The sequence below is a fragment of the Lutra lutra genome, chromosome 10, assembly GCF_902655055.1.
Source record: "Lutra lutra chromosome 10, mLutLut1.2, whole genome shotgun sequence".
NCBI lineage: Eukaryota > Metazoa > Chordata > Mammalia > Carnivora > Mustelidae > Lutra > Lutra lutra.
In genome coordinates this window covers 5,209,320-5,280,490 of record NC_062287.1, presented here as the reverse complement: position 1 = coordinate 5,280,490, position 71,171 = coordinate 5,209,320, and the positions used below count along the sequence as shown (strand labels likewise).

Here is a 71,171-nt window from a genome sequence, read left to right as displayed (position 1 = left end):
AATTTTCAATATCTTATATCTGTCTGAATAATATTGAGAGATAAACTTCTAAAATAATAATCATAATCATCACTCATATTACATATTTCCATTCCTGCACAGACACCTGTGGTGTCTCTCAGTCAGATGGAGGCCCCAAAGGTGGGGTGATGAGAGGGGGGCAGCAGGTGGGGTTGGCGGTAAAAGGACTCATGGGAGGCCAAACAAGGAGAGAGAATTTTGTTGAATACAGCGCAGAGGAGTGGCAGGCAGGGCAGCAGAGGTGAGGCTGTCTGCCAGGAGGCAGTGGGTGGGGGGTGCTTTCAAAGAGGGAAGGTAAGGGCGCCTGGGTGGCTCAGTGGGTTGAGCCGCTGCCTTTGGCTCAGGTCATGATCTCAGGGTCCTGGGATCGAGGCCCGCATCGGGCTCTCTGCTCAGCAGGGAGCCTGCTTCCCTCTCTCTCTCTCTGCCTGCCTTTCTGTCTACTTGTGATCTCTCTCTGTCAAATAAATAAATAAAATCTTAAAAAAAAAAAAAAAAAAAAAAGAGGGAAGGTAAGCAGGTAAGGCCGCATAGGGAATTCTCCCTTTTTTGGTCACTGTGCCTAGTTGGAAGTAGCCCGTGTTCTCAGGTGGGTCCGCTGATGGGCCTGTCCGTAGTCAGCCAGGGTGTGGCTGTGGCCCTTTCTATATGCCATTGCTCAGGCCTGTTTGCCTAAAAGTGGCTTCTGCTACATCCATCAAATGTTCTGGCTTCCACCAAAGGCCGCCCTTCCTCTCTCCCCCTAAGCGAGGGCATTTGCTAGGTTCATTCTGTCTTTCTCTATCCACATCTTCCTCAGGGAATTTCATTCCATTTCATCGTTCAGCTGCCGTGGCTCGACCAGAGTTCCAGATCTCTTTCTCTAGCATCTTCTTTCCCATGTATCTCAAACAGGTCCAGACATGACCCCCAGCAAACAGAGCTGCCCCGGAAGCTTGAAAATCAAACCCATTCTCTTCGTCACGAACTGTTGATTTCTCTTCCTCTGTCAACGTGAGTCCTTTCTTGGGCTTTCTCTCATCTCTTCTTCCTTGCCAATCGCCAACTTCTGTCGGCTCTGCAGATGCCTCCTTTGAAGGTTCCTTCCTTCTTTTGTATTTCTGGCACCCTGCTACCATCCGGGTGGCAATAATTACCTTGCAATGGGTCTTCTCTGCGTTCAATCCCGTCTTTCTAATGTGTTCCACGGGAGCAAGCTCTTAATACTCAGACTGCTCAAAGGGTCTCTTACTGTCTATCCAATGAAACTGAAACCACTTGACCTCAATCCAAGGCCCTTCCTGGTGTGGTTCCAACCTGTGCTTCTTTCCTCCTCTTCGTGTTTTGGACCCGGAAGACCCCTCTTTTGGCAGGCTCTTTGTTTATTCTTTCATGTTTATACATAATACTCTGCTTTGTACTTTGATTCCAAATGCTGTCTTACTCACCACCTTATCCAAGGTCCTAACTATAACAGAAAGCTCAGAGAAAGAGCCTTCCTTCCTTCCTTCCTTCCTTTCTTCTTTCTTCTTTTTTTTTTTTTGGAAGTTTTTTCTGATTGAGCCTGGTGCTATCTCACCTGATTTTGAATCCCATTAGAATTTATGACACTTGACATTTAGTGCCTCACTTTGTCCATTAACTTTTATTTTATACCCTTTATTTCCTTCATATATTGCCAATTTCTTGATGCCATGGACATATATACACAATAATACATATATTAATGTCTTGAGCCCAAGGACCATATATACATGAAACCAAAACCTGGGACATATAGTCTGTGAAAACAAGACAGTACTTATTTGGAGACAGTACTGTGATTTGAATTTAGAGTGCATGGGATTTGTGGAAAATCCACCCAAATTCCAAATTTTATAAGTCCCTTTTGTTGACACATTGAAGTTTGTTTTCCAACCGACAGATTTTGCAGGATGGCCAAGGCAATGTTGTTTGGCATATAGGAATTGGAAGTTGAACAGCTTTTTCATTTTATTTTATCTGATTTAATGAGAAAACAAGTAAATCAAAGCATGGAAATCAAATATGTTAAACCTCAGAATATTCAGCTGATTCATTTTGACAAGTGTTTAAATTATTCAGCTATTCTGAATTTATTCGATTTTAATTATTTATAACAACACTGTAGTGCATTAGTAAATGTCCTGAAGAGTGTTTTGTAAAAGTAGGTAGCATCTCAGAAATAATTTCACAATAACTCTGCCATTTAATTTTTGCTGACAAGTGGGTCGAGCCTGCGGGGATAATTGGAACGACCATTAGGGCACAGTGTTTATGTAATTGATACAGATGGCACTACAGTTATCCTTTCGATTCTTTGTGCTACTATAGTTTTTCGATACTTTTCAAAACTGTCAGCTGTTCAATAGGACTTTTAGTTCATTCTCAGGCTTAAAATATCATCTTTTTATGTACTCAATACTATATGCCCAAATTTCCCAAGTGCTTACCTACTTACTTTTTAACAGCAGCACTTCTAAATGATGTTCCATTACAACCTAAATGTCCTAACCTCTTCTGTTTCTGCTGCTGCTTGGAAATTTTTCAAAAGTGCATCAGTATCTGGACAATAATGCAATAACCTCCCACGGCGATGTTACATGGAACAGCTCTAGGTAAGGAACCCAGCTTCCTCGTGCATCATTCCCCGTCATTATCTTCCCTTGACATTTTCCATAAAGCCTCCTTATTTATTTCTCAGCGAGAATGTGATTAGCATAAACAGGGCTAGAGGAAGGTGTTCCCCAGGGTTTGTTGCCTTTGAAAGCAAAACCAGAAAGAATGAGTGTATTAATTACCTAACTCCTGCCATGTAATGCCACCCACAGGACCCTCCACTTTAAGACATGTATTTCTTTCTTTTTTTTTTTTTTAAGATTTTATTTATTTATTTGACAGGGATCACAAGTAGGCAGAGAGGCAGGCAGAGAGAGAGGAGGAAGCAGATTCCCTGCTGAGCAGAGAGCCCGATGCAGGGCTCGATCCCAGGACCCTGAGATCATGACCTGAGCCGAAGGCAGAGGCTTTAACCCACTGAGCCACCCAGGTGCCCCTAAGACATGCATTTCTAATAAACAGTGCACTTAGGTTAGAATCCTGGTCCTGGTAAATAGCCCAGAAAATTAAAACCTTCAGCTCTATCCAAGACAGAGAGACATTACATCTCAGAGATAGAAATATTCCAGTTATTAGAGAGATGAAATCATATCTTGTAAGTACTTCAGGAAGCATCTCTAACTATTAAGTGTATTTTTTTTTTAAATTGACAATAGCTCGGTTGTTACAAGATGTGTGTGGTCAAGATTTGAAAGGTAGAGATGAGGGAGAGGCTATCTGTGTTACTTCCGCTGTTGGGTACAGCTGGTAAAGACCTTGGGGTTTTTCTGCAACAGCGACCCAGCGTCCAGTTGCTATCTCTTGGCAGATAGAGGGTCACTATCCTTACTGGGATGAATGATCTTGATCATCAAGGAGGAATAGGGTTCCTGCTATACAAGCGGACAAAGACAGGGTATTTTTGGAATCGAGGGAACCTGTTGGTTTGCCTCTCCTGTGCCAAGCCAGTGATAAAAGTGGAAAACTACCTTCCTAATGCAGGCAGGGACTTCTTGGGAAATAAATGAGAACAAATTGGTTCTCAAGTGGCCTTGACTGCGCCTCAGGTACTGTCCTCCCTTTTACACGTGCCAGCTCCATTGGTTCTCCCGGCACCACTACGTGTAGATGCTTTCCCGACTGCTTGCAGATGACCACACCGAGGCACAGAGAAATGAAGTAACTGGACCAAGGTCACAGAGTGAATGAGTGGCAGCTCTGGGCTTCGACTCCAGAGGACAGTTCCCGACCCACGCTCTCAGCGACCGCATTTTATTGCATTCTTTGCTGGGACCATCCTGCCGGGTCAGACCCAAATCAGCCGCGCCTGAGAGCAAAGGGAGCACTGAGTAAGGAGCAACGAAATTCTTGATATTGGCTGCAGTTCTGTGACCCGTAACAGAAATGAGACCTGTTGTCGCAACCCAGATTTGTTTCCTTTTTGGGTTCTATGTGGTAGCAGACCCCCCCTTTGCTGCTGCCGCCTCTGGTTTCAGGGGCCGTTAGGGGCAATAATCTCCCCGTGGACCACCCCTTGGCGTGCTGACAGCGTGTCGCTTCAGGTGTTTCTGTTTTCTCTGCCGTTGCGAGAGTGCCCCAGACAGGGAAGCGTTAGTGGCCTGGGCAACTCTCTGTCGTGGGGGTTTGGGGTGGGGTTGTTGGATACATTCTGACCTCTGACCTTGAGAGGTCACCTCTGAGTTGTGTTTAATCTGTCCCCCAGAGAAGTCCCAGGGGAGCTCAGCGGCACTTGTCAACAGCGGTGACCGGCTCATAACGATGCCTCGATGGCTTCCCCCTTTCCTGTCTCACTCAGCCGGGTCTCCAGTTCCTCCTTCAGGAGATCACCTCCCAAATAAGTAAGTGCAGCAAGCCTCTGGCTCGGGTTAACATGTGTACACCTGAACCACTTCCCTTTATTTTTTTCTTCTTTGTTTCCCTCGGATTTACACAGGATGTGTGGTTGGCGTTTAGCCTCAGAATTTAGCTGCTGTTACAGAACGTGGACTATGGCTGGGCAAGAAGGGGAATGAACAGCACGCAGAGATGGAGGGCGTGATTCTTTAGAATCTGGACGTATCCTCCCTGTGAGAGGTTTTGCGTGTCTTTATACCACGAAGGATAATTGCATCATGTGAGACCAGAACGGGTTGTTTTGTTGCCGTTGTTTGGAAGGTTCGGCATGGGTACAAGTGCACATGGACATTGTGTAACCAAAGGGCTGAACTTTGGGGGGAACATAATTCATAACTCAGCCTCCATTCCCGAGGCTTCCTACTTTGCCTTCCTAGACTTCAGAGTGCAAAGTTACAGACTGGGCTTCCCTTGTATTTATGATTATTGTTGTGATAGTTTCCACACATTAGATACATCAGTTATGGTTTAAGGTGGAAGTGAGGTGAAGGCATCTGTCTGCCATCATATACAGTCATGGGGTGTTTTTTTTCTTCAGTGTCCAACCTCCAGCTGTGCTGATACCAAGAGGCAAGGCGTGGGGTATCTGCCAGGCACGAGGGAGCTCTCAAGCACCACATGCGGCAGCGGGGACTTCCTGATCCCTTAGTTTCCATGGTAGGTTCTGGAGACAGCCCCTGTTTCTCCATTCTCCTGGTTGTAGCAGAAGCTGGGGCTCCTCTGCTGGGCTGGTTCTGGGTTCTTCCTAGAAGTCATCGCCTGAGACCAGACTAGAGTCTGCTTCTCTACGCATTCCAGACATTTTTTGTAAGCACCTAATTCCAATTCCCGGATTTATATCCTTTTATGTTTAAAAAAGGAGTTCCTAGATGCTGTTTTCTGCATCTGCAACTCTGAGTGAAAAAATTAGAATAAAACATGTCTTTTGGGGCACCTGGGTGGCTCTGTTGGTTAAGTGTCTGACTCTTGACGTGGGCTGAGGTCATGATCTCGGGGTCATGAGATCAAGCCCAGAGTCCGGCTCCAGGTTCAGCAGGGAGTCTGCTTGTCCCTCTGCCTCTGCTCCTCTCCCCGCTTGCACGCTCTCTCTCTTCCTCTCTCTCAAAAAAAAAAAAAAATAAGTAAAATTAAAAAAAAAAAAAAAGAAAAGACATGTCTCTGTGCTGTATCATCTTTGGGTTATGACTGGGTCAAGCTCCTGGATCCGCAGACCCAAGGGGCCTAGCCCTCAAGTACTCTTGCCTCATCAGGGTGACGACCTCTGTGAAATCCAGTCTGAGTTAGCTCCCTTCACCGTTTCTGTTCTCAACTAAAGCAAAAGCTCTTTTCAAGAACGTTAGATCAGGAGGCACAAAAAGATAACCTCAGCACCCTCATTTTACTTAAAAATTTTTTTTGTATGATTTTTTTGTTTCTTTTTTTTTTTTTAAAGATTTTATTATTTATTTGACAGAGAGAGTGTGCACACAAGCAGGGAAGCAGCAGAGGGAGAGGGAGAAGCAGACTTCCCGCTGAGCAGGGATCCAGTCATGGGGCTTGATCCCAGGACCCTGGGATCATCACCTGAGCTGAAGGCAGTTGCTTAACCCACTAAGCCACCCTGGTGCCCCTTATTTCCTTTTTATTTACTTTTTAAATTGGGTGTCACTTAGAGTAAAATGCACGTTAACAGTGTAGCTCCATAAAGTTTTTCCACATATATACCTTATGTAACCACTCCCCAGATTAAGATACAAAACGGTTTTTCATAGCCCAGAAGGTTCCTTCATGTTCTCTCCTAGTTGATACCTCCTCATAGGGAGTTTCCCAGGGCTTTCATTACCGATTGCCACAAAACAGTGGCTTGCACAACAGAAATTTATTTTCTCTGAGTTCTGGAGGCTAGAAGTCCAAAATTGTGGTATCAGTTATACTGGTTCCTTCTGGAGGCTCTTGGGGAGAAGCTGTTGTAGACTGTCTCCCAGCTCCTGCTGGCTGCCAGTGTCCCCAGAGCTCCCTGTTCTGCTGCTGCCTCACTGAGCTCTGCCTCCTCATCACATGGCCTCTCCATCCACATCCCTCTGCCTCTGTGTCCAAATTTTCTATCTTAAATGACACCCATCATTGAGGTAGGGCCCACCCTAATTGACCATGACCCTGTCCTACTTATTAGATCTTCAAAGATCCTATTTCCAATAAGGTCACATTCATGGGTACAGGAAATAGGACTTCAACATATCTCTTTGGGAAACTCAATTCGACCCCTAACACCAGAAGTAACCACTATTTTGATTCCTGTCACAATAGATTACATTCTTGGGCTTCTTGAAATTCACATAAATGGAAGCCCAGAGTAGTTCTGGATTTTTTTCACTCTATATACTTCTTTAGATTCATCCCATTTTGTTTCACACATCAGTACATTGTGTTTTTTCCAATGCAGTATACTATTCCAACATCGAGATTTATTGGTCCTACGGGTGTGAAAAATCTATAAACTCGGTGTCAGAAGAGTTCTGTGGGCAAAACCAGATTTGAGTAATCCCCAAACTAGAAAAAACCCAAATGTACATGAAACCCATTGCTGAGTTGGAAGGAAAGGCGCACCTCTGCAGTGGCCTCCAAACTCAGAGACCCTGGGAACTAAGAATGTGCTAAAGCCCATTTTTGCCCTGAAGATTGCTGAGAAACTCTGAAGGTTTAAGTGTAAATGTTAAAGATCCGGGCACGCTTAAGGTGAGGGCCTGCTAATAAACCTCTGAATAAAGGTAGAGGCTCCAAGAACTACCCCATCTGGTCTACCTCTTCATTCTTCAACGTGGTGTGACAAAGAACCTTGGGCACCAAAGGAGAAGAAATCCTTTGGGTCCCCCACATAAAAGTAACTCAACTTTGAGAGCAGTCAGCTCCAATCTAAATATTAACATATTCACAGATAATATTTCTTCTTTTTTCTTTTTAAAAAAAATTTAAAAATTTTTTATTAACATATAATATATTATTAGCCCCGGGTATAGGTCTGTGAATCGCCAGGTTTACACACTTTACAGCACTCACCATAGCACACACACTCCCCAATGCCCGTAACTCAACCACCCTCTCCCTCCCACCACCCCCTCCCCCCCCCCCCCCCCCCCCCCCCCCGCAACCCCCAGTTTGTTTTGTGAGATTAAGAGTCTCTTATGGTTTGTCTCCCTCCCGATCCCATCTTGTTACATTTATGTCTTTCCTACCCCCCAAGTCCCCAACATTGCCTCTCAACTTCCTCATATCAGGGAGATCATATGATAATTGTCTTTCTCCGATTGACTTATTTAGCTCAGCATAATACCCTCTAGTTCCATCAACATCGTTGCAAATGGCAAGATTTCATTTCTTTTGATGGCTGCATAGTATTCCATTGTATATATATACCACATCTTTATCCATTCATCTGTTGATGGACATCTGGGTTCTTTCCATAGTTTGGCTATTGTGGACATTGCTGCTATAAACATTCGGGTGCACATGCCCCTTTGGATTACTACATTTGTATCTTTAGGGTAAATACCCAGTAGTGAGATTGCTGGGTCATAGGGTAGCTCTATTTTCAACTTCTTGAGGAATCTACATGCTGTTTTCCAGAGTGGCTGCACCAGCTTGCATTCCTACTAACAGTGTAGAAGGGTTCCCCTTTCTTCGCAACCTTGCCAGCATCTGTCATTTCCTGACTTGTTAATTTTAGCCATTCTGACTGGTGTGAGGTGGTATCTCACTGTGGTTTTGATTTATATTTCCCTGATGCTGAGTGATGTTCAGCACTTTTTCATGTGTCTGTTGGCCATCTGGATGTCTTCTTTGCAGAAATGTCTGTTCATGTCCTCTGCCCATTTCTTGATTGGATTATTTGTTCTTTGGGTGTTGCATTTGATAAGTTCTTTATAGATTTTGGATACTAGCCCTTTATCTGATATGTCCTTTGTGAATATCTTCTCTCATTCTGTCAGTTGTCTTTTGGTTTTGTTAACTGTTTCCTTTCCTGTGCAAGAGCTTTTGATCTTGATGAATCCCAATAGCTCATTTTTGCCCTTGCTTCCCTTGTCTTTGGCGATGTTTCTAGGAAGAAGTTGCTGCGGCTGAGGTCGAAGAGGTTGCTGCCTCACAGATAATATTTCCAAGAACAGTTCAAGAGAAGTAAGGCATTGGGGTGCCTGGGTGGCTCAGTTGGCTAAGCGGTTGACTCCTGATTTCAGCTCAGGTCATGACCTCAGGGTCATGAGATGGAGCCCCACGTCAGGGTCTGCGCAGAGCATGGAGTCTGCTTAGGATTCTTTCTCTCTCTCTCTCTGCCCCTGCCCTGTTCATGCTCACTCTCCCTCTCTAAATATAAAAGAAACTGAGAAATGTGGAGGAGAGAATAAGAATGTCTGATCTACGTCTGAAAGGAATTCCTGGGGCACCTTGGTGGCTCAGTCAGTTGAGAGTCCAACTCTTGATTTCAGCTGAGGTCACGATCTCAGGGTTCTGAAATTGAGCCCTGTGTTGGGAATCCACACTCTATGGGAAGTCTGCTTGAGATTCTTTCTCTCCCCTCCCCCATTCCCCTGTCCCAGTCTCACTCTCTATCTCTCTAAAATAAATACGTAAATAAAATCTTAAAAAAAAATAAAAGGAGTTCCAATAAATAAATAAATAAATAAAGTAGTTTCTGAAGAAGATTATAGACCAGAGAAAGGGCAATATGGATATTGAATATTGAATATTTTCCCATGTATTGAAAGATACCTTCAAATCTGGGAAGCCCAACAAAGCCAAACAAATTCCAAACAATATATCAACATCGAGACACATGACAGTGAGATGTACAACTTCAAAAACAACAACAACAACAACAAAAACCCAAACAAAAAAAACTCCAAAACAAACCAAAACAGAAAAGATAGTAAAAAGCCACAGGAAGAGTCTTGTCACCTACAAGGAAAAGGTAATTTGATGGTTGGCTGACTCAGTTGCAACAGTGTAGACAGGTAAAATATATTCCAAATGGTGAGAGAAAATATTCATCACTCTGAAGTTATATATCCACCAAAACTATCTTAAAAAATAAAGAAGGGCGGTACCTGGATGGCTCAGTCATTTAAGCGTCTGACTCTTGATTTTAGCTCAGGTCATGATCTCAGGGTCTTGGGATCAAGCCCCATGTTGGGCTCTGTACTCAGTCTGCTTGTCCTTCTCAGGGTCTTGGGATCAAGCCCCATGTTGGGCTCTGTACTCAGTCTGCTTGTCCTTCTCCCTCTGCTCCCCTTGGCCCCCCCATAAAAAAATAAAATCTAAACAACAACAACAAAAACAGCAACAACAAAACAAAGAAGAGGGACGCTTGGGTGGCTCAGTCAGCTAAGGGTCTGCCTTCTGCTCAGGTCATGATTCCAAGGTCCTGGGATGGAGTCCTGCCTTGGGCTTTCTGCTCAGTAAGGAGTCTGCTTCTCCCTCTTCCTCTGCCCCTCCCCCACTGCTTGTGCTTTCTCTCTGTGTCTTTAATTAAAAAAAATTAAAAGAAAAAGAAGATACCATCAAGATACTTCAGACAATCAAAAATAGACAGACTTTACTATCAAAAGACACTCTAAAGGAAGTTCTAAAGATGTAACTCAAGTGGAAAGAAAGTAAATTCTTTTTTTTAAAAAAGATTTTATTTATTTATTTGACAGACGGAGATCACAAGCAGGCAGAGAAGCAGGCAGAGAGAGAGGAGGAAGCAGGCTCCCTGCTGAGCAGAGAGCCCGATGCGGGGCTTGATCCCAGGACCCTGGAATCATGACCCGAGCCGAAGGCAGAGGCTTTAACCTACTGAGCCACCCAGGCACCCCAGAAAATAAATTCTTAATGGAAGATCTGGCTACATAATTTTGGGGTCTCAGTTCAGAGCCCTGAAAGTGCAGGGCTCCTTGTTAAAAAAAATTATTAAAAATTTCAAGAGTAAGGAGTCAAGCATTGGGCCCTTCTGAGCAGGAGGCTCCATGGGACTTTATAGGTCACACATCCATGAATCTGGCCCTAGATATGTCTAAATAATCAGTGACTGTATGAAACAATAATAAATTTATCTATTTTGTGTGGGAAAAAAAGGAAAAATTAAAGTACTAGACAATGAAACTTAGAGAAATTATTATTCTAGAGTTCTTGTATTGTTTAGAAAGAGGGTTAACACTGAGTAATTTCAAACTTTGTTAAGTTTGCATGTTAGAGAGGCATGTGAGTGGCTCAGTTGGTTTAAGTGGCTGCCTTTGGCTCAGGTCATGGTCTCAGGGTCCTGGGATCAAGCCCCATGTCTGGCTCCCTGCTCAGTGGGGAGCCTGCTTCCTGCTCTCCCTCTGCCTGCCGCTGTGCCTACTTGTGCGCGCCCGCGCTCTCTCTCTGTGTCAAATAAATAAATAAAATCTTTTTTTTTTTAAGATTTTATTTATTTATTTGACAGAGAGAGACCACAAGCAGGCAGAGAGGCAGGCAGAGAGAGAGAGAGAGAGGGAAGCAGGCTCCCTGCCAAGCAGAGAGCCCGATGCGGGACTCAATCCCAGGACCCTGAGATCATGACCTAAGCCGAAGGCAGCGGCTTAACCCACTGAGCCACCCAGGCGCCCAATAAATAAAATCTTTAAAAAAATGTTTGCATGTTAGAATAGCTAGGGCAACCCAAAAGAATAAACATAGTTATATAACTTATACATAAACGTTTATAAACATATGAAGTTATATAACTTACAAATAGAGAAAAAAATATAGCCAATCCAAAAGAAGGCAAGAAAGAGAAAAAAAAGTACCATTAAGTGAGACAAGTTGAAAACACATATTAATATGATATAAATAAATCTGAATATTCCATTAATCATTCTATGTGTAACTATATTAAACTCTGATGAAAAGACAAAGATCATCAGATTGAAAAACAAAACAAAGTCCAGGTATACACTAGTTCATGCTATTCTACAGACACGTTACTGAACGACAAAGAATTTCATCAGGGCCATGTTTGCAATGTCTTGAAGATTTCCTAGTAGACGTGTCAAGTAAGCAGTCAGACATGTGAATTTCTAGCTCAGGGGATTCCCACACCGGAGATAAAAAAATGTGGGCATCATCAGCCTCTGGATAGTATTTGAACCATGCAACCGGGCAATAGGAAATAGCTATGGGTAACTAAAAACTTTAGGTTTCTTCTGATGAGCCTGTTTCCCTTTTTAAATTTTTTATTGTTTTTCAACTGTACATCTGTTTCCTCTTCATTGACCCTTAAGTCCTTATTTCAGATGCTGGACGATCTGAGGGGAAAGGATTCAGGCAGTAGCATCTGGAAGAGGTGAAGGGAAGAGAAACCCTTCAGGACTGCGCAGAAAAGAGGACATGATGCGGGGACTGGCTGTGACTAAGAAGTAATCCTGGAAAAAGGTCATGTTTCAAGCTCTTCTCTCCTTGCAGAGATAATAGGGTCCTGTAGGGTTCCATGCAGATATTCTCTATTAAATTTTAGACCATTCGAGGGCAAGAGCCGAGCCTTCTTCATTATTAAATTTTCCCTGCCACCTACATTATTAAACTTTTCCTGCCACCATTTCTATGGCACCTACACCGACCAGAATGCCTGGTTAGAGCAGGTGTTCTAAAAGTGTTTGTGGGGAGGGAAGGAAGGAAAGGTGGAAGAAAAGGTAAAAGCATTTTTCATGTCTCGAATTTTGCTGATCATATCTAGAACTGCGGTCTGCACATACTTTGCATTCAACCAATACCTGCTCAATTGATTTACAATACTCCCTATCATAAGATAATGGTTTTGATGTGAGTTCTCCAAAGTTGCCGTCTAAGCATGCAGTATTATTGATTCACTCTGTTTAATGACAAATAATTCTGACATTTTCATTTTTGGTACCTTGTGTACTTCCAGCAATTCAGATCGAAGACAGCTTGACACCAAGATTCTTAGAACACCTGGGGAAGAGAAGGTAAGGAGGCTTAGCTAGAACAAGACAGGGTCTTGTGGGCCTCAAGTGGAGTGGCAGTAGGATGCTAGAAAGTGGATCTTTTAATATAAGGGCTTTTTCCTCCAGCTTCATCCAGATGTAATTGACAAATAACACTATGTCAGTTGGAAGTGTACAGTATGATCCTTTGACATCTATATATATATATATATATATATATATATAGTAAAGTGATTATCACATTAAGGTTAAATTAACACACCCATCCCCTCACATGCTTTCTTCCTTTTTTTTTTTCATGAAAACATTTAAGGTCTGTTTTCTTAGCAAATTTCAAGTTTACAGTTCAGTGTGGCTAACTGTCATCACCAGGATGTACATTGGATACAAGATCTTATTCATCTTATAAGTGAAGGTTAGTGCTCTGACATCTCCCCATTTCTAGCTCCCAGCCCCTGGGAACCACCATTCTACTCTATTCTCTGGTTCGCCTTTTTAAGATTCTGCATATAAGTGAGGTCATGCAATATTTGTCTTTTTCTGACTTATTTCTCTTAGCACAATGCCCTCAAGTTTCATCCATGTTGATGCAAATGGCCGGATTTCCTTTGTTATGACTAAATAAACTCCGATTGTATTAAAATAAGGCTTTTTATATAAGGGCTTTAAGAGGAAGTTAAATATAGACTGCATTTGTGAAGTTCCCATTTACTTTTCATGAAAAGGACATTAGTTCTGGATTCAAAGAGTCTATTTTTTCTTTTTTTTTTTTAAGTAGCCTCCCCACCCAGCATGGAGGCCAATGTGGGCTTGAACTCATGACCCTGAGATCAAGACCTGAGCTGCGATCAAGAGTCAGATGCTTAACTGACTGAGCCACCAGGCACCCCTGGATTCAAAGAGTTTTAAACATTGATGTCTGTAGTTTGTTGGAAAATGTTTCTTCTTTTTGATCCTCTTATAGTTCATTACAAATATGGCATTTTTCGTGTTCAAATATGCCTCACAAAATGACACGATATAAAATCTTAAACACTGAGAACCACAATCTTATGTTATTGGATTGATGAGAATCAATATGGATGTGACCGTAATAGCTTTTATTAGACAGTCTGTTGTATTGGGTGAGATTTCAAAGTATGTTTATTTACAATTATTTGTACAAACAGGGAGAAGAAGATCTAGAGAACGAGGCTCATGTGTGCTTGTCAGTTAAATTGGAGAAGCAGCCTGGGGAGACTGATGTCAGAATCAGTTACTATCCTGAAGAACAGGGGCAAGTCCCTTAATCTTTCTGAGCTTTCGCTTATTCACCTGAAAAAACAGGGCTAAAGAGCTAATAAGAGCTGAGAAGCCTAGCATTTCGGAAAGCATTTGTGGCCGACTCTACTTTGCAAGGATGTTTGCAATGGTATCTCCCATCCCACAAGCTCTCCCGGCTGTGACTTCTCTGTGACACGTCTCCCAGGGAGAGGTGGGTATTGTCTTCGTCTATTCGAGCTGCTTTAACGAGTTACCATAGACCATTTTCCTTAAACAAGAAGCATTTGTTTCTTTGTTCTGGAAGCTCTTAGTCTGAGTGCTAGCATGGTCAGGATCTGGGGAGAGCCCTTGTCCGGGTTGTAGGCTACTGACTGCTCACTGTATCCTCACAAGGCAGGGAAGAAGTGAGCCAGCTCTATGGCCACCGTTCAGGACCTAAATTACCTCCCAAAGACCCCACCTTCAGACACCATCACACTGGGGATTAGATTTCAACACACAAATTTGGGAGGGGCACATGCATTCAATCCAAAACAGGGATCCTTGCATCTAGATGGCCTTGTGATTATAATGAAGATGATGCTATGTGACTTTTGATGCTAGGCCACAAATGGAGCTACTAAGACCAAAAAAAAAAAAAAAAAAAAAAAAAAAGGAGGCTTTAACATTTGGAAGCTGGCCTGGACCTCACAGCTAGGCCATCTTTCATTTTTTCTCATGTTGGACATAATCTCAAAGAGTATACTATCCTCAGACAAGATTACTCTGAGACCATGATAAAATGAGACAAGACAAGGCCAGTTCCTAATTTTATCAAAGCAGAAGCCAGGATCACTGCACCACCCACAAAATACTGACTCTCCTTCTCTCTTTGGTCAAAATGAGTGGCTGCTGCTTCTTTACCAATTGGAGTTTTAGCCCCACCATACCTGGCCCTCCATATAGATAAGATATATTGATTGAGATACCAATCAGAATCGCATCCAGTCCGACAGCATTCAACCCAGAGCAAATCCTTGCTTCCTTACATCATTCCTCAAATCATTCAACCAAAGCCCCAATCCTATAATACGTTCTTTCTAACATCCTCTTACTGAGAAAGCCAATGGTTCTCCCATGGGGTTTGCTCTCCTTTGATGCAAGGAGTAATAAATTCTACTTGTTTAACTACATGTATATTGTCGGTGGTCTTTGGCTGGAGGACATTAGCAATGTTTTGGCTTTTTTTCTCCTGGGACACTAGCTTGGGGGTGGTTGACCAGTTGCCATATAAGCAGACTAATAACCCCAAAGTCACCAGGCTGGAAGGAAGTCCAAATTAGCCCACAACAAGAGACCCCATGGAACTAAGTGAAGAAGGAGAGAGGTGGGTCAGTCCCTCACTGCTCCAGCTTACCTAATACCCGACAACCCCCCAACACCGCCACCTTCCAGCTTCAACTATCTTTTGACTGCAAATGCATGGAAGACCTTGAACCAGATGGACTGGCCCAATCCTTCCTAAATTTCTGACCCACAGAAACCATAAGAGATAATAAAGGGATTATTGTGTGAAGCCACTAAGGTTTTGGGTGATTTGATATATACAATAGATAACTGGAACAGAATTGAAAATGTCTGTGAAGTATCCGGCAGATAGTAGGTGCTCAATTAGTGGTAGCTGTTTTTTGGTACTTGTAAGAAGGCTATTATGTACAAAATCTCCCAACAACTAAATAATTATTTTTAGTGAATTTCCTTTGACAAAACCTTGTGGATCGATACCCACAGATCCACTCAATATATGTTAATCCTGATACCAAAATAATATAGACTGATCACTGATCAATAATCTTTAGTTAGGGGGATGAGCTCGCTTTGGGGGCAAAGCTAGAGTCATCCTACTATTGCTTTTTGAGGCGGATCTTCTGTTTAGAAAATACATATAACTTTGTCCTTAACTTCAGAATCCACATCAGTGGTTGACTATATTTCCTGACCTCATTTTTCTGTGTGGGTGAGATGTTGAGTCTAATACGTTTTCAATTAGGATTAACATGACCTCTGGGAAAAAATGTCTTAGTTGAATATTTTTCAAGCTGCGGAAGTAGCATATGCCTACAGTAAGAACACAAAATTAAGATATATAATATAAGGACATTTCTCTTCCCTTATCCCTCTCTGCCACCCCACCTCCCATCACTCCCATGACTTAAACAGGACCAGTAGCCTGGTATATATTCTTCTATACCTTCTTCTTCATATAAACAGAAGCAAAGGTAAACACATGCATATAGATGTGTACAGTATATATAAAGATACTTAGTTACTTAGTTGGTGGCCCTTACTAAAACAGAATCATGTTATACAACTATTCTGCAAGTCTGTAACTTGCTTCATGATACACCAGTGTATCATGATCTCTACAAGTTAGTGTAGCTACTTGTTTCCTATGGCTGCTGTAACAAATCATTACCAGTCTAGTAGCTTCAAACAGCAAAAGTTATTCTCTTACGGTTCTGGAGGTCAGAAGTTTGAAAGCAGTTTTATTGGGCTATAGATGAGGCTGAAGTGGGCAGTGCTACTTCCTCCTTGAGGCTCTGAGCTTCTCGTGGTTGTTGACTCCTTGGCTTTGAAAATGTGGTATATTTTCAAGGTGTATCCCCCCAATCTCTGCTTTTCTCAGTGTCACTTTCTCTCCCGCTGTAAATCTCTATGGGCTTTTCTCCCGTCACGACACGTGTGACTACGTTAAAGCCCACCAGATAAATCAGGATAATTTCCTCATCTCAAGATCTATCATTTAATCACATCTGCAAATCTCTTCCACTGTACTGTAGAGGCAGCTTTTAGGCAGGCTTGCTTGTGCAATGGAATGGAGAAAGGGCCCTTAGCCGGCTGAATGCACACAGGCCCATCTGAAAATATCCGTAAGCCCTAACTGACCAATGGGTTACTGACACCTGGACACAGTAACCAAACAAAGAAAATTCTGTTAAGTTCCATTCCCATACCTCCTCACCTTCCTCCTTCAAATCCAGACCCACCCACTGGCTCCTGGCAGTGTCTCCTTTGCTGTCTGACCTGTCATACCCTTCCTCCCAGCTCCCTTGCTGTGAATTCCAGAAACTTCTATCTTCTTTGTTTTGCCTCAGGTGAATCTTTTCACCGCAGGTACCATGGGCCCCCTCCCTACATTTGGGGACCCCATCCGATTGGGAGAGACACCGCATATTTAAAGGAATATTCTCATGTTCTAAAGATTAGGAACTGGATATTTTTGGGGGGTATTATTCAGCCTGCCCCAACATCTAAAGCTACCTTTTAATCTCATATTTAGGCAGAACACACACTTTCATATAATAGAGACGATATCATACATGCTGGAGTTTTTTTTGTTTTTTTGTTTTTTGTTTTCCTTGTCTGTATCCCTTAACTTCTCTCAGGTTACTTGTGTTGACATGTGTCCTACGCTTTTCTCTATGCTCACGTACCTATAGACATATTGTCAAATAAAAAACAAATCTAGGGCGCCTAGCTGCCTCAGTTGGTGGACATGAGACTCTTGATCTGAGGGTTGTGAGTTCAAGCCCCACATGGGGTGGGGAGATAACTTAAATAAAATCTTTTTAAAAATCTGATTTAGGTAAGAAGAGACTATTGGAAAGAATTATTGGGAGTAGGAAGGGGAGGACTGGTGCAAAAGGGGAAGGGGACTCTTCCCTCCCGAGGAAAGAGTGGGATGGAAGGGTGGCTTGATTGAATTGTAGATCAGAGAACGTTTTACCTTTTTTTTTTTTTTTTTTAAAGATTCCATTTATTTATTTGACAGAGAGATACAGCGAGAGAGGGAACACAAGCAGGGGAGTGGGAGAGGGAGAAGTAGGCCTCCTGTGGAGCAGGGAGCTTGATGTGGGGCTCAATCCCAGGCCCCTGGGCCTGAGACTATTTTACTTTGAGGGGACCAAGTTCTCAAGAGGGACCCATTAAGGATGGTTACAAGCTGGCTCAGGCTGAGGTGAGTGAAAGTTCCCAGGCCTGGAGGAAGAAGAGGAATTTAGTCAGTTGAGTTAACAAGTATTTTGTTCTGAATGGTCAGTGGGGAAAAGTGGTTTAGCCATCATTTATGAGGCAGAGGACTGGAGCTTGGAGGGTCTGTGTCTGGCTTTGTCCTAGGTGAAAAAGAACAACTCTGGGTCTTTATCTGAGTCACATGGGAAGCCTGTTTCTTTGCAGCTTGCCTCTTCCAAGAATACCAAAGTAGGGGGGAATTCCTTTCTTTCTTTCTTTCTGAGAAAGCAAGGGGGTGGGGCAGGCAGTGGGAGGGGCAGAGAGAGGGAGAAAGAGAATCTTAGGTAGAAACCAGGAGTCAGCAGGGGAGCTCAGTGCGGGGAGCCCCTTCTGGGGCTCTATCTCAGGACCCTGAGATCATGACCTGAGCCAAGATCAAGAGTGGGATGCTTAACCAACTGAGCCCCCTGGGCGGTTCCTAACCGCTACTGCCTTCCAGGAGCACAGGGCTCAGGTAAAATTCAACACTGTCAATATATAAGATTTAATGGGCTGTTTGGTTTAGAAAAATGAGATTACATTAAACATACTTCTCTATATCTTACTTTTTTCACTCAAAAAGAGCTAGAGAAAATCCTCCCAAGTCTTGGCACAGCTCTTTTCCTTGCGATGCTGTTGTACCGTAATACTCCGTGGTCCCTCTCTTGGATGACCTTGTTCTCCAACAATTAAAAAATAATAATTTAATTTAAACTTTGGGGGGGTTCCTGTAGCTGCTGAACTTGGGGCCCCTAAAGCTTCATTCTATTATTCAAAATCTATTTTCTTTCTTAGAACCTTCTCATGGAACTGCCAACTCGTTTGAATTTACCTTTATTTTGCTCCTTCTTCACACCCCTCCTCGGTCCTCCGCCCTGGCCCGGGGAGGGAGGTGGTTGGGAAGAGAAAGGGTCCCATACCTTCTCCCTCGTCTTCTGGGTCCTTCTGTTGGTGACGATCAGCAACTTTTCCACCGCAGGTGCTAGTCGTTCCTCCGCCCGCAGAGGCATCGCAAGGCGTGGCCGGCGCGGGGAGTCCTGGGTGCGCGCCCGCGGGTGGCGGCGAGCGCGGCGCGGGCACCTGCCGGCCGAGCCTGCACCCCGAGGGCCGCGCCGCGCACACCCTCGCGAGCGAGGCGCCCCACGAAGACCTGTAGCAAAAATCCCTGTGGGCGTTTACGCAGGTTTTGCATTGAAAAGGACAGCCCCCAACGGAGCATTTCAGTCCTTTTAGATGGAAGTGTCTTTTGTCAAAGAGAGGGAGGGCGGCCGGCGGGGGAGGCGTCAGCCGCCGGGGAGGAGTCAGCGGCCCTTCCCGGTTAGCAAAGTTCGGGCGGTTGCAAAGTCACGGCTCTTTAGGTTGGGGCACGCGGCGTAGCCTCGCCTCACCTCGTGAGCCGGTTCTGAACAGGGAACCATAAAACCCCAAAACGCATGTGGGGTGTCACGCATCCCCGAGGCGCGAGTGCCCGGGCGGGGGAGCGCAGCGCCCCGTGTCCTCCGGCGCCCCGGGAGGGGCCAGGCTGTAGTCCGCGGGTGTCTGGTCCCGCCCCGGAGGCCTGAGGAGGGTGAGGGCTGGGCGGCCGCCGAGGCCCGAGGAGGAGGCACGCGAGCGAGCGCGGGCGCGCGGGCACGGGGCCGGGTCCCGCCGGCCGCCCAGGCGCCGCCCCCCGTCCTCCCCGCCCCGGCACGTCGGGGGGTTCCGGGCGCCGAGCCTGCATGGAGGCGGCCTCGCCGGCGGGACCCCGCGTCCCGCAGCCGTACGCGCCGGGAGCGGCGGGCGCGCTGGGGAGCCTGCTGCGCGGGCTCAAAGGCCAGCTCTTCACCTGGTGAGTGCGGGGGCGGCCGGCGGGGAAGTGGGGGGCGGCCGCGCGGACTCCCGGGCGGGTTCCGGCGGCTCAGCACGTGCGGCGGGGACGTGGCGGCTCACCTGGCTTTGTGAGGCGCCGCGCGCTCTCCCGCCGCGGCTTCCTCTTGGAAATCGTGGGAATGTGTTTCAGACGATTCGGCGGACATTGGCCGTGTCGGCGCGGTCAGGTGGGTCCTCGGCGGCGCCCCCAGCCCCCTTCTCCCCCTCGTCGCTGGCGACGGGGAGGGGACGAGCTCTCCAGGGATGCCCGGCAGGTGGGGGAGCCCGCGCCCGCCTTCCTACCGCTGCCAGGCCGGTCAGACAGGGCCCCGGTCCTCCACGAAGTGGCGAGTTCACCCGAACGAGGAATCTGGGTGAAGTTTTGTGGTCCCGTCCCCGAGCTCGTCCGGAGCCTGCCTCCTCCCTGGCCCGGGGCGAGGTGACACAGCCCCCTTCGGGCCCGGGGGTGCAGGGCCCTGTGCTCCGCAGGGAACAGCGAAGTGCTTCAGGGATTGGCAGCGACCCTGCACGGGGAAAGCCTTTCTGTGGTCGCCGCGGGGCTTGCCTCCTGCAGACGCAGAGGACTTAGGACCTCAGTCACCAAAGCCTTGGGTATGGCGCAGTCGGTGCTTGGCCTCTTTATGTGGACACCATCAGGTGGTTTTGCCTACTTCGTGGAATGACACCGTCGGTACAGCCACTCCGGGGAAGAAACAAGCAAAGCTGGGCATTTTGCCCAAGGTTTTGAGATGACCCGTAAGGGGTGGTGCCCACCAGCGCCCGTCAAGACTGTGATTTAACTACTTCTGGCCACTGGCCCCCTCATGAAACAGGCACCCCCCCCCCCCCAGATTAACAAAGCAAATATCCCATTAAAGATTGTGAAAACTCATTTTCAAAACCAGGTCAGGAATGGTGTGCACATTTTTGTTGCACAAATAAGAATAGTGGGAAATACATGAGTGTGCTTACAGGGCCAAGTGGGTCAAAATCGCCTGCGTCCTCCAGCTGTGTATGTCCTGATGAATGTCCACAGGTTCTCCGCGGGGAGGCAGCGACAGGTTTCATGGCTAAGGGCCCAGATTCTGGCCTCAGCTCCTGTTTGTGCCACTTATGAGCTGGGTGACCTTGGGCAAGTCACTTAACTTCTCTGTGCCCCATTTTCTTTCTTGTAAACTGGAGAAGATAACAGTTTGTACACAGCCTGGCTCATGGTACTGCTCTGTGGAGTTTGGTGGTTGCCTGCCATCAGTCCTCCATTCCTGGCTGTTGTTTTAGGAGGTGCCAGAGGCCCTGAGGTCGGGCAGACAGTATGGCAGATGGCAGCGTAGCAAGACAGAAGAACAAGGATTAGCAGTGATTGCTTTTTTTCTCCTAATGTTCTCATCTTTTCAAAATCCTGGTATCTAATAACTTCCTAAATGGGAGATTTCTTCTGTCTCTGAACACACTTTTTTGTACCTCCTTTATGCATTGTTGCTTTCTTCCTTGTGTGATAGCTCTTTGTGGCCATTTTATATTTCTAATGGATGGAGTCCTTCACAGCAGGAATGAAGACTTTTTCCTTTTTTCTGTCTCCGACAACCCTTAGCACATAAATGCATGAATGAATGAGGGATGACAAGGGTCTTGAGGCTTCCTTTACCTTCTGCCACACTCCCTGCGTGCTTGCTTTCATTGGTCTTTATTCTAAGGATGTTTGGCTGGAGCTTTATATATTTATTTATTTTTTGTTTGGCAGAACTCTTTTTTAACTTTGTTTTTTTTTTTTTAGAGCCTCTTAACATTTATTTTCTTAATTTTGTTATTTTTCTTTTATTTTAGAGATAGAGACAAAGTGTGAGCAGGGGAAGGGGCAGAGGGAGAGAATATCCAAGCAGACTCCCTCTGAGCACAGAACCGGACGCCGGGTTTGATCTCATGACCCATAAGATCAGGACTTGAGCTGAAATCAAGAGTTGGCTGGTTTACCGACTGAGCCACCCAGGTGCCTGGTTAGCAGAACTCTTGTTCACTAAGGTTTTCATTCCTACCTCTGGCAACCGTCCAGACGCTCGGATTCTGCTTTGCAGTTTTTCCTTATCTGAACCAGCAGTCAGAAAAATGCACTTTACCAGATATCCAGTATCCTTTATACTCATTGTTTTAAACTCTCGGTATTAAAACTCACCTCCCAGATTTAAGTTTGAATCGCTGGCTGTAGCCAGAGAGCCATGGGGGAGGCTGATGGGTGGATGTGTTATTACCACATGGGAAGTACGTGGAGGGATAGTTTGTACATAGAGGGACAGGCACAAAAAGGGAAAAGAGTAGCTCTTTCGGCAACTAGGGTGCTAAATACAGGGGAAACATTTGGGGCCTGTTTTCATTATGAGAAGGATGTATTCTAGATAACCCCAGCTCCTGATAAACTTGCCTCACTAGTAGATAATTTTTCCCTTTGAATAAGACTATCAGATCACTCACTCAATAAAAGTTTATCGAGGACTCAGTATGCGTCAGTTATTCACGATAAATACTGTATGTTTTCGAGACGGCTTCACTTGTAACTTGGGCTTCGGCCATTTGTTGCTATCGCGCGATTGACAACGGCTGTGACAGGAGGCTCTGGGTTTCCTAAATACCTGAGATTTATTTAATTGGATGCCATTTAGCAGTTTACATCCTAACACCTGTACTGTAATCGTATATGAAAAAATGCGTATTTCTTACTATGACTACCGAGTTTGCATCTCTAACAAGCATCTTCAAGGTTTATTTCACGTATTTATCCTTTTCCCATTGAAAAAATGGTAAGCCTTTTTAGGTTATATTTTCAGTATTTTATACTGATGAAAAATGAGTTCCCATTCATTTTAAAGATGCAGTTGCATATAACAAGATCAGAATCCTTTACATTCCACTAACTGTATTTACATTTGTATTTTGTGTGTTTCTTTCAAGTCTTTGATTTCTAAATTTTGTGAGGATGTGTGATGGTATATACAAAGGGACTTTTGGGTACAATAATTTATTTTCTCTAAGTGTAATGTTGACTTAGAATTCTAATATTTTATTTTTTTAAAGATTTTATTTGAGAGAGAGAGTGCACACATGAGTAGGGGGGAGGGGTAGAGGGAGAAGCAGACTCCCCATTGAGCAGGGAACCTGATGCGGGACTTGAACCCAGGACCCTGAGGTCATGACCTGAGCCACCCAGGTGCCCCAATATTTATTTACTTTAGAGAGACAGAGAGAGAACGTGCAGGGGAGCAAGGGGTAGGCAGAATGGGGAGAGGGAGACACTCTCAAGTGGACTCCCCACTAATCGGGGCTCGATCTCGCAACCCTGAGATCATGACCTGAGCCAAAATCAAGAGCCACCCAGGCACCCGTAGAATTCTAATATTTTAATTCTTAATAGTTTTTCTACATCTTTTCATTTATTTGTTATCTAAGATGGTAAGCTTTTGAGGGCACAGACTTTACCCTACTCTTTTTGTAGCACGATGTAGGACATGGGTTCGTTTGTTCTTTCATTTGCCACACCTCGAGCCTCTGTGGTGTTCTAGGTTCTAGACCCCTCTCTGGCCTACAAGAGATGAATAGGGTTTAGTTTGAGAGAGTTCATGATCGAGTCGAGTTTAGTAGAGGCGAGCACAAGGTACAGACGGCATGAAGGAAGGCAGAAATCAAGGTCACCAAGGTGAGTAGGGTTGGAAAGCGTGGCTGAGAGGGTGATCAGGAATTGGAAGCATTAATAGGAGTTTTCCAGGTGAAGTAGGAGAGGAAGAGTGTTTTGCTTAAGGAATTGCAAGTAGCTTGGTGTGAGGAGGGCGTGGGCGTGAGGAGGCAAGGCCACTAGTCGTCGGTCCGTGGACACTTGTGCACTGTGCACACCTGTAATTGTCTGGCAACGGGCCTGGCCCTTGGGCTCCTCCTTTCTGCTCAGTTTCCTCCTTCCAAAGGTGAAGGCCCAGGAGTTTTTGAAGGCATCATTTAGTGATGAACTGTAGAGCCTTCATCCGTTGATGGGACAGACATCTCCTGAGGGTTCCTTGTGGGCACAGCAAGGTCTCTGGGTGGCTTGCAGCTCTGCTGAGCGGGACCGTTCCTTAGGGTCATGTAAGCAAGGATATAAGTGGCTTTCTGTGGCTTGTGTAAGTGTAGAACTGAGGAACTCTAGATCCTGCCCATCTCCAATGTATCTCCTCCCTTCCCCCTTGCCTTGGTGAGATTATTTAATTCACATCTGTCTCCTCTACTGACACCAGGAGGGGAGAAGTTCTACTTACTTTTTAGTCACTGTTGTCTACTCTGCTGAGCACAGTGCCTACATTATTTTAGATACACGGTGAACACCAGATGATTGAATGAATCCCTAGTTCCCAACAGGAATATTATTTTTTATCTTTTATTATTTTTTTTAAGATTTTATTTATTTATTTGACAGAGAGAGAGAGAGAGAGAGAGCATGAGAGTATGCGTACAAGCAGGGGGGAGCAGCAGGCAGAGAGGGAGAAGCAGGGGAGCCTGACCTTGGGCTCGATCCCTGGACCTGGATCCCTGGATCATGACCTGAGCGGAAGGCAGATGCTTAACCGACTGAGCCACCCAGGTGCCCCCACCATAGGAATTTTATAATAGATCACTTTTCTTTTCAGATTATTTATTTTAGAGAGAGAAGAGGGTGAGAGGGTGAGTGGGGGAGGGGCAGAGGGAGAGAATCCTAAGCAGACTCCCTGCTGAGTGCAGAGCCCCACACAGGGCTCGATCTCAGGACCCTGAAATCACAACTGAGCCCAAGTCAAGAGTCAGGTGCTCAGCCCGCCGAGCCACCCAGGCGCCCACACAGAGCCGTCTGTGCTCCCACGGCCCTCCAGGGCTGGCCACCCATGCAGTTTCCAACTCGTAGCCTCCACAAACCACAGGGTGACAAGCGTGCTCCTGCATGTCTCCTTCTGTGCTGGGGAAGAGCCAGTGGGCAGGCTCAGGTGCGTCCTGCTAGGTGACTAAGGTGGAGAGAGGGGATGAACCCCAGGATGGGGCCTCTGTGGGCACCAGCTTCACTGCTCACTGACCTCACTGCTGCTGTTCTGGGCCCTTCTGGCAGGCTGTTCTAGAACCCTGGCAGCTGCTCTGGAAAGAGGAGGAGGCCATCTCTCTGGGTTGTGGCCCACAAGCTCTAAGAGCTTGGAAGGAGGGGTGGGTGGAGGAATGATTTTTGGCTGGACAGCTTGTACCTTTTTATTAGCTTCTCAGTGCTGCAGCGAGTTGGTAAAGAGACAGGCGGTCAGTGTCCCCCTGCAGCGTGGGACGGAGGTGAGGGTGGATGAGGGTGGACGTCACTTCACTCCAGTGTGCCCTGACTGGGCCCCTGGCAGGTGTCTGCCCCAGGCTGTCCTCTCCCTCCTGCAGAGCAGCTGCACACAAAACCTTTGAGTTACTCCTGCTAATCTCTGCGCCTTTCTTCAAGTTGATTAGGAGATGAATGAGATGATGGCTGTCAGTGCTTATTCCCGCCTTATTCTCTTTCTTTTTAAATGTTTTTATCATTAACATATAATGTATTGTTTTTGGGTGGAGGGGGCGTGGTAACAGGTCTGTGAATGTCAGGCTCACACAATTCACAGCGCTCACCGCTCACCGTAACACAGACCCTCCGCAATGTCCATCACCCATGGCCCCATCCCTCCCACCTCCCTCTCCTCCAGCAGCCCTCATTTGTTTCCTAAGATTAAGAGTCTCTTACAGTTTGTCTCCCTCCTCGGTCCCAACTTGTTTCATTTATTTCCCTCCCTACCCCCCACGGCCCCCTACCCTGCTTCTGAAATTCCTCATATCAGAGAGATCATCTGATAACTGTCCCTTTCTGACTGACTTATTTCGCTTAACATAATACCCTCTAGTTCCATCTATATCATTGCAAATGACAAGATTTCTTTTCTTTTCTTTTCTTTTTTTTTTTGATGGCTGCTCCATCTTTTTCTTTTTTAAAAAAGATTTTTATATTTATTTGAGAGAGAGAGAGCATGGGGAGGGGCTGAGAGGGAGGAAGAGAGACGAGCCCACTCTGCTTAGGGAGACACGGAGCTCGATCGCATGATCTCATGACCCTGAGCCCACCACCCTGGCCCAAACCAAGCCCAACCCACTCTGCCCCCCAGGTGCCCCAATCCCCCATCCTGACAGCACTTCCAGGCTATTTCCAGGGTCCACCTCCCCCTTCAGTCCCTGCACTCAGGACTTCAGAGTGGGCCTCTGTCGTCTCTCACGTGGACTCTTGTCACAGCGGCCATCCCTGCACTTCCTGCCCCAGCCCTCTCCCGTCACAGGAACCAGAGTGATGCATGTAACACCGGACGCTATCATAGCTGCCATCAAGTGAGAATTCATCCATGTCAGGCATCTGACTTACCTTTCATCCATCAGGCCTTAAAACAATCCTGTGCAAATATTTTTAGTCCTGTTGGTGGCAGGTCAGTACCCTGCCCCCAGGCGCTGCTGAGAGGCAGACTCAGGACAGTTTCCTTTGATCTTAAAGACCAGACCTGCTTCACTGTTTCAGAAATGCCACTGCATCCTGTTTGGCTTCCTCTGGGGACCTGCACCGGGTTTGCAAACCAGGGTGCTTTGGGGGTTCCCTGGAGGCTCCTCAGGGGCTCTTGTGGGGCAAGTTGGGAGATGGGACCTTGTGGGCTCCTGGGCTGGTCTCTGGCACCCATCAGATCTGTTGCTCTGCCTGTTGTATGGTTAGGTTTTTATGCCGAATGGTTGAAGAAAGAGTTCTGGAGCTAAAAAGTCTGAGAGCAACTGGTGATGGGATAGAGCTCCAGCTGTGGGGGTGGTTCCCATCCCCCCTTCCTGTGCCTCCTCCTCCTTCTTCCTCCTCCTCCTTCTTCCCCTGAACACAATGATTACATTTTTAGTGGTTTTCATTGTGGTAAAATAGATGATAAAATTTACCATTGTAACCATTTTTTTAAAGGTTTTATTTATTTGTTTGACAGACAGAGATCACAAGTAGGCAGAGAGGCAGGCAGAGAGAGGAGGAAGCAGACTCCCCGCTGAGCAGAGAGCCCAATGTGGGGCTCGATCCCAGGACCCTGAGATCATGACCTGAGCTGAAGGCAGAGGCTTAACCCACTGAGCCACCCAGGCACCCATTGTAACCATTTTTAAGGGTACAATTCAGTCACGTGAAGTACATTCACAGTGTTGTACACCCATCACCACTGTCCACTTCAAGAATTTGTTGCTCGTCCCATACAGAAACCCTGTCCCTGTCCAATACTAACTCCGCGTCCCCCTCTCTCCTCAGCCGCTGGTAAACACCGTCCTGCTTTCTGTCTGTCTCTATGAACTGACTATTCTCGGTCCCTCATGGAAGTGCAGTCACACAGTATTTGTCCTTTTAGGAGGGCCAACTCTGACATGAACGACAGGGGCCGCCTGTCACTGGCCCCCATGCCTCTCCGGGCTCATCATCCCTCTCCCAGATTGTCCGTCTCTGAGGGTAGCGACGAGCCTGTGATTCCCTGCACACACCTTCCCACCTGTAGCTTCCTCCACGGAGGGTTGTCTTATCCCCCCTCTTCTGGCTGCGTAAAGACCCTGTAGATGGCCCCGAGTCGGGCAGTTTTCTTCCCTGTCTCTCTTCACACACGTCTTGGCCCTTCGTCCATATCCTTCTGGCCCTCGTTCCTCACTCATTACACAGACCGTATCGGGAAAGAGGGGTCGTCATCACCAGCCTGGGAGAATGCGTTAAGGCTGGGGATGGCAGTTCGTCTGAAATACCGGTACAGCTGACGTCGTGCCTGGCTTTGACCCAAACCCGTGGCTCTGGATTTCTGGGAACAGTGCTAGCCTGTGTGCGGCGGGACTTGTCGATCAGATGCCTGCGTTAGGGCTGAGGTTCAAGCGGGCCGTTTGCCCTGGACGGTAGCCGTGTCTGGGGGAGAAGTGAGTTGCCTCCCAGGGTCACTGCTTGTGTATGTAAGTTTGGGTAAGTTTATTAAAAAAGGTATAAAACCTTCCTTATAGCATTATTTATTGAGGATCGCCAGAGAAAAACGGATCCTTTCACACAGGTGAATTTGCAGGTAACTTAAAACGCACTCTTTTGAGTATTAAAGTTTACTTTAAAATCCAACTGAGTGGCTTTAGGCATGAAATGGATGACTCACTTCTGTAAACTAATTCATGATTTGGGGCAGCAGTGCTTCCACATTTTATTCATTTGTGTTGGACAGCTTCCGAGGGCACGCCACTATTTTGTGGGTGTATTTGCAACTAATCCTGAGATTTTGCCCAGAAAAAACCAAAACATTATTTAAATATCTTCATGGTGGGGGCACCTGAGTGGCTCGGCCGGTCAAGTGTCTGACTCTCGTTGTGAGCTCAGGTCATGATCTCAGGGTCGTGAGGTTGAACCCCACCTTGGACTCTGTGCGGCGTGGAGTTTGCTCACGAGACTCTCTCCCTCTCCCTCTCCCTCTGCCCCTTCCCCTACCTCTCTCCCTCTCTTTAAAAAAAAAAAAAAAGGAAGTCTTTATGGCATATTCATTTATTTATTTATTAAGATTTTATTTATTTATTTGACAGACAGAAATCATAAGTAGGCAGAGCAGCAGGCAGAGAGAAGGGGAAGCAGGCTCCCCGCTGAGCAGAGAGCCCGATGCGGGGCTCCATCCCAGGACCCTGAGATCATGACCTGAGCCGAAGGCAGCGGCATTAACCCACTGAGCCACCCAGGCACCCCCATTATGGCATATTTAAAACAAATGTATGAGACTATTCACCTTTTAGTAACACGTATTCATAACACCTTTTTTTCACGATTCAGGATCATCCTCGTGAAGTTTAATTATTCTCCTGAGCGGCAGTAATAAGAGTATGTTCGGGACCAGTGAAGTCAATTATTTGTCTTCTTCTTCTTCTTTTTTTTTTTTTTTCCCCACAGTTGTCACGTGATTTTTTCTGTGTTACTGAACATATCTCTGGAAGTCTGCATTCTTTCTAAATGAGGACTTCTGTGCTAACCCTGTAGAAACCAGATAACCCGATTTCTCACAATTGCTTGTGGTGAAAGTATTAGTGGGCCGTGAATAAAGATTTAAATAATTTTCATTTTAATAAATTATAGAAACCTTTAGTCCATAGATTTGAGGTCTTTTATTTTTAAATGGTGACAGATGTCTGTGTTAATTAAAGTCATCAGATAAGCGATACAGCACAAAAATTTGGCTACTTGTGTTAATGAGGCAGAGAGAGTTTATGAAGAAATCATAGTTAAGTCCCAAACCTCTTTGTAGTCATTTCTTGCAAGATAGCATACTTAAGGAACATACTGACTCAATTTCTTCAGTCCAACAAATCCTTAGTGAGAGTCTGAGGCCAGTATTTTGGTGTGTGATGTCCAGCTAGCCAGAGTCGTACTGGGACAACCCTGCTTGGAAGAGTTTAGAAGAGGGGCGTCTGGCTGGCTCAGTCAGGGGAGCATGTGACTCTTGATCTCGGGGTTGTGGGTTTGAGCCCCACGTTGGGTGTAGAGATTTACTTAAAAAATAAAATATATATTTTTTAAGATTTTATTTATTTGACAGAGAAATCACAAGTAGGCAGAGAGGCAGGCAAAGAAAGAGGGGGAAGCAGGCTCCCTGCTGAGCAGAGAGCCCAAAAATAAAATCTTAAAAAAAAAAAAAAAAGAGTCTACAAGAACCATTTCTTAAGCTTTTCACAGTGGTATCAAGCCAAAGTTTAAAAAAAAAAAAAAAGTAATAATATAAAATAAAGTCTTTGTTGGGTAAAGCTGAGTTGGTGAACTTAGAGCAACCTCCCTATTCCGGGACCTTGGGGAGGCTTAAGTCAGTGTCGTCCTACAGTAATTTTCTGCGGTGAGCATTATAATGCTGTCACCGGCATCCTCATTGGACACACGTGGAAGCTGAGGCATAGAGGGGTCAGGTATTTTCCCTAAGAGTCACACAATTACACAGTAGGAAGGAGGGCAACGAGGTTTCACCTCCGACCCCTCAGGTCTGGCTTCAGAGCCTGTGTGCCTAACACCGCACTGTCCTGCCTCTTGTGAGCTGAGCAGCAAACTGAAAAGGAAGAAAAAAAGGCCTTGGACAATTAATGTCACACAACCCCCGCCCCCCACACACCTGTCCCCCTACCCCCACCCCCGACTTTTTGTGATGTGTATCCCTAGGGCTGCCAGAGAGTCTATGAAGTCACAGGATACATAATCTAATGTGTCTTCCTGGAGCATCAGTTGTTTTTTATTTTATTTTTTAAAGTAAGCTATACCCCCAGCATGGGGCTTGAACTCAGGACCCTGAGATCAAGAGTCGCGTGCTTCACTGACTGAGCCAGCCAGGTGGCCCTGATTTAATTTATTTTTTGGACTCTGGTTGTATGGAAGTGGAGTGGTAATTCCTGGCTCATGACACACGTTCAGTGTTGGCCCATGAATGGCTAAGTGACTTTTTTAGTGCAGTAAGTTGTGCAAACCCATCACAAGCCCTAAAACGAGAGTCCTGCTGGTAACTTACATCTACCTGGCCAGGCCCTCTGCCCACGTTCTTCCCCAACCAGAGAGAATCCCCATCCTGAATACCCCTCTCACCATTCCCTCGCTCTCATTCTCTCTCTCTCTCTCTCTCTTTTTTTTTTTTTTACAGTTTTGTTCCTCTGTGTATTTCTAAAAAGTATGCTTTTACTATCTTTTCTTTTACTTTATTAAAAGGATATCATACTATAGACAGTCTGTCGTGATTTATTTCCCCTTCCATGTCACGCTGCCAAGATTGATCTGTGCAGTTGCCTAATGCCGCAAGAACCCTCCCTTGGACTCTATGTAATATTATTTTCTGTGCATAAACCGTACTTTATTAATTCAGTTAATGGGCATTTGGGTTTTTTCCAGGTTTTTTCTTATAGTGAACAGGACTTCCAGGAATAGTCTGCTATATGTCTTCTATTGATCACATATAAGCGCTTCTTTTTTTTTTTTTTTTCCAAGAGAGTGAGAGAAAGAGAGCATGAGTGGGAAGAAGGGCAGAGGGAGAGAGAAATAATCGTCAGCAGGTTCCACACTCAACGCAGAGCCGGATATGGGGCTCGAGCTCATGACCCTGAGATCAAGACCTGAGCCCAAATTAAGAGTCTGAGCTCAACTGCCTGAGCCACCCAGGTGCCCAGCACTTCTTTTATAGACACATGCGGGCATACAGAGTGTCTGGCGGTGGGCGGGGGTGGGGACAGCTAGATGCTAGGGCAGGTGACTTTTCAACTTCACAGAATGCTGAACTGTTTTCCTGAAGTGGTTGTACCAGTATACGAAGCCACCCTGTGAGTATGAGAACAAACATCCTTTCTAACACTTGGTATTATTAGACTTTTTAAAGTTTTGAGTCAAATGAACGTAAAGGGTATCTCTAATCTGCACATCCCTGATTCCCGGTGCAGGTGGGGCTCTGTTCATAGGCCTTCGTGTTTCCACTTCGGAAAGATGCCCCTATTACCTGTGGAAGAGCCATGTTGAGGGGTGCTTGGGTGACTCAGTGGGGTAAGCGTTGGCCTTCGGTTCAGGTCATGATTTTGGGGTCCTGGGATCGAGCTCTGCATCAGGCTCCCTGCTTAGCGGGGAACCTGCTTCTCCCTCTCCCTCTGCAGCTTCCCCTGCTTAGTATCTCTCCCTCTCTGTTAAATAAGTAAATAAAATCTTAAAAAAAAAGAGAAAGAACCATATTTTGCACATTGTTTTTATAATAAGTGGTTTGCCCTATACACAGAGTGATTTACATGGGTTTTAAGGATACCCCCTGAGAGTCGAAAAAGTTGGGGCTGGCTTCAGGTTCCCCACAAATGGTGATTTACTTCTCTTTGCCTAATAGAGGCATTCTGTTGAAAAGCTTGAGAGTTGGCTGGGTTACATCAGAAGCAGGGAAGCTGACTAAGGAGGGGAGTGGGTTTTTCTGGTGTGAGCCCTTGTGGAGGTTGAAAAGCTCACAGGAAATCTCCCTTCCGCTTCCGCCTCCCCATCCCTCCAGGCCAAGTGCCAGGAACTTTCTAGATAAGACTCAGATTGCTCTTTTCTAGTGCCTGGTTGATGTTTGATGAGTGTATTAGTGAGAAATGCAGCTCCCCACTGGTGTAGGTAAAACAGGATTTACAGCCTCACAGAGTTTGAGGTGGAGAATGTGCCAAACTGCAGAGGGCGGGGACAGGGCTGGGGCCCGGAACCCAGCCACAAGGGGGTTTTCTGTCTGTGCTCTGACTGCTGTTCATTTCCTTCTTTTAACTGCCCACTGGTTGCTTGTCCTCACTCCAGGATCGCCTTTGATGGTTTAAGCCACATACAGAAACAAGCGGTTTTGTTTTGATCATCCTGCAGGAAGGCTCATTGAGATTTTACAACAGTTGAAAAAAAAATGGCCCTTCAGGACTTCTGATGTAGCCTCCGCGAGAAGGCAGTCGTCGGAATTTAGAGATTGATGGTCTGTGGCTTCTTGGCTGCTTGCTGAGAACAGGGTTAGTCTGTTTCCTTCCGTGCCTGTGCCAGACTGGGGTGGGTGGAGAGAGGGCGGCACACCTGTTGTAAATGTCATCATCCAGACTCTCGAAACAGCAAGGCACTGGTTGGCTCGGACTAAGCCTGTCCTTGAGAATCCGCCCTTCCCCCACCCCTGCACCCACCTTGCCCGCCCTCCTGGAGCTCCTGTTCCTGGCCTCCGGAGCAGGTTCCTGTGGGTGCCCCTGGCTGAATTCTCACGGAGGCGTCTGGGGGTTGGGAGGGTCCTGGAGGTGAGAGGCCAGTCCTCACATACTGACCACAGTTAATGCTGCCCCCGTCCCCACATCTGTCGAGGCTGTAGGATTCATAGTCCTGTCACAGGTAACCACAGAGAATCGGCAATGTGCCCACCTGTTTCACGCTTTCTCATTTCAACCAGTCCCACGTCAGAGGACGGAGGGAGGCTATCGTATATAGATATTATGTCCTCTCTTGTTTTCATGAGAACACCATTTACTAAGATCAAACACACCATCAAATGGGCGGTGCTAAGCTGTGCCAACTGTTAGAGATGCAGGATAATTTGTATCACTTGATCTCCTCTCATGGTGTCAGAATCTTCAATATTACAGGATTTATTTTTGTTATTATCAGGGAGGCAGTGTGTAGAATGGGAAAAACAGAGACTTGGTGATTTTCTGACTTTAGGGACCTTTCTCACTGGGGCAGGTGTGTACACGTGATCCCTATCCCAGGAGAGGTTTTGTGAGTTTTATTTATTTATTTATTAAAAAGGTTTTATTTGTTTATTTGACAGAGAGAGAGTACAAGCAGGGGGAGCAGCAGGCAGAAGGTGTTTGAGAGAGGCAGGGAGAAAAGAGAGACCAAGAAGCAGACTCCCTAACGAACAGGGAGCTCAATGTGGGACTCGATCCCAGGACCCTGAGATCATGACCTGAGCTGAAGACAGATGCTTAATCGACTGAGCCACCCAGGCACCCGTTTTGTGAGTTTTAAGTGGAGCAACACAGATAAACACTTAGTATGGCGCTGGCCCCGCCGTTATTTTTATGAAGCCACCTCACTTTTGTTAGGGTAATGAAAAAAGGTTTTCTGAGTCCCTGCTAGATGCCAGCAGCGTACTCCTGTGGGACAGAGACGAGGAGCCCACCCTGCTTGGGTTGCTCTCCGGGTTCTGCCATTCGCTAGCTGTGTGATACTGGGCATGATGTGCGACATCTCTGTGCCTCAGTTTCATTATAAATACCAATAACAGAGCACCTACCTCTTAGGATTGTTGGGAGGATTGAATGAAGCAGGACTGTGAAATCCTGAAATTGTTGGGACGGGACCTGGTACGTAGAAAGGGTGCACTCTGGGTGTTAGATACTGTTCTCACTGTTAAGAGTAACAGTGGTAACAATCACAGTGGTAATTACAATAGTAACTACAACGATGGTAACAACAACCATGACAGTAACAGTATTAGATACTGTTCTGCAGACAGAATTGGGTGTCTTATGATTTAGTTACAACACTGCCTGGAGGTAGCATTGAAGGGGTCCCCCAAGGTTGCCCTCCCCCAGCTCCCTACCCCCCACTTCAGACACTGGTCAGGATTGCCAGATTGGCACCTTGTACTTCTGACTGACCGACTGCAAATCAGAGGCTCCCATGACCTCAGCCTTGGGTTCTGTGATTTGCTAGAGCAGCTCACAGAACTAAGGGAAACAGTTTATTTACTAAATTACCAGTCGATGATGAAAAGGTACAACTCAGAAACAGCCAGATAGAAGAGATGCATAGGGCGAGGTAGTGGGGAAGGAAAAGGGCAGGGAGCTTCACCCTCCTAGCACCTCAGTGTGCTCACCAAACCTGGAAGGTCTCTGAGCTCCTTGGTTAGGATTAAAAAAAAAAAAAAAGATTTATTTATTTATTAATTTTAGAGAGAGAGCCTGTGGTGGGGGAGGGGCAGAGGGAGAGAGAGGGAATCCTCAGGCAGACTCCCTGCTGACCGAGGAGCTCAGAGCCTGGGATCGTGACCTGAACTGAGACCAAGAGCCAGATGCTTAACGTACTGAGCCATCCAACATTCCCTTTAGTTAGGATTTTTAGGGACGGTGTCATTATATAGGCACAGGTGATGAGCTCATTGGTCGTTAGGGCATGGCTCAGCCTCCAGCCTCTCTCCCCATCCTGGGGTGGGGTGAAGGTTCCAAGCCTCCAAGTCCAGGCTGGTTCCCCCAGAAACCAGCTCCTCTCTCCTTAGGGGCTTTCCAGAAGTCACCTCATCAACATAAACTTGGGTGTCCTTGAATGGGGCTTGTCATGAAGAACAGAAGATGCTCCTCTTTCTCTTATCACTTTTAGGAGCTCTGGGGAGGCCAAGATTAAAAATATATATTCCTTATCATATCACAGTTTGGGAGGTGATGTATTCCCAGGTTCACATGGAAAAATTCACATGGGAATTTTTGAGGAACCTTATTCTGCCTCCTCCATTTGGTGATAGAATCTAAATGTGGTTTGGAGAAGAAAATAGAGCCCCAAGACCCTTAGATGCTGGTGAAAAACTAAATAATAATTCATAAAATGTCAAGGAAACGTTTTCTCGACTCATCTAACCCACCGCCTTTGGTCAGTGTTTGAAGTAATCAACCGAGCTGTGCTAGACTCGCTTTTAAGCTGCACGACACGTTTGAAAGAGATCCCGTGGCTGTCCTTCTGTGTGAGAGCTGCATGGATGGGCTGCGGGCACGGAGGGTAATGGACAGTACACGCTGTTCCTGCTGCTGGGACAGCAGTTCCTGTCCTTGTCTCTTGACCCGAACAACTTGTCTTCATTGGTCAAGTCTCAGATGAAGTATCACCTTGTGAGGAAAGCCTCCCACAGAGTCTCACATTAGATTAGGTCCCCTCGTGCCGTTTTTTTTTTTTTTTTTTTTAAAGATTTTTTATTTATCCATTTGACAGACAGAGATCACAAGTAGGCAGAGAGGCAGGCAGAGAGAGAGGGGGAAGCAGGCTTCCTGCCGAGCAGAGAGCCCGATGCGGGGCTCGATCCCAGGACCCCGGGATCATGACCTGAGCTGAAGGCAGAGGCTTAACCCACTGAGCCACCCAGGTGCCCCCCCTCGTGCCGTTTTTGACAAAACGGATGGACCTCAAGTACGTTACGCTACATGAAATAAGTCCGACTGTTCCGTGTTTTCCTTCGCTGCTGTGTTATGAGCTGTGTGAAGGCGGGGCTGGTCACTTCACTGTCGTCTGGAGCCTGGCCGTGTCAGGGACCTACTCGGTAGTAAAAAATATTTGCTGGATTGAACAGGATACCGTTAAGAAGATGGTAATAAAAAGGTCACTGTGGGCTGTTGAAGTTGTTGCTGTTGGATGATTTCCCCCAAGCAGATGAGAATTCGCACACATTCTGCTCTCTAGGTAGGAGTCTCTGAGGAGGACGGCAAGGGCTACCCCCGCTCCTCTGAAAACGCACAGGTATAAACTCGATTTGAGCATCCCTGAGACAGGTCAGCTCCTTCAGACCAGGCTGCCGTGTCGCAGGCGGTGGTGTGGTTTCCCTCACATCCTTTGGGTGACCATTCCCTGTCCCTGCATACTTCTTTCTGCCTGTGTGTGTGTGTGTGTGTGTGTGTGTGTGTGTGTGTGCGCACGCACGAAGGCTCAGTAGCCAACCAAGGCAGGGAGTGCTGACCCCTTCAACTAGCGTTCACTTGATTTTCTGCCAAACTCTAATTTTCCAGAAGATTTGATACTGCTAGCTTTCTCTTCTTGGCTGTGGGATGACATTGTGATGATTAAAGTGGACACATATTACGGAAGGTTGTGTCCTTCATTAGTGCAGACGGTATTGATTAAATTGACTGGAGTGTGTTAGGCTATATTTGCCCACAAAATTCCAAGTAAAATGTAAAATAGTTCTCATTTTATAGGAACCTGTTCTGTGATAACCGAGTCTACAATTATCACGGACTGTATTTTGTATGGGAAAATACATTATTGAAGTCATATTCAGTGATCGGCTAAAAGGCCAGGCATTTAAAGAAGAGCCGTTGAATGATCTGACCTGCATTTTTGCAGCTTCATCCATTTTCATCAAATATGGGTTAGAGAGGAGTGCCTGGCTGGCTCAGTCGGTTAAGCATCTGCCTTCGGCTCAGGTCATGATCCCAGGGTCCTGGGATCAAGCCACACATCAGGCTCCCTGCTCAGTGGGGAGCCTGCCTCTCCCTCTCCCACTCCCTCTGCTTGTGTTTCCTCTTTCGCTGTGTTTTTCTCTGTCAAATAAATAAATAAAAATCTTTTAAAAAATGGGTTAAAGAGGGAAGAAAAGGGGATGAGTCCTCTGTTCTGAAGTTATTTTATTTAATTTTTTAAAAAAGATTTATTTGTTTATTTGAGAGAAAGAGCACAAACGAGCCAATGAGAGTGTTGGGGTGGGTCGGGGCGGGGGGGGGGGGAGAGAATCCCAAACAGATTCCTAGCGAGCCTGGAGCCCAACACAGGGCTCGATTCTAGGACCCTGAGATCATGACCTGAGCCGAAACCAAGAGCAGACACTTAACCGACTTCACCAGCCAGACCTCCTGAAGTTATTTAACAGAGCCATGTAGGAGGGAATGTAGTAGGCTAGCAGATGCACTTTACTTAGTGCTGGAGGTTTGCATTTTGTCCCCAATTCTTCCACTTTTGAACAATGCCAGTTGGGTGACCCGTTTCGCCTCTCTGAGCTTCATTTTGTTCATCTGTCACTCTGCTGGGTCAAAACTTAAAAACAAGAAGGTGCAGGAGCGTTTTTGTAAATGGCAAGGCCCTGTGGAAAACAAAGTCAGATATTCTGATGGGGTCCATTAGCATGAATGTGATAAATAAATAATACCTGGTAATGACGCGTGCCCCACCGGCAAATCCGGGGAGCTTTAAGTCAGCAGTCTGGAATCTCAAGTTGTCCGGACAAAGAGTCCCAGGTCGTAGGAGAGAAAGTGAGCTCTGAATCCAGATAAGCACGAGGATTCAGAACAAGGAGTCAGGCATGTTTCTGATGTTACTCTTCATGCTTGCTTTCTGGTCCTTTCCTGGTTCTTTGAAGAAAAAAAAACATAGATTTGGAAAAACAGATTTCTCCTTGTTAGAAAATTTGGTATGCCCAGAATGGATAAAGAAGAAAATAACCAAAAATGTCCTATAATTCAACCTAAATTCTTTGTTAATTTTAAGGTTCACTCAGGCAGTTTGACCCATCAGTCATCGTAGTCATTGACTTCTTATCCCTTTGACTAGCGTCCTTTGGCTGTAGACCTTCTCTTGTTCCCAGAGAGTCAGAATAGAAAGAAGCAGTTCACGGGCATCTGGGTGGCTCACTCTTGGTTTTGGTTCAGGTCCTGAACCTCAGGGTCATGGGATGGAGCCCCGTGTCGGGCTCCATGCCCAGTGGGGAGTCTGCTTGAGATTCTCTCCCTCTCCCTCCCGCTCATTCTCTTTCTCTCTCTCTCAAATAAATAAAATCACTGGGGAAAGAAAAAGAAAGAAACAATTCTAGGAATGAGCTGTTGGGAAGATCCAGAGGTTGAAGTTCAGACTGGGTGAACATACCTGAGTTATAGTTAAAGTGAGTGGGTGCAATTGGGTGGGTTCCTTGCTGGATTTAGACGGGCGCTAAGCTTGCCCTTCTCTCGGCTTCCGCTGTATTGTTACAGAATACTGAAGACTTGGTTAGCCCCACTCCCCCACCTTGGATCTAAGAAGTTCAATAGGACATATGGTGAAGATAGTAGAGGAAAGATTTTATCCTCATTTCAGAAGTGTCCTGCTCCATTGTTCTACATAATAATCATAAATACAAGAAAACTTGATGGGTGTTATTTATGGCACCCTTTTTGGAAGAGCTTGCTTCAATGGCTTAGTAAGTACGGGACTGTGGTTTTGGCAAATCTCCACGAACATGCCTCTAGCATTGTGGATAAGAAAGCTGACCTCTGAAACTCTGGATTCTTGTACGTTGCTGGAATATTCCAGTCTTCTGTGTCTGGGACATCACAGTCAGTTCACTTGAGGGGGTCATCAGGCTCTAGATAAGATGATTCTTACTACTCAAGCTCACATTTATGCCTGAAAATAAATGTATTAATTTAGAATGAGAATTGTTGCTGTCAAATTTGACAGCTGCTCATAGGAAGACCATCCCAACCAAAAAACGTACTTGGGAAACATGAGCTCTGAAGTTGCTTAGTGAATGTAGAACAAAGACAAAAGAAATCACATGTCTATCCACCCCACCGCCCACCTTTATGAGACTCAGACTTCTACTCTCGGTACCTGCCTTCCAATGATGAGTGACTTGTTAAGAGATCAGGGGACCCTTGCTCCTTGATGGGACTGGAGAAACAGATAACTTTCCAAGTTTCCTTTTTCTGGAGTTGATATTGTAAAAGATTTTATTTATTTGAGAGAGAGGAGAGAGAGCACATTCGTGTGTGCATGCACAGGAACTGGGGCAAGGAAGGGCAGAGGGAGAGGGAGAAGCAGACACCCCGTTGAGCACAGAACCAGACTTGGGGCTCCATCTCAAGACCCCGAGACCACGACCTAAGCCAAAACGAAGAGTCAGACACTTAACTGACTGAGCCACCCAGGTGCCCCTTCTGCCCATTTTTTAATTGGATTATTTGGGGTTTTTTTGGATATTGAATTATTCAAGTTCTGTATATATTTTGGATACGAACCCTTTAGGGAATGTATTTCTGTCATCATCTCATTGCCCTGAGGTATTTGTATAGGAAAGGCTGGGTAAATGTTTGTTTCTTACTCTTTATGTGTGAATTTTCAAAATAATGGGTTGTTGGTTCCCTAGCATCCTTCCAAGGTTACCATTGAGTTTTATTTTTATTTTTTATTATTTTTTATTTTATTTTATTTTTAAAGATTTTATTTATTTATTTGACAGACAGAGATCACAAGTAGGCAGAGAGGCAGGCAGAGAGAGAGGAAGGGAAGCAGGCTTCCTGCTGAGCAGAGATCCCGACGTGGGGCTCGATCCCAGGACCCTGAGATCACGACCTGAGCCGAAGGCAGAGGCCTAACCCACTGAGCCATCCAGGTGCCCCTATTTTTATTTTTTTAAAGATTTTTTGTTTATTATTTTATAGAGAGAGAGGCAGGGAGAGAGCACACGCAGGGGGAGGGACAGAGGGAGAGGGAAAGAGAGAATCTCCAGCAGATCCCTACTGAGCGAGGAGCCCGACGCAGGGCTGGATCTCGTGACCCTGAGATCAGGACCTGAGCCAAAACCAAGAGTCGGACGCATAACCGACTGAGCCACCCAGGCACTCCATGAGTTTTATTATTATTTTTTTAAATTTTAAGCTTTGCTTATTAATTCATGGATTTAAACGTATTTGAGGTATTTCGGTCCATTGCAATTCTTTTGACGTTCAGAATGTCTTTTTGTCATGACGCCACTAGTGTTTTGCTCACTTTATTGCCATCCAGTGTGACAAGATAGTCTAGGCTTATTTTATATGTTTCTTCCCCCAAGTCTGAAATCAGTTCTCCAAGGTGCCCTAGTTTTTTTTAGTGGGAAATCACATTTAGACGCCATATCTAGGCACGAAGAATGTTCAAGATTGTTGGTCGGTCATTGTCTCAGGCTGGCTTTTCAGTGGACAGATAGGAATTATGTATCTTTAAAAGACATAAAATACAGTACAAGTTAATTCTAATTTTCAGTAGGGTTCAGAACAATAAGGGGTTTTACCTCACCCTGTTCAATCTCACATCTTCATCTCCTTTTCCTCCACTATAAACCAGTGCATCAGGATCATTTTTCTTTTTTCTTTCCTGACCTGTAGATGACTTTGAAAACAGTTTTGATTTTATCTTTACACTTAAAAATAACAAACACAGGTCAGCGTTAGCATTCCATACTCCTTTTGCTCCGCATTTGCTTTTTAAAGTAGATCCTGGCCGTCACTTCATAGCAGTTGGTAGAAATGTTTGCCTGGCTTTTTATAGCCCACGGTACTCTTTTCTGTTTATTTGGGTGGTTCCCTATTGGTAGGCATTTAGGTTTTTTCTTTAGTCCTTTATTGTTATAGATAGTCGTGTAATGAATAGCCTGTATGTAGGCCTTTTGTATTTTTGCCAGAGGGTCTTGGTGAGAGACCACTAGAAGTAAAATTCCCCACGCTGTGTCCCCCAGTAAGGATTGTGTCATTTTGCTTTGTTACCAGCAACAGTCAGAAGTACCGCTAAGCCTTTTGAAGTGTCATAGATTGTGTCCAGACTGCCATCATTTGTTCCGTGGATTTCTAGAATTGAGAGAACTCCGACCTGGAAGCCCTTCTCTAGAGCTCTGCTCCTCAAAGTGTGGTCCGTGGACCAGAAACCCAGGCATCACCGAGAGCTGGTGTGAAGTGCAGATCTCAGGCTTCTCTCCAAATGTATTGAATCACAATGTGCAATTTTTTTTTTTTAAGATTTTATTTACTTGAGAGAGGGAGAGTAGGAACATGAGTGGGGAGCGGGGGCCGAGGGAGAGGGAGAAGCAGACTCCTTGCTGAGCAGAGAGCTGGACGTGGAATCGATGTGAGGACCCTGAGATCATTACTGGAGCTGAGGGCAGAGGCTTAACCCACTGAGCCACCCAGGCACCCCCAGAATGTGCAATTTAACAAGATCTTCAGGTGTTCACATCACATTAAGATTTGAGAAGCACCAGTCTGGAGTTGTGGTGTTCTGTGTGATAGCTCCTAGCCACATGTGGTGACTTAAATCAGAATGAATTACACTGAGTAACTACAGTAGAAACTTAAGGCCCTCATTCAACACTCTTAGCCCCATTTCAGATGCTCAGTAGCTCCTTCTCAAACATTTCCGTCACTGCAGTAACGCCACTGCACCGTGTTGGTCTGTGGCTACTCTAGCCATTTATGGCTATTTTAATTTAAATTGAAATTATGTAACATTCAAAATTCAGTTCCTCATTTACTTTAGCCCTGTTGCAAGTGCTTGTTTGCTCCATATGGCCGGAGGCGACTCTACTGAATGGTGCCTATACAGAACATTTTCATCATCACAGAAACTTCTGTTGGACAGTTCTGGGCAGAAGGGTTCCAAAAGGCTGGGTGAGCCAAAGGAACAAGGGAAAGAAAATTTACTGAGTGCCTAAGGCGGTGGGTACTTTTCTACAGGTTACATTAATTAGCCCTTAAACCCAAACAAGTGGTTTTACACCCATTAAAATAAAGAAACAGGGGTCGTCTGGATGGCATAGTCGGCTGAACATCTGACTCTTGGTTTTGGCTCAGGTCCTGATCACGTGGTTTGTGAGATCGAGTCCCGCCTTGGGCTCTGCACCCAGCGGGGAGTCAGCTTGGATTCTCTGTCTCTCACTATCCCTCCGACCCTGTCCTCCATTTGTGTGCGTGCTCTCTCTCAAATAAATAAATAAATCTTTTTAAAAAAGTAAAAAAAGAAAGTTTGAAACACCAGTTGAACTTCATAACACTAATAAGGGGTGGGCTTAAACATTCTGATTCAAAGTCTAGGGTTCTCTCCACGGTGTTCACAAGGAATTCTTCTTCCCTAAAGATCACATCTGGGGTACAATCTCCACCAGCCTTTTATGGAACAAAACATGAAGTGGAAAACGTGTGTCAGCACCTGTTTCTCTTCTCTTTCATGTTTCAAATTTAAATCTAGACCCCAGTGTTCTCTAATTGCTGTGCTCGTGTTATTACCACTCTCACGTTGCTTGAGTTCCTCTCTCGGTGTCTCCTAACTGCAGTATTTGTCTCCCTTGCATTTTAATGTTACAGGATCTCATCTAACATTACCACATCTCAAGAACTAATTGCGTGTAGTCACTAATCTAATAAACATTTACTGAGCATCAACTCTGCGTAAGACATAATCTAGTGGGGGGAAAAGAAAACACATTTCCTTCCCTTACTTGCCTTCATTTTAAGGTAATGATATATCCTAATACACTTTCTAGTCTTTGAAATTTGGCTTCTGTGGCCTTGAATATGCCTTTTTACATGAGACTGTGGGTTCTTCCAAAGCGCTAGCTCCTTGTGTTTATTAGAAGGTCATGATGCAGTAATGGCTAAATTTTTGAATCCTAGAAATGTAGATATGGAAGGAAGATAACCTGTCATCAAGGCTGCTTCTCACTATGTAAAGAAATACTATTTATTTTCTAGCTTGCTGCCAGTATTATTTTAAATGCTCCAGTAATAGACACTGGATGATCTTTATGCTAAGGCTGAGGACTTGGTCTAAATGAGTATTTCTTTTCAGCATTGTAATAGGATTTTTATAGAGGGGCTGGAGGTTACTGTTCTCTACAAGGTATTTACAGGTGACAGATGTGATGGATTTTAAAATCTCCCCAAGGAAGCTGGGCTCCGTGCAAGCCTCTTAGCCCTAGTATGAAATCCTGCCTTTAGCTGACAGTGTGCAACCCAGCAGCACAGATTTATTGAGACATAAAGTGAAGAAAAATGTGTGATTTGCATTCCAGCAGTGCATTTTAATCACTCATTTGGAACTCTTTTTTTTTCCTTCAAATAAAAGGAAGAGAAAAACTCAATGGTTTGCCATCCTCATTGTATAATAATTAGACTCACCCAGGGGGCTATTTAAATAGACTGATAATGGGACCCGACTTCCCCACTTTCCTAAGAATCTGACTCAACTGGTTTGGGCTGAAGTCAGGTTTGTTTGTTCTTTTTTTTTTTTTTTTCAAACCCTCCAATGATTTTTTAAAAAATGTACACTTAAGCAGAGAACTGATGGTCGACTTTATTGCCTGTTAAGAAGAGCTAAAGAAATGAATCAATCTGATCTTTGTGTCTCATGTATATTTTATGTAAAACTAGTGTTTGAAGTAGGCAAGAACCCATATAGCTTTTTCTTCATTCCCGAATCTTCCTGGAAATTGTTGACTTTTCTGACCCATCCTGGGAACCTTCGCTGGGCAGTCTGGGTCCTTTCTTCCCCTTGACCACAGACCCAGCTCGACACTGACACTTTCCATCTTGTTGTGGTTCTGTGTGGTGAGGTCCTTCTCCTCCACCAGACAGAAAGCTCCTTATTATGTTTAAAAATGACCAGTGTCCCGTTAAGCACTTACGTGGTAGGCACTGTGTTCATCATGGAAGAGACGAATGTCCCTGTCCTCTTGGAGTAGAGAGCTGGAGAAGAGGAGACCCCAAGCAGTGTGGTAGGCGTTACAATAGAGGGGAGTGGTGTTTTTTCCAGGCGCAAAGCTTGAGCTCCCTATCTGGTCTGGGTAGAATGGGATATAGGACCAATAAATACACAGGTCTTTTAAATTCTAAATCCCTTTCTCTTGGCATGTGTTAGGCACCCAACAGACTTCAGTAAATACACAACTGAACACACGAATAAGAGAAGATAGAAGATAAGAGTTCCATTAACGAGTGTGTGCATGAGTATTTTGGAATGGAAGGGATATTAAGATACGTGCTTTTAAGTTTTCTGGAAGAAGGAAGCGGGGAGATAAAATGCTTTAAAACTCTTTTCTTCTCTCCATCCTTAAATTCTTTTTTTTTTTAAAAAGATATTTATTTATTTATTTACTTGAGAGAGAGCTAGAGAGAGAGAGAGAACATGAGCAGGGGGAGGGGCAGCAGGAGAAGCAGACTCCCTGCGGAGCTGGGAGCCCGATGTGGGGCTCGGTTCCAGAACCCTGGGATCATGACCTGAGCTGAAGGCAGAAGCTTAACTGACTGAACCATTGGGGCTACCTAATTTCTTAAATTCATGTAATATACTCGAGTAGTAATGCGGTCAGAAGTGACCTTCATTTATCTTCCACCTGCCTTCCCACCCTACCCCCGAGTGACTGACAACTCCTGTCTGCTCTGTTTTCTGGGGGCCTGGCTCCCCCAGCAGAAGCCACCTTGGGTAACGTGTCTTAGAGTTGGAGCCATGTCCTGCCTTTGAAATTCACTGCAGTGGAGGTTCCGTTTGAAAAACCGGGACGGGATATACCCCATGGTTTGATGCACGTTGTTTCTGGCAGCTTCCCTTAGAAAGGAACGGGTTTTGTTACGGTTTGGAGAGTCCCCGTGCTCAGGTCAGAACTCCCGTGAACCAGGACCTTGTGGTGAAATGCAAATGCTTTCATGTGAAGCCATAGTAACAAAAATTGTTCTGAGGCCTTTGGTATCTCTCTTGACAAGTCTGGATACTTTTTCTCTTCTTTCTTGTGTTCAACGCCCTCCTCCTTCAGGTTCTCAGCTTCTCCCTCTTTCCCTAGTGCTCTCTCTCTCTCTCCTCTCTCCCTCCCAGCCTCTCCCTCCCAATCTCTCCCTCCCAGTCTCCCTCCCGCTCCCAGTCTCTCTCTTCCCCTCTCTCCCTGTCTCATGCTCTCTTGCTTCTCCATTATAGATGAGGTCATTATGATTTGGAGCCAAGAGAAGTGCATTCCTGTAACTTTAAATCTCCCTACTCAATTTGCGACTTTTTTTTGGTTGTTGTAGAGGATGGTGATACTTTATAGTTGGAGGACAGCTTGCTTAATTGTGCTATTTTAGATGGCAAATGAGAGCTCACCAGAGGAATTTTGTCAATTTGCGAACAGGGCTTAGTGCTTCCAGACTTCCGTCCTCGCTTATTTCAAATGTGTCATTGCTCTTGAGTCCATTATGGGATGTGAAAAATGGTCTGAATTTGGTTAGGTTATGGGCCACTTGGTTAGCTCCCTGGGGCCTTGTAGTTTGGACACCCAGGTCCCCGCTGATGGACAGGGAAGCAGGGCTCGTTCTGGTAGCAGAGAGAGCAGCCTAGATCCTTTCCGGGCAGCGAGGCGGGGATCCTTTGAAGAATGGGTTTTCTGGTATTAGCTCTCTTATTAAGTCATGATGGAGAAGGGAAGAAGGGTGTAGAGAGGGGTGTGGGGCAGGGAGTGAGGAGAAGGAGATACAGAAATTAAGAAGATACCAACATCGAGGGATGATCTCACTGTTATCCCAAGACCACGTCTGCGGGGGGAACAGCAGGTATTTGTGACCGGAAAACTTGGGCATCCACTCGGCTTCTCTATCATCTTGGGTAAAACTCTTCCTTCTTCCTGGGTCACAGTCTTTTCAACTAAAAAAAGGGGGAGGTGTTAGCACCAAAGTTCTGTACTTCGGAGACTTTCTTCCAAGGAGGAGAGGAGACCTTTCCCTAGGTCCTTTCCTATAAGCAGATTTGAACCCCTGATCAGTCTTTTAACGGCCGAGAGCACTGACTTCCTCTGCCTTCTCGTGGCTGTACGGCTGTGGCTGAGTCACGCAGCCCCCCCGAGTCTCGGTTTCCTCCCCCATAGCGGGAGGGTGGTCGTACTTTTCTCCGGTCGCGGTGAGGGTTACGTGGAGAACGTGTCCTGTGCAGCGATATCAGCTGAACGACGAAGTACAGGAGAGCTGGGACCGTTGCTTCGTGCAGGTGTCCGTCCTCGCGTGATTCCTGAGGGAGTACGGAGCCGGGGACAGTGACACAGAATGAATACACTTTCCCACTTTTTGGCTTTGGCTCTTTGACTTCAGTCGTCTCCTGGTGCTCTAGGCAGACCAAGTAGCGAATTTCTTTTGTTTAGCCTAAAATCTAGAATCAGTGTCTCCTTTAGAAAGACGTGAGCACAAGAGGAAGAGGTCGGAACCCTGGCGTCCAGTTTGCCTCATCAGCGGGTGACGGGCGCAGCCTCCCTAGAAAGACTCCTACCCTTGTGGGAGCAAGTCCTGAGCTCCTTGCTCACCTGACTGAAAGTGTCCTTCCAGAGCCTAAAAAACGTCTTTGCATCTGGCCAGTGACTGACACCGTTCTTCCCCTTGAAGGGTAGGGATCCTGCACTTCCTTCCTTTCGAGAGTAACAGAGTAAACAACAAGTGGTAAGAGAACCTTTCAAGGGGCACCGAGCAAAACAAAATGGAAGATGCTTCTGTGAGCTTAAGAGCAGCCGTTCCACTCAGAAGTTTCTCCAGAGCAAAGGATTCCTTTAAACTTCGTGCAACGAACAGGAAGTCATTCTATTTGCAGGATACCCTGAGTAGTCCCTGCCAGGCCATCCCGAGAGCTTAGGTCCCGCCATCCTGAGATTATGTATTAGCATATCAGCAACACGCCTGCAGCAGTTTGCTAAGAACCGGAAAAACTCTTAGATAAGTTGGGGGAGACACTATGCAAGAATGTTTGTGGAGGCATTGTTTATAAGAGCTCTCTCTCTCTCACACACACACACACACACACACACACACACACACACACACACACACCTTAGAATACAACCTAAGTATCAAGAAGGGAATGGAGAAAGTGATAGGATCATGTACTAGGAAGGAGTGAACCAGAACTAGCCTATGGACATGGATGACTCTTGTACACTGTTGATCAAAATAGCAAGTTGCAACAAAACTGTACTTACGTGTTATGCTGTTTATATAAAATTTTAAAACAAGCAGAGCAATGCTGTTTATTGCTTAGGGATATTCGCATAAATATTAAAATACAGGGAAATGCATGGCATAGATAGATGCCCAGTTCTGGAGCAGCTGGTTACCTCCGAGAGCTGAGGCTGGGGCGAGCCGGAGGGGGATGTGTCCATGTTGCCAATATTTTGTTCCCAGGCTCCCTGGTAGATACATCCATGTGTGTTGGCTACACATTATACTTTGTTATATGTCGAGTATCTTATAGAAGTTTAAAAAAGCAATAATTAAAGCTGCGAGAGAATAGTCCCCAGTGAGACCGGCAAAGGGAATTTGGGGTCAGATGGATGGGGTGCACTGCAGGCCATTTTAAGGCTTGGCTTTCATTTAGGGATGAAGGGATCCTTGCTGAGAGATTTCAGGAAGGGTGGGGGTGATCCCCTTAACATTCCATTAACATTTGGAACATTGACTCCTGCTAGAGAGTAGAGATTGGATCCATGGAGAGTGGTGCAGTTAGGAGAAATTTGCTACAGCCTGAATGTTAGAGCACTTTCTCTTTAAAGTGCTGTCTTCTCCTGCTTCCAGAATGGTCTTCCTCCCTTGTTCTCTCCCTCTTCTCTGGACATGCCTCTCCATCCCTATCTCTAATTCCCTTTCTTCCTCTGGCTCCTTAGTGTTGCTGTTTCCCAGAATGTTTCTTTCTTTCTTTCTTTCTTTAAAATCTCTTTATTTATTTATTTTTTTAAATGTATATGTCTTAGCATTATTTATATTCCAACCTCAGTTGCCATCTCTATGCTTTTAATTCTCAAATTTATTTCTGCAACCCAGTCCTTCCTCCTGGCTCTCAACTGTCTACTGGATATTTTTTCCTTGACTGTCTCATAATTACACAAACTCCAGCATGTCCAAATGGAGTTATTCTCTTTTCCAGATGTGCCTTTTTCCTGCTGCCATTGGGGTCTTGGCTAACCATATTGTGATCTGTCCAGCTGTCTGATTTAGAAAACTGGGTACTCTTCTAGACTCTGCTCTCTGTCAACTTTCCTCTTTCACTGGTTTTCATGTGAGGCATTAAGGGTAAGGTTTTGGTGCTATGTGCTATGACATATTTAGGGACCCAGGAATGCTCAGTCACTGATGTGCTGGTCACTTCACTCCCTCCTATTCAGAAGATCTCAGTGATCTCACCCCCAGCAAGATAAGATGCCAACTTTAGAGTGTTGGATCCAAGGCCCGTGTTGATCTGGATTGTGTGGACTCTTCCTGCCTTCATCTGCTGCCATTTTCCTCTTTTCACCTTCTTTGCAGCTACACCAACCCACTTGAAATCCCTGAATGTGCCCTACTGTTTTAGGGCTCTGTGCCTTAGTGTATGCTGTTCCTTCTGCTTAGCATGCCTTTCCTTGCTGTGCTTGTCTGGTGAACTCTTGAAGTTTTGTAAGCCAGCGCATATAGCCCTTGTCTTGTCCTAATTCCTGGTTTACATTCCTGTTTATCCCCAGTAGACTCTGAACCTCTGAGGCACAGAGTGTGTCTCTTAAGGGTTTTTTGTTTCTGTTATTTTTATTTTTATTTGAGAGAGAGCGAGAGCAAGCGCATGTGTGAACGGCCAGAGGAGCCGAAGAAGAGGGACAGAGTCTTAAGCAGGCTCCATGCTCAGTGTGGAGCTGGACGTGGGGCTCGATCCCACTACCCTGAGATCATGCCCTGAGTTGAAATCAAGTCGGACACTTCACCGACCGAGCCACCCGGGCGCCCCTCGGATTTTCTCTTCTTGTCCTGACACATGGCAAAGACTCTTCCAGTATGTTCACTTAGGGTTGACTCACCCAGCAAGCTTCCCTTTTGTTTTTGGGCCCCTGGGCTAGGATTGTTTGAGTTAGTTGCAAATTACTGAAATAAACATTCCAGAGGGAAAAATACATTGTAAACTCTTCGAACAGATATTCTTTGTCTTCTGCTGCAGTTTTGGTATTTTCTACTTTGCTTCTGAGCAACTCTGGAAGGATTTATAGGAACATTTTGAACAAAAGTGGCGGTTCTCAGTCCTGTTTCCTGATCCTTCCAGGAGCTGTCTTTACTATCTCCTTTCAGTTTCTTTTTGGTCAGTCTTCAACTTTTCATTCACACTGCCTTCTGCTCATCTCCCAGATAAGCAGATTTAAACTTCCATGTTTCATGAGATGATAATAATAATAGATAATATAATAATAATTATATAATAATAAATAATAATAAACCTGTCTTCAAATGCTGTGTATTCTTCAAACTCTTTCCTTATTTCTGTTCTCCTTTTCATTATTAAAAAAAAAACAAAAACAAAAACAGTTATTTCTGCTTGATGCATTCAGTGGCTCATAATCTATGTACCCCACCCACTGGAATCTGACTTTGGGCATTCCCACTAGCCAAAAGCTTTCTTTGAAAGCGATGAGAAACTTCCGGCTTGCCAGTCCAACTCTGTCTCTTTAGCCATAAGGCCGCCCCTTCTCTCTGTAGTTTTTGATACTATCATATTGATGATCTCTTCCTTTTAAAAAAAGTGTTTCCACTTTTAGCTTCTGTATCACGGCATTCCCATAATTTCTAGTTTTTCTCTGACTCTTGGGTTTCACTGGAAAACTAGAGAAGTGTCTTATATTTGGAGGTACCATAAATTTGAGCGTATATGATAATTTCTTTATCCATTTACATTCATTCAACACATACTTAACTGAGGGACAGCAAAGCGCCAGGCCCTGGATGTGTAGTGGAGAGAAAACAGATGTGATCTAACGTTATGCAGTCCAGAGTTTCAACTTTGTTATCTGTTACTGGGTAACACATTGTCGCAGACTTTGTGACCTTTGTAAGACACAGGTGTTGGGGATCAGGCATCAGGGCGAGGTCTAGCTCTGCCCTTGGCTTAGGGGCCTCTCGCTAGGCTGCAGTCATGGTGTCTGCCAGGGCTGGCGACCCAGCTGCGGCCTCCAGCGGGGACAGATCTGCTTCTAAGCTCACGTGGACGTTAGCAAGTTTCCTTTCCTTGCCGACGGGTGGGCTGATGTTTCCAGTTCCTTGCTGGGGTTTGGCCAGAACGCACCTTCAGTTCCTTTCCACATGGGTCTTTCATGTTTCATGGGATCCAGCAGGGGAGAGAGTAGAGTTGACTTGCAAGATGGAAGTGGTGACCTTAGGAATGTGTTCATGGAAATGACATCCCATTACTTGTACTGTATTCCAGTGGTTAGAAGCAAGTCACAGGTCCTGCCCACACTCAGGAGGAGATCACACAGGGCAAAGCTACCAGGAAGCAGAGACTCCCTGGGGACCTTCTTAGAGTCCTCCTGTCACAAACCTCTTCCTGTTTTTCCTGGTATCTGCCCAGTCATTTATTCTACAAACCCTAACCCTAGGCAGCTCAGATGGTTGAACGTCCCACTCTTGGTTTTGGCTCAGGTCATTGTCTCAGGGTCATGGGATCGAGCCCCGTGGTGGGCTCTGTACTCAGCTCAGAGTCTGCTTGAGATTCTCTCTCCCTCTATCCCTCTCTACCCTGTGCTCGCTCGTTTTCACTCTCCCTGCCCTCTCAAATAAATAAATAAAATCTTAAAAAAAAAGAGAAAGAAACCCAGAGATCATTTTCAATACTTCCCCCTGAGGTTTCACAGGCTGCTGGGTTCTCTACATTCTGCCCCTGTGGCACCTTTCACACCGTCCTCTATTTTCCACTGACGGTGACGTGGTTTCGTTGGTTGTTAAGACGCTTCTTTCTTTAAATGCCAAAAGGCAGAGTCTGGGTCTTATTCTTCTCTGAATTCAAAGTGTCAGCCTCTAGCGTGATTCAGAGTCTTGGCTGCACACTGGAATAACCTGGGAAGCTTGGCGCATCATCCACTCCTGGGACCCCGATGCCTGGGACCCACTGCCTGAGAAAAGGATGCGGTCGGTCCATCCAGGCGCAGCTGAACATTGGCATTCACAGTCTCCATGATTCAGGGGTGCTGGGTGGCCCAGTCGGTTACTGTCGGACTCTTGATTTCCACTCAAGTCAGGATCTCAGGGTCGTGGGATCAAGCCCTGCATCAGGCTCTGCACTCAGTGGGGAGTCTGCTTGTGGGTCTCTCTCTGCGCCTCCCCCCACTCATGCCTGCATGTGTGCGATGCTCACTCTCTCTCTCTAAAATAAATAAGCAATAAAACCTTCGAAAAGTCTCCTTGATTCAAACCTGCAGGCAACCTTGAAAGCCATTGCTTCTTGAAGAAATCAAGTCTCCGGGAGAATGAAAGGTTGAGAAAGTGGTGAACACTTCATGCATGGGAAGAATTTAAAACTAGCGTCAATGTTTAAAAAAAAAGAAAAAATCACCCACATACTTTAAATGGTAGATGACATCACTTAGTAATCCAAACGATCTCTGTGTGGTCAGTGAAGACGGGGAATATGTTTTTTGGTGGGAATGAGGGGGAAAATCAGAAATGTAAAAGAGCAAAGATCGAGTCTCTCGAAATACAAAACTTTCGTTTTAGTGCATGTGAAGTAAGCAATGAAGTGAACTGAAGAACCACCTAGGATAATTAGAATATTTCTTCGTGTTGAGCCTCTGTGTGTGTGTGTGTGTGTAATAACTTAGTTGGGAGTTGTTCTGATTTTCTCCTTTATTTTCTAGGAATATCTTGAAGACAATTGCCCTGGGTCAGATGTTGTCCTTGTGCATATGCGGGACAGCCATCACCAGCCAGTTCCTGGCAGAAAAATACAAAGTGAACACCCCCATGCTCCAGAGCTTTATCAACTACTGCCTGCTGTTTCTCTTTTATACAGTGACGCTGGCGTTTCAGTCAGGTAGGTCAAATGTGAGGGTGACCTTTTCAACAAATTATCTTCGTAAAAATGTTTTGGCTTCTAGATATTAAAAAAAATAAAATGAGGTAAAAACCAAGAACAGGAAACTGTTCTTCATAGAAGTTATTAGATAAGTATGACACCCCTGAATGCTCTGAAAATTTATGGAGATTTAGGTATAATTCGGTGAAATTGTTGATTAAAACAGGTAGCGCCAAACTGTCCCAGTAGAAGTTGTCAAAATATAAAAAAGTGCTGGTGTGCCTGGCTGGCTTAGCGTGGGACTCTTGAGCCCCATATTGGGTGTAGAAATTACTTAAAAAAAATTAAAAAATTAAAATTAAAAAAAAAAACTGTAAATGCATTTAGAAGTTAGGTTTTGTTTTTTTCTCCCGTGGTTGGTATTTAAGAGACAATACTAAACAGCCCTTAAAAAGAGCCTCACTCTCCAAAATATATATTTCCAGTTAAGTGGAACACTGGTTGCAGGTACAAGAAGTCTGTGTCCTGAGGGAGACAAAGACAAGGAACTGGCAAGGAATTAACATCTTTATCGCTGGCTGGTTTTTTTTTGTTGTTGTTGTTGTTGTTGTTTTTTAAGGATTTATCATTCTTGGGGCCTCTGAGTGATTCATTTGTTAAGGGTCTGACTTGGGCTCAGGTCCTGATCCCAGAGTCCTGGGATCAAGTCCCGCATCGGGCTCCCTGCTCGGCGGGGAGTCTGCTTCTCCCTCTCCCTCTGCTGCTCCCCCTGCTTGTGTTCCCTCTCCCACTGTCTCTCTCTCTCTGTGTCAAATAAATAAATAAAATCTTAAAAAAATAATTTATCATTCTTTTTAAAAAGATTTCATTGTTTATTATAGAGAGAGATGGAGAGTGTGTGCGTGTAAGCAGGGGATGGGGCAGAGGGAGAGAATCTCAAGCAGACCCCCTGCTGAACGAGGAGCCCGATGCGGGGCTCTATCTCACAACCCTGAGATCACAACGTCAGCCGAAACCAAGCGTCCGAGGCTTGCCTGACTGAGCCACCCAGATGCCTGAGTGAAGTTGTTTTAGAATCATTGTAGAAATATGATTTGTAGCTAACGACACAGAAAATGGGCAAAGCGAGATTCTGGTGGACACTTTTGTGCCAGGCATCATTTTAATTGATTAACTCACTTTGGTGATGTGTCACCTCACTCCCAGTGAAGCACGTGGGGATTAGTGTTACCCCCACTTTGCAGATGAGGAAACTGAGGCATGCAGCACTTAGGTAACGGGCCATGAGTCATGTAGGTAGGAACTGGAGCCGGATTCCGACCCAGCTAGCCTGCCTCTGGGCCCATCCTCTTACAACCATTCCACACTGAGGGCTGCTAGTCATGACAGACATCCTTCCCACGAGAGGAGGGCATGGCTTTTAAAAATAAATGAAATGAGATGAAACTCAGAAACGTGAAGACGATGGGTAACCCATCAACTGATCAGGAGGGGCAATACTTCCATCTTCATCATTTTAAGGTGAATGATAAGTCACCAATGCATGGGCTCCTGGGTGGCTCAGTGGGTTAAAGCCTCTGCCTTCGGCTCAGGTCATGATTCCGGGGTCCTGGGATCCAGCCCCACATCGGGCTCTCTGCTCAGTGGGGAGTCTGCTTCCTCCTCTCTCTCTGCCTGCCTCTCTGCCTACTTGTGATCTCTGTCTGTCAAATAAAAAAAAAATTAAAAAAAGAATTCACCAATGCTTGTGAATCCTTACGTCATATGAACCTTAACATGCACAATGGTATTCCAGTGTCGGGATAAGTGACTTTTTTTTTTTTAAGATTTTATTTATTTATTTGAGAGAGAGAGCATGAAAGGAGAGAGGTCAGTGGGAGAAGCAGACTCCCTGCTGAGCAGGGAGCCCAATGCGGGACTCGATTCCAGGACTCCAGGATCATGACCCAAGCCAAAGGCAGACACCCAACCAGCTGAGCCATCCAGGTGCCCTAACTGACTTATTTTTGAAAGAAAGTGGAAACCAGTTGGGGGAGAGGGGAAAATGTCTTAAGGGGAAAGTTCCAAATTTGGCAAGAGCTTAGGAGTTGGAATTAGATGCATGGGTACATGGTCAATAGGGCTAGACTTTGCTCCTTTGTAGTATTGGCCTTTAGGGAGTCAGTGTGACTCGTAAGTACATCAATGAGGTCCCCTGTGGGATGGTGGGTGGGTGTCTGCCATGTCATCTTGAGAAGACTGACTTTGTGTTTTCAGGATATTCCTGCTAATTAGGTTTTAATAATAATCATTTGGCTATAATTCCCACTTGTAGGTTATTTTTACCATAAAGTCTTCTCATATACGTGCTAATTATATATCTCCTGTCTGCTAACTTCTCCAAAGAAGTGAATTGCCATTAATTTGAATAAGTAGAATTTGGGGGTAAAAGGTGTTTGTTCAGTGATGCCACCGAATCTTTTTTATGAACTTTCCACTGACTTAATTTTCTCTGGAAAGCACATCTCTTCCAAAAGAATGACCACATGCAGATGTTAAATAGCCATTGAATTCATAAGAAAACATTTGATTTTTTAGGATAACCTGTAGCTTGTCAGGAATGACAGCATTCAAACCCATACCTGGTTATTATATTTCTGTTACAGTAGGAAATGAAATTTAACCCCTTTTCTCCTACTTACTTTCTCTTTGGTGGTTTCTTTCTTTCTTTCTTTCTTTTTTTTTTAAGATTTTATTTATTTGACAGAGATCACAAGTAGGCAGAGAGGCAAAGAGAGAGGGGGGAAGCAGGCTCCCCGCTGAGGAGAGAGCCCGATGCGGGCCTTGATCCCAGGACCCTGAGATCATGACCTGAGCTGAAGGGAGAGGCTTTAACCCACTGAGCCACCCAGGTACCCCTCTCTGGTAGTTTCTTTAAACCCTTGGTCTATGCGGACATCTTAGCTTGGGTCTTGTAATAGAAGAAATCTAACAACTTGCTAAACTATCTTAGGCATTTTGGTTATGAATAATGGAAATTAGAAATGGCCACATTCAGGGCACCTGGGTGGCTCAGTTGTTGAGCGTTTGCCTTTGGCTTGGGTCATGATCCCAGTGTACTGGGATTGAGCCCCGCATCGGGCTCCCCACTTGGTGGGAAGCCTTCTTCTCCCTCTCCCATTCCCCCTGCTTGTGTTCCCTCTCTTGCTGTGTCTCTCTCTGTGAAATAAATAAATAAAATCTTTTTTTTTTTTTTAAAGGAGTGACCACATTCAAAAGACATTGTAAACCTTTACTTCGACTCTTTAGTCTTTAAATCGATGTGCATAACATCATTTTCAAGGCACATGTATCAACCCGGATTTCTTTCAACCAGGTAGCGATAACCTTTTATCCATCTTGAAGAGAAAATGGTGGAAGTACGTCCTGCTCGGGCTAGCAGATGTGGAAGCTAATTACCTGATCGTCAGAGCGTACCAGTACACCACTCTCACCAGTGTCCAGGTGAGGGCCCCTCCTCTGACCCATGTGGGTTTTTAAGCTTCAAGAGAAGAATCTGAACCCATATGTGCTAACCCAATTTTATGGAAAAGCCATTTCCTTGTAAAAAAACATAAACATAGTGGACGCTGTCTGTTTCTTCACGGAACATAGGTGCTAATGAGTAAAATTTCCCTGAATTAAAGAAAATGTATACAAGTTAATCAGTTCCCAAACTGCCAAAGCTGTTACGGAATTAAACAGTTGCTACCAAAATAGGCATAAATATTTAGTTGGCAATTGATGCTGTGCTGTTGACAAGAGTTCTTTTTTAAGTTTGCTTGAAGATGGCATATAAAGGGAATGTACTTTTGTGCCGCAGAAAAGTGAATATTTGCTAGGGAAGTAGATATTCGAGACAAAACTAGCCATTGGAGTCTTCAGAAGCAACCCTGTAGATATTTGGGGGTAGAGATTATGCACCTTGAGTAGCCAGAGGTAAAACTGATGTCCCTATTCCTTTTTTAGGTTTATTCTTGCTGCATTGAAGGAAAAATGTTCCTGCAGAGCAGTACTTTTTAGCTAGGTGTTGAGGAAGACTGATTCAGTTGTCTTGATGTTAGCGAACTCTGGGCTGTATCATGACAGTGAGTCACCCCTGCGAACAACTAAGGATTCCTGAAGGGAAGTGAGAGTGAGAGACTCCAATGCCAGGTTTAGTCTTCACAATTAATAAATTTGTAAGTTTTTTTTTTTAAGGTTTTTATTTATCTGAGAAGGAGAGTGAGAGACAAAGAGAACAGTAGCTGGGGTGAGGAGGAGGGGGAGAAGCAGACTCCCCACTGAGCAGGGAGCCTAATGTGGGGCTCGATCCCAGGACCCTGAGATCATGACCTGAGCTGAAGGCAGACCCTTCACTGGCTGATCCACCCAGGTGCCTCTAAATTTGTAATTTTCTGATGTATCAGTTTTCTACTGTATGAAACAGAGGTGTCCTTATCTCATCTCTGGAAAAATTAAAGTGTAATTAGACTTATTTTGCTTGGAAGATGTGAGGACTGATGAAAATTCAGTACTTTCCCAATGTGAATATACATTAAATGCTACCATTATCTGAATGCATCATATTAAATATTTTCTCTTCCGTAACATCGTGCTAATCATGCTAAGATTGGCTTCAGCAAACCTTTTGGTTTGGGGAAATTAGAGTTAAGACAGATATCACAGGAGGCATGTAGGAAAACCCAGCATTCATAAAAATTAAAGCCAAGAGGTAGGGATGCTTGGGTGGCTCAGTGAGTTAAGCGTCTGCCTTCGTCTCAGGTCATAATTCAAGGGTCCTGGGATCAAGCCCCCACATCGGGCTCTCTGCTCAGCGGGCTCTCTGCTCTCTCTGCTGTTCCTCCTGCTTGTGATCTCTCTCTCTCTCTCTCTGACAAATAAATAAATAAAATCTTAAAAAAAAAACAAAAACTGTTAAAACCAAGAGTTACCTAAAGGATCAAGTTGCTCACAAATAGGGTTACCTGTGCTTTTAGCTCTGGGTAATAAGCATACACTTAAATAGAAGATGGCATTTCCTAGTCACATCTACCCTCCTCGTACACAATTACTTGATTATAATTTCCAGGAACTCTGGATGACCGATAATGACCAGTTTTGACTTGGTACAAGGTCTAAACTCAGCTAAGCAAAAACCCTAACAGTTGGGTCTCTGACTGAGTTTCATGCTTTAGATTATTGAAAATAGTTTCTTCCATTCTAGCCTCTTAGAAAAACAAGCATTTGGTCGTCACAAGTTACGTGCTCTGGTCCTCTCAAGGAGTCCATGACCAAAAGGCCATCTGGCAGGCACAGCTCCCTGCTGAGGTGGTTCGGACTGTCCCTGGGGCTCTTCCAGATGATTCTCTACTTGAGTAAATCTGCAGTTTGGGGAGAAGGATGGAAGTTGGGCTCTGGGGGTCTCTGAACCTCCTCCTTAAGGATTCCTTCGCAGATGCTGGAGTGGCGACCATGGACCGAGTGGTTTATGGGAGGCTTACATCATGCCTGTGGGCACCCTGTGGGCTAAGTTTCTGCCCCTGTGTCCTCCCGCTTTACCACTGTTCCTTCTTTTCCCCCTCTGTTCCTTCCCCACCCACGGCCAGCTTCTCCTCCGTTGGGCTGCTCTGTTCTTCCTAGAACACAGTGCTGTTTGACACCCCTGTCCTCCATTCTCTAAGGCCTCCTTCTATCTCACTTTGTCCTTTCTGCTCCATGTCTAATAAAGTATTTCTAACAAAGTCTAACTCAGTTTTGTGTCTGTGCCTCCCTCCGCTGGCTGTCTGACTTTATACCTTGCGGACTGTGGCTGGACAATTATTATTTTTTAAAATTTATTTACTTGACAGACACAGTGAGAGAGGGAACACAAGCAGAGGGAGTGGGAGAGAGAGAAGTAGGCTTCCTGCCGAGCAGGGAGCCCAACGTGAGGCTTGATCCTAGGACCCTGGGATCATGACCTGAGCCAAAGGCAGCTGCTTAACTGAGCCACCCAGGGGCCCCAATAATTTTTAAAGATTAAGTTAAATAGGGAGGCTCTTGAGACTGAACTCATCAAGGAGAAGACAGCCATCACCAAGAGTATGTAAGAAGGAGAGTCCATGTAGGTAGATGGCCCGGTGTGCTAGAGAGCAGATGAGAAATGGAACTTTTGAACCTGTGAGATCATCTGGTCTGATCTCTTCATTTCCGGTTGTGACGCCAAGGAGGACTGGCCAGGGAGCACGGCGTGGGCAGGTCCCTTAGATGGCCACTCACGGCCCACCCCAAATTGTTGAAAAGAGAGCACATTTCTTTTTAAGATTTTATTTATTTATTTATTTGACAGAGAGGGATTGAGAGAGCACAAACAAGGGAGCGGTAAGCAGAGGCAGAGAGAGAAGCAGGCTCCCCGCTGAGCAGGGAGCCCCACTCGGGGCTGGATCCCAGGACCCTGAGATCATGACCTGAGCTGAAGGCAGAGGCTTCACCGATGGAGCCCCCCCAGGCGCCCCCAGAATAGAATAAACTTAAGTTCAATTTTAAGACACAATTTAAGGATAGGGAGTCTCCTGTGAGACTTCAGAGAGGGATCTTTTTTTATTTTTTTTTTTACTTTTTTTTGTTTAAGGAACATCGTTTAGACTTTGTTAAGTCATTATGGCTGGATTGTGCTGGCGTCTTCTGGGACAGGCTGTTATCGTTTGCATTGTTTAATGGTTTGTTATTCAGGCTGCCTCCGTAAAGCACTTAGGGGATTGGAGCTCTGCAGCTGGAATAAATAACAAGGCGAGGTGCCCGTTCCCGCACCAGGCGCCCCGGCCTCCAGGACTGACACCACAGCAAAAGGCAGTCAGTCAGCAGCCGGGGATGGGCTGGACGAGGCTGCGGGAGATTTAGGGCCTTGTCCAAAAGGAGACAGACACAGAGGGAATCCAAGTCAAGGTTAAAAAAAAAAAAACAAAACAAAAAAAACAGGAGGAACGGTAAAGCAGGTTTGGGACTATTATTAGCATACGGAATATATTTTATCCTTGAATGTACTTCACATGATTTGTGAATTCAAGAATGGAGGGAATAAAATCTCCATTCCCCCCCCTTAATCTTACAAGTGATTTTGAATTTGCTGTGATTTTTGGCATTGCCGTAGTCTGGCCATATTATTAGGCGTGGAGAGGGTTTTTCTGGACCCGTGATCATTGGGTGATGGAGGAATATCGATTTGCTGTGAGCTCTGGTGGGGTTGGCCACTCTGTCAGGGAGATGGTGTCTTGGGCTTTCTGAGAGTCTCCTGTACCTCTCGGTGGCTCTTAGCCCAACAGCAGTTAAATACCTGCTTGTGTGACTATTTCTTCTGTGTCTGTCTAGCCTTCTGTCTGCTCCTGAGGGCTTGGGCTGTGTCTCTCTCGTTCTCTGCACTCCAGCTCCTCTCCTAAGGTCTCCCCGACCTGAGCTGCAGAAGTACTGGTCGAGTGAGGGAGGGCAGGTCTGCCTGCTGGACTGGGGGAGAAACACGCGCTGGAGGGTAGAGATACAACACAGTCTATGAGACAGAATCCCTGGGGTCAGCCACTGGTTCTCCCGCTTCCAGCTGTGGGATTCGGAGCACCTCATTTAACCCAACTGCGCCTTGGTTTTCCTCATGTGTAAAATGGGGACCGTGGTTTCAGTCTCACAGGGCTGTGAAGATACAATGAGTCCATCCAGGGGAAGGTAAACCCGGGTAATCCCGGTAGATCGCCGTCGAGACATACCGGACGGGCAGGAATAAAGGCAGGCTCCGAGCACGAGTCACCCATGTTTTAGCTGGACAGAAGGCTCACGCTGTTTGTGTCTCCTTCCTTGCAGCTCTTGGACTGCTTTGGGATCCCTGTGTTGATGGCTCTCTCATGGTTTATTCTTTACGCAAGATACAGAGCGACCCACTTCATCGCCGTGGCTGTCTGTCTGTTGGGTGTGGGGACGATGGTCGGTGCAGACATCCTGGCGGGGAGGGAGGACAATTCAGGTGAGGCTGCAGTCCTTCTGCTTCGGTCACAGAAAACAGTGTTGCTTGTGTTTTCGCTTCCGTATTGCAAAGCTCTACGGGAAAAGACGGAAGACATGTCTTGCTTAAACTGTCTTTTCAGTTTTATTTTCACATTTACTGGCGTCTGCTGTCGGGATACGGTCCACCAAGCATGCTTTGCATTCCTGCCCGCCCATCGTCCGTGCTCCTTTTTGTCACACTAAATAGTTTTGTTTTGTCTCATGAGAGAGAAGTTTCTTTAAATATTTGCAATAATCCTCTTTTGGCTCATCCATTTGGATTAGTTACTGGAAAGCCTACTGTAGGGGCGCCTGGGTGGCTCAGTGGGTTAAGCCTCTGCCTTTGGCTCAGGTCATCTCAGGGTCCTGGGATTGAGCCCCGCATCGGGCTCTCTGCTCCGCAAGGAGCCTGCTTCCCCCTCTCTCTGCCTGCCTCTCTGCCTACTTGTGATCTCTGTCTGTCAAATAAATAAAATCTTTAAAAAAAAGAAAGAAAGAAAGAAAAAGAAATCCTACTGTAGATTCATGGCTCTTTATCAGAAGGAAGCTTCTGTCCACTGGGTGACTGACCTCTTTCCAGTCGCTCCGTGAATGAGAACACTTGGACTTCCTTCGGGTCAAAGTTCGGATGATGCTATAAAATCTAAATATGGTGTCTGAGTCTACCTAGTCTACAAGTGACTTCACGGTGTCCTTGGATTGAGAGAAGACGACCTTGACTACCTAGCTTCCTTCCCTGTAGCTTTAGTTAATTCCCTTCCCTGAATTCTATTAATTTCTTTGTCATAGAATCATTTCCTAAGGCCTTAACATTATCCGTCTTCCAGTCACGTCATCTCCCGAGGGGTCAGAATATGAAAAATCACGGCAGAATTATGCCAGAAAGTGAGAGGAGTAAGAGTCTTTAAACTCCTAGAAACCAGGGTCTCCCCTTCTGTAAAATCTTATTCAAATGGATGTGAACCAGATCAACTCCTAGAACCAGGCGAGAAGGGTCCCCTCTCTTATCGCTGTGTACCTTTTTGTGTCTTGTCTTCCTGTAGGCAGTAACGTCCTGATTGGTGACATCTTGGTCCTTCTAGGCGCTTCCCTCTATGCTGTGTCTAACGTGTGTGAAGAGTACGTTGTGAAGAAGCTGAGCAGACAGGAGTTTTTAGGGATGGTGGGCTTATTCGGAACAGTGATCAGCGGCATACAGCTGTAAGAGTCTAAAGTCTCCCTTCAAAACAAAATAAGCCCATCTGTGGTACACGAGTCCTTTCCAGCTACCGACATTCATTGTGGTTTGGCCCAGATTCCCACGTGAAATCAGCAGCTGGCTAACGATTAGAAGATTCTTGAAATATCGAGAATCACACCTTGTTTTCTTACGTGCTTGTGAGGCTTAGGATTTCTGCTTATGGTGTGGTACAGGCAGTCCCAGTACAGACTTTTTTTTTCAGTTATTAACAGAAGATATTAACTCCCTGTTCAAATGGAAAGCATAATCTCATGCTGGGTGCTATTTGAAAAGTGCCTCGAAGGGCCTTGAGCATGTTTGTGGGCTCCTTTGTTTTTATTCGTTGTCATTTATCTTAAAGATACTTATTTTTATACACTAAGAAAAATTTAAAACTCAACATAATTCCTCACCTTAGCTGGAGTAGAGCACCTAAAATGCCTATAAGCTAGTGACAATGAGTGTGTGGTTCTCTCTGGTTTTGCTCTCAGGTTGATCGTGGAATATAAGGATATCGCCGGCATTCCGTGGGACTGGAAGATCGGTATGTACATACGTGGTCTTCCTCTGAGTCAGTAGCCTTTCCTCTTGAGTGACAAAAGTACACGTCGAGAAATAAATACTTCATTTACGTAATATTAAACCATTTCTGTAAAATCATAGAGCAGTGTGGTACTCAGAGGTCTCCAGCGTTTTACATCGAGTTTTCCCTGAGAACTCGTAAATAAACCTTCACAGGAGTTAATTCTTAATCTTTACCCCCAGGAAGAGCTTTTCTTTACCAGGAATTCTGAACAAGACCAACTGACCTTTGGTCACACTCACTTTGCGTTAGGTCTGCGTCGCGAGTCCTCAAACCTCGTTTGAAGGTTGTCTGCTCCATGTAATTCGTGAAACATTAACCCCCATACTCTGACAGCGTGGAATCACCCATCGCCTTCCGTATGACTCTCACCTGACGTTCCTGGGCATCTGCACAAACAAACAATGTAGCAAACAGTGAGGGAACGGTTAGGAAGGACTCCTCCAGCCTTATTTAATGACGGGTGGAAGGAAGTTAGAAACGGTCCGTGAAATGTCATGAAGTTTGTAGGCTGTGCTTACATAATTTGATTCAGTTAAAGAACTTGGCTTGTGAGAGTGTGAGCGAGTGTGCGTGAATGTGAGTGAGTGTGAGTGGGGGTGTGTTGAGTCTGGGGATGGGATTGAAGGAGTGGTTGCAAAGCTGAGCGGTCACTAGCTGTGCCCTGAAGAGGATGGTTATACCGTGCTTTTGGAGAGCGCTGAATTTAGTGATGTGAGCACAAGGTAATGAGCATAAGCTGCCTTTGGTGACTAAAAATGCTTTATTCTGAATCCAGTGACACGAATCATGTCCAACCATTGAACCACATAAAAGCAAACGAAAGACAATGGTGATTTTTCTTGATAGTGATTCTGCTTTTATTGACCTTTTATCACAGCATCACGCTCTCTGGGGTGGGCGGTTGGGGCCAGTGATGAGAGCTGCTGAACCATTCACACCATGAGCAAGTCCCCACGGACTTCACCATCGAACACTTTGTTGTGATTTTGAAGTCCTTCCTCGGCGTTGTATCTTGTTATTATTATGACTATTTTTTTTCCCTGAGGGCTTTCTGTACCTCATTTGCAATGCTGAGCGTTAGCAAGTGGCTCTGTAGAGAGTTTGTGGAAGGGTCAGGGAATTGTAGATGGCAGCCAAGCCTTAAAAGGGTCTTTGCCTTCTGATTTCTTCCTGTAATGTTAGCTGTTACACTTTGCTTTTTCTGCAGCTCTGCTGTTTGTGGCGTTTGCCCTCTCTATGTTTTGCCTGTACAGCTTCATGCCACTAGTGATTAAAGTCACCAGTGCCACCTCTGTGAACTTGGGCATCCTGACGGCCGACCTCTACAGTCTTTTCTTTGGACTCTTTCTGTTTGGCTATAAGGTAAGCAAATAGATCGTGTTCAAATAGGAACACTTGCTTGGCCTAAAAGAAGCTGTGGGTGTCTTTACTGTTTTAGATCCACAAATAAAGCCTCATCTTTTTGGGCAACAATCTCATTGGACGATCTGGACTCCACGCAAATAGAATCATGTTCATAATATAATAAGAGTTTTGATGTTATAGACTTCTGAAAGGGTCTTGGGTACCTTCAAGGTCTTGGGAGTGCATTTTGAGAACTGCTACCTTGGAAATCTGTCTTTCTTGAGTATACCTTCAGTAAATGCTTGTCGATGAGCTTGCTATCCCAGTTATTTGAACAAATACCGAGAATGTTGGCTGTTGCTTGATACTTTTAGTTTCATTTGGGGGCAGCAAATACATTTCTTTGTCCTTGTAGAATTTTATACCCAGGCAGAAATTGCTTGGCACTGTTTTACACTATTCCCAGGAATTGGCTATGAACTCACAGCGCCTCGTTCAGTGGGTTCTCAGAAATTTCTGCTTAAGAAACATAAACCATTTGCCTTACATATGAAAGGAACTCGGGGTTATCTTTACAAACTTGGTGGTTAAGGTGTTCCTGAACTTAGACTGAAAGAGTATTTGTAACTTTTTGTTGCATCATTAAAAAATAACAAATGTCAGAGTGAATCAGAGAAGTGACCTGACAGCCCTAGATTTTTAAAAATTTATTATTATTATTATTTTAAAGATTTTATTTATTTATTTGACAGACAGAGATCACAGGTAGGCAGAGAGAGAGAGAGAGAGAGAGAGGAGGAAGCAGGTTCTCCACTGAGTGGAGAGCCCAACGCGGGCTTGATCCCAGGACCCTGAGATCATGACCCAAGCCGAGGCAGAGGCTTTAACCCACTGCGCCACCCAGGCGCCCCTATTATTATTTTTTTTTAATGAGAACAGTTGCCAAGGGCTACAAAATGAGCCTTAAAAGTGAGCTGTGGTGGGGCGCCTGGGTGGCTCAGTGGGTTAAAGCCTCTGCCTTCGGCTCAGGTCATGATCTCAGGGTCCTGGGATCGAGCCCCGCATCGGGCTCTCTGCTCAGCAGGAAGCCTGCTTCCTCCTCTCTCTCTCTGTCTGGTCTCTGTCCACTTGTGATTTCTGTCTGTCAAATAAATAAGTGGAATCTTAAAAAAAAAAAAAAAAAAGTGAGCTGTGGTGCTGTGCTTGCATTTCACATGGCTGCCACCAGGAGGCGATGTTGTTTCTATTCTGCAGTTAAGCTTAATGGTTATAGGTTATCTATGTAAAGTAGGACCCCACTCACCTGTGCGTTTTTCTTTTTAAACTAAATATATTGATTTAGCTTTAGTAGTTTAATTTCTTCTAAGTAAATACTATCCTAGCGGGAAGGAGGAAGTAAGGTTAAAGAAAGAAAAGCTTTTAAAATACACCTGCCACTACCTGTTATAAGCTTTTTTCCTGTAGATATTTGCTCTTTAACTGCTCTTAACTTGAACATGAAAAAGCTTTTTGTATTTCATTTTTTTGACCATATAACTTTAAACCATTATTCTCAAAATTAGAGCATGCAAACGTTAAATTCCTTCTCCGTTCTTTTGCTTTATGTTTCTTTGTCTCTGCATGTCTCTTAACCCAGATCAGATTTGATTGTTTTTGTTCAAAGGCCATTTCAAGACTTGTAGAGCAAAGAGTGGGTCTGCTGTGATCTTCAGAGTAAATTATAGAGGTGGGAAACCATTCAGAGCTTAAAGAAGATACCTAGCACTTAAAAAAAGTTATTTAAAGATTTTATTTATTTATTCATGAGAGGTAGAGAGAGACAGAGGGAGAAGCCAACTCCCCATGGAGCAGGAAGCCCGACATGGGACTTGATTGTAGGACCCCGAGAGATCATGACCTGAGCTGAAGGCAAATTCTTTTTTTTTTTTTTTTTTTTTTTAAGATTTTATTTATTTATTTGACAGAGAGAGAGATCACAAGCAGGCAGAGAGGCAGGCAGAGAGAGAGGAGGAAGCAGGCTCCCTGCTGAGCAGAGAGCCCGATGCGGGGCTCGATCCCAGGACCCTGAGATCATGACCTGAGCCGAAGGCAGTGGCTTAACCCACTGAGCCACCCAGGCGCCCCTGAAGGCAAATTCTTAACCTACTGAGCCACCCAGGTGTGCAATACCTAGCATTTTAGAAGCAGTTTTTAAAGGCAGTTATAAGTCCAGTATACCACCAATTCTTAAAATTTTAATTTCTAAAATAACCTTGGCTCTGATTTTTAAAATCCACAGTTGAAAAGTTTAAAAATTTCTGCACTCCTCAGTGTCAGACTCTGCCTCTTCTGGAATTGATCTTGAGTAAATACTTACTGACCAGAGTAGCCACAAGAAATTTCCAGTATAGATCCTGACACAAACAGTAGAATTAAAAAAAAAAAAAGAAAAAAAAAAAAAAGAAAAAAGAAAAGAAAAAAAAAGAATGAGAAGAAGGAAGATAAAGGCTAGAGCCTCTAATTCAGGAGACTTCCCTCATTCCCTCAGAGTCTCTCCCTTCTAAGGGAAATGACTCCATTTAATCACCTGGTTCTTAAGAGGATCCAACCATTTAAAACCACCAAACCAAACAGGACATGTTTTGAACAAGTTATGTTCCCTACAGGTAACAGTAAACCTTTTATAGGAGGGCATAGATACCGACTTCATAATACTGACTTTGAAAGTTAAGGGTAATCTAAATAGGTTTAATTTTCCCTAATAGTCTCTGAATCTTCTTTTTCCCCAACAAATATTTATTAAATGCCAGCTGTGTTTGGCCATGCTTGTGAGGACCATGCTTGGTTTGGATCCAAGAACTAAAGCCAGGTTTGGGTGTCAAGCCAAGCTTGACTTGCGTCATTATCATTGACTCTGCACTGAATCTGGTGAAGGCTTTCCTCCTTTGGGGAAGGCTGTGGCTCTTCCATTCCTTAAAGATATCTAAAGGCTTAAGGTTAAGAAGTGATTGAGCATTTTTAGAAAATAAACGTGCAGAAGCCAGTGGTGACTCAGAGAAGCCCGGAGATGACCAGGACTGTACATAATACTCATTTCAAAACTCTATTAGTTCCTCCTGCTACTTTTTGGAGTGTATCTTGTTCTTTCTCCTCTCTCCCCCTCTTCTCTCCTTTCCCAGTCTGTTATGTTTTCTTATCGTTTTTCTTTATCACCTTCTTATTAGAACTCTTTTTAGGCATTAGAACTCTTTGGGGGCATACTTTGAAATCTTAAGTGAATTAAACATTTGTTGGGTTGAATAAAATAGCATGCTCCATTCTTTTTTTTTTAATTAAGATTTTATTTATTTATCTGAGAGAGCACAAGTGGTAGGGAGGGTAGAGGGAGAGTGAGACTCCCTACTGAGTGGGGAGCCTAAAGCGGGGCTCAACCCCATAACCCCAAGATCATGACCTGAGCAGAAGTCAGAGGCTTAACCGACTGAGCCACCAAGCACCCCCAGCATCCTCCGTTCTTAACTTTGAAATCAGGTTATCAGGACCACTCATAAATTTGAGTGGTCATAAATTTGCTCATAGAATTTGCTCATAAATTTGCTCATAAAATTGCTTGTACCAAGAAAAAAAAAATGATCCTGGGCGTTTAATTGCACATTAATTATGTTACATAGTTTCCTTAATTTTTATTACATCATCCTTGGTCAGTCTTCAGCTCCTCTCTTTCTTTCTTTGATCTTTCATGCTGTTAAAAACAATTATTAATTTCCTTAATACTTGAACTTTTGTCTGGATCCTCCATTCAAATAAGAGCAAATATGCAAAGTGCATATTATTATTTATTCAAACTTTGGGGGTATGTCAGAAGGCCGTTTTTCAGTAATAATAAACAGTGAATTAGTGTTTTTGTCTTCACTGCATTTTATTCTGGGTGTTTGTTTTCCTAACAGAGGGGGTGGGTTGGAGAAGGTCACCAGAAACTCTGTCCATCCTTGTGGTGTGTTTGTCAAAATGGGCTCTGGCTGCAGTTGGTCCTTCTGGAAGCCCGGACGGTGGGAGGCTCACCCACAAGGCTCCGCGCCCTGGGCTTGTCCGACTGCACTTCACACCAGTGACCTCTTGGGGTTTGAGACTTTTCCAAAAAATGATGTTCTTCCAGCTCTAAAAATCTTACCTGCTCGGTCCACCATAAATCTGATTGTGTTACCCTTGTCTACCGAAAGAAGATAATTTATTAAATTGTAACAAGCTGGATTTTATCGCATTCGCATGCACGAAGGGTTGTGGAGAACTTTTCTTCTCTGTTCGCCCACATTTAATCCTGGGTCCTGTGTTTCTCTGTTTCATAGCCACATTACAAGCAGGGCTTAGGGTCTGAGATTGGCTCTCTCCTGGTGTCCGGGCTGACCTCTGATGGTCTGCACTGAGTGGGGCTGGTTGCAGGGTGGAGGTCCAGCTGGGCGTAGCACAGAGAAAGGCAGAAGTTCCGTTTCCTAGAGATGCAGGGATCGGCTGATGGGGCAGGTGATGCCCGAGACCGTGTCTTCACGCGCGCGTGCACCGGAGGGTTTGGGGGTGTCGGCGTCTCCTTAGGCAGCTTCCAGAAACAAAGGTCACGAGAACGCGTGGTTGGCCCAAGGCAGCAGCCGGCCTGCATTTGCCAGAGACCACAGCCCCCCGCCTGTTCTCCTCCTAGTTCTCCGGGCTCTACATCCTGTCCTTCACCGTCATCATGGTGGGCTTCGTGCTGTACTGCTCCACCCCGACGCGCACGGCCGAGCCGGCGGACAGCGACGTGCCGCCAGTCACCAGCATCGGCATCGACAACCTGGGGCTGAAGTTGGAGGAGAACCTGCCGGAGACCCACTCCGCCGCCTTGTAGCTGGAGAGGAAGGAGCCGAGCGTGGGCACCCGAGGCTTCCTGGGAAACCGGGGGCCGTCGCTGGGAGGCGGCAGAGCCTGCTAGGGGCAGAGGGGACTCTTGGAAAATTATTGGGGGGGCGAGCCCTGCGACATTGGATTGGAGCCAGTGGTTAGATTTTACAAAGGAATAGAAAATAATGCATCAAAACTAGAAATCCGAAAATAGAGCAGAAGCTGAGGTGGGTAGGATCATGTGTCTGTGGGTTTGGGGACCAATGCCAGGTCGTGCCAGGGAGACAGGGTGCGCGCCATGCTGGGGTCTTGGAGGCACCCGAGGGAAAGCCTGGTGGGGCCAATACCCAGGCGTGATCCAGCCTCAGGGCGCAGCCGCAAGCGGGCTGTCCTGGCGGGAGTGGGGGCAGTCCAGGCCGGTTTGGGACGGGGAGAAGCCTTCCACAGTTGGAGGCCTCTGGGTGTTTTGTCTTGCTGAGGTCATCCTCGTCTGCAAGCCCTGTGGCCCACCATGGGGTCTGATGATTGATTGCATATGGCAGCAACGGGGTTGGGGTAGCCCTTGAGAAAGACTGGGATACCAGTGTGAGCACCATCCAGGCAGGAAAGAGGGGTGGTGCGGTAGACTTGGGGACCCTCTGTCCGTTGTTTGAAGAGGACAGTGCATGGCTTCTCACCGAGGATTTGTAAGGTGCCGTGAAATTTTTACAATACTTCTTCAATTCACAGTGTGAATGTGTAGCATCTTCATGATTATCCACGACCATGCTGCCACTTTGCAAAAACTGTAAACTCTACATAAACTTTTTTTTTAATGTAATAAAGAAATTGAGGGCAACTGTTCATGTGATTAAAAGATTTTGATTTCATGGCAATACATTCATTGTGTGGTTTCTTTGATGAACCCATTCCCCTTCTGGATTTTTAAATGACTTAATATAGTCAACATGTCTTCCTGTCCAGCTTCTCAGAATCATGTCTTCGGTGAGCTGTGGCAGACCTACCTGGGGTTATATTGGGATGGAGGGGAAGTCAGAGGGAGCCCACAGATCATTTGCTGGAAGAAACTTTTTAAAATTCTGAATTCCCTTACTTTTTTCTTTTCCTTCTTTTTTTTTTAAGTTTTTTGAGTGAAATAACTTTTTATTGTCTGCAGCCCATTAAAACTGATGTTTGATTTTCACTGTGTATCATTCACAGCTGCCAATGAATGGGAAAAGGTTAGGTTGCTGTGTTTCGCCTTTGGGTTCATTCCATTTAGATGAACACGTTATTTCTTAAACACCCTGCCTAGGAACAAACCTGTGTGCGCGGGGGGACGTGAAGAGCCTGAGGTGATGGCACCCCACGTGCATGTCAAGTCTGAGCTCAACCATCATCTCTTGCTCTGAAGCCTTTCTCAGGCTGTCAGGCCCCCTTTCCTCTAGGTTCCCAGGGCCCTTGTTCATATGTTCCTTGTTGCACTTATGGAGTGCTTGCTGTTTACCTGCCGTTCCTCGCCACTGGCTGAGCTCTTCGAGGTCAACCATGGTCTCTATTCATCTTTCTAGACCTCTTTTTGTCTCACTTCTTGGGCATTCAGTTACTTTTAAAAAAGATTTTGTTAATTTACTGGAGAAAGAGAGCAAGCAGGAGCAGCGGGGTGGGGCGAAGGGAGAGGGAGAAGCAGACTCCCCAGCCGAACAGGGAGCTCGATGCAAGGCTCGACCCCAGCACCCTGAGATCTCTACCTGAGCTGAAGGCAGACTGAGCCACCCAGGCGCCCCCTTGGACGTTTATTAAGTGAACGTTGTCTCTGGCTGCAGTTCAGAACACTTAAGGGGAGACTGACCAAAGGTAAGGCGTTTTATGCAGATATATGTGCGCAGTGTTAATCTCAGCCTGCTTGGCTCTTTCCCTTCGTCCCCCTAAACCCAGTGTTTTTTCTCCTCACCTGCTCCCTCTGGAGAGGGGCAAAGGAGTTCAACCCTGAGCATCCTAAATCAAAACTTAGAATTCATGGGGCGCCTGGGTGGCTCAGTGGGTTAAAGCCTCTGCCTTCGGCGCGGGTCGTGATCCCGGGGTCCTGGGATCGAGCCCCGCATCGGGCTCTCTGCTCGGCGGGGAGCCTGCTTCCCCCTCTCTCTCTGCCTGCCTCTCTGCCTACTTGTGATCTCTGTCTGTCAAATAAATAAAATATTTTAAAGAGAAAAAACAAGACAAAACAAAACAAATAAAAAACTTAGAATTCAGTGTTCCAGAGAAGCTGTGCTGGGAGTGACAGTCAGCACTTAAATAATCGGACCAGAAACCCTGCATCCTGGTTTATACAAGTCCGTAAAGACCGAGAGTTTCCCCCGTCTCGGTACCACCACTTCCATGGAAAATGTATTTTCGAACATCTGGCTCACATACAAGTTTTTGAAATGTAACACGTTCTTAAACTGATAACCTCCCGTAAATTCTTTCCCACCCTATTAGAAGAATATTGATTTTTCAGTATTTTCTTGTAGATATTTATGCCATTAACAAAACCCTGCTGAATAGTATAATAGGGCTGCTGGATTGTTCCCTCGTGTTGCGTTGAGGTAATAAATTGCGCATTTGGACTGTGGTGATGCTGGAAGAAGAGAGGGCTTGGCTGGAGTCATTCTCACTGTTTGGACTTGGAAACGATGTTCTCTGGTTGACCATGAACGCTTCCCCTCTTTGGGACCAGCGGCTTGCGGAGAATGTATGTGTGTTATCCATGGCGTGTCCAGCAGGTGGCGCCTTAGCAAGTATGACAAAGACCTGTGACTTAAACCACCTTGCATTTTACAACTTCTCCAGGTCCTTTTTATTTTTTTTAAGATTTTTTTAAAAATTTATTTATTTGACAGAGAGAGAGAGAGAGAGATCACAAGTAGGCAGAGAGGAGGAAGCAGGCTCCCTGCTGAGCAGAGAGCCCGATGCGGGCCTCGATCCCAGGACCCTGAGATCATGACCTGAGCCGAAGGCAGAGGCTTTAACCCACTGAGCCACCCAGGCGCCCTCTCCAGGCCCTTTTTAAAAGATTTTATTTATGCATTTGAGAGAGAGAGCGCGCACAAGCAGGGAGGAGGGGAAGAAGACGCGGGGGGGGGGGGGGAGAAGGCGGGGGGGGGGGGGGGAAGCAGACTCCCTGCTGAGCAGGGAGCCCCACACGAGGCTGGATCCCAGGACCTACCTGAGCTGAAAGCAGGTGCTTAACTAGCTGAGCCCCCCAGGCGCCCCTAGGAGAGGGTGTTAGGATGACTACCCTCAGCAGGGATTGTCTTCGATGAGCCTCCGAAGGATGGAGCTCAGGCAAGCTGAACCATCTCGAGGAGGGTACACAGTTTGGTGCCCGTGGTGAAAATAGAAGCCAGGATTGCTTTCAGCAGCTCTAGCAGCCTGCAGTAGGCAACCCCACCCCCGACCCCATCCCCCACCGCTGAGTCAGCAGACGCATCCTGGGAGAGAAGGTGGAAGATTCTCGCGTAGAGCCCAGCTTGCTAGTGCAGTTTTCCCCGCAGCCCCGGAGCCTGTCCTTTTAAGCGTCTGTCCGCCTGTGTGTCTGTGGCCCTCTGTATGCCTAGTCACGGTTCTCTCCTCCATCATTATGATGGGGACGTGCCATTTCCATCCACATTTAATCACTTAGTATCCGGACATACCCTCAGCCCTCAAAAGAGATCCATAAATCAGGGAAATTCAGCAGATAGCCACTTAGCTGATGAAAAGGCAAGAGATTTATGAGGAAATTAGGTAATGCTGGACAGGCAGTTCTCCAGTAGCCTTAGAAAGGGC

General features: G+C 45.5%; 1 protein-coding gene across 4 annotated transcripts; it reads left to right on the top strand.

Annotated features, from left to right (window-relative positions):
• Positions 1–19,065: 19,065 nt before the first annotated feature.
• SLC35F2 (solute carrier family 35 member F2) lies at positions 19,066–68,257 on the top strand. 4 transcript variants are annotated; one of them, XM_047691746.1, is made up of 8 exons: positions 19,066–19,584; positions 51,218–51,393; positions 54,731–54,858; positions 59,203–59,362; positions 60,465–60,582; positions 61,093–61,145; positions 62,395–62,549; positions 67,204–68,257. In XM_047691746.1, exons 1-8 carry the CDS (start codon positions 19,475–19,477, stop codon positions 67,387–67,389), a joined length of 1,086 nt encoding a protein of 361 aa, XP_047547702.1. In that variant the 5' UTR covers positions 19,066–19,474; the 3' UTR covers positions 67,390–68,257. The 4 variants fall into 4 exon arrangements, with proteins under 4 accessions (XP_047547702.1, XP_047547701.1, XP_047547704.1 ...); XM_047691745.1 differs by having other exon boundaries at positions 19,071–19,584; positions 60,426–60,582; XM_047691748.1 differs by lacking the exon at positions 19,066–19,584 and adding an exon at positions 19,861–19,951 and having other exon boundaries at positions 60,426–60,582.
• The last annotated feature ends 2,914 nt before the right edge of the window (positions 68,258–71,171 follow it).

Excerpts from the sequence above, each read along its gene's own strand:
- SLC35F2 (XM_047691745.1), top strand. The coding sequence starts at position 19,475 with ATGGAGGCGGCCTCGCCGGCGGGACCCCGCGTCCCGCAGCCGTACGCG. Across the intron at positions 19,585-51,217 it reads AAAGGCCAGCTCTTCACCTG|GAATATCTTGAAGACAATTG; the intron begins GTGAGTGCGGGG and ends TTTATTTTCTAG. Across the intron at positions 59,363-60,425 it reads GGGGAGGGAGGACAATTCAG|GCAGTAACGTCCTGATTGGT; the intron begins GTGAGGCTGCAG and ends GTCTTCCTGTAG.